Genomic DNA, 60,948 nt, shown 5'->3' with positions numbered 1-60,948 from the left:
ACAAACAAAAAACAGTCAAACTAGAATCCCTGCCTCGTGGTCGTACGCCAGCCATTCAACCATACATCAAACTGAAGACTTTACAGGAATTAAACAAAAGGTATGTTGTCATAAATTGTGCACAAATGTCTTTTGTGAGGTCCCATGTTACGGCCTGGGGGAGAGTTTCGGACCAGGCGAGGAACACACAGGTGACAAAAGCGTCTTTGCATTGACTTTTTTTGTGAAGACTTGTGCAGAATAATTTGAGCAAGATGTTCCTTTTCTCAAATCAATCAAATCAAATAACTTGTTTCGGAGAATATTTAAGTAAGTAAAGTACTAGATAGTGTGAATCTTTCTTGCCTGAAACACATAAGACTCCAGTCATTTGTAATGCTGTTAGTTATTATAATGTACAAACTGTGGTATGCTAACATGTTAAAACTTGTCGAAAAGGACAAATCACATCCTCGTGTTTTACAGTGGGGCTCTAAATAAAACACATGATGTCCGAGGTTACAATGGGAATTGTGAAAGTCCAAGGTTTTCGGTCGAAATGCAGGAGCCTTCTGCAGCGTTCCCTCCCACCCTAGAAGAAGTTTTCAGACCAAACTGTAATCAGACACCTGACGTCATCTGCTTTCGAGATCTCTGCCATCTGAGTGAAACCAGATGTAATTCCCCTTCAGAGCGCAAAAAAAACAAAAAAAACAAACTCCTCCCCAGACCTGGAGCTCCCTGGAACTTCCTCAAAATCCAACCGATATAAACTTGCACACTGACCTACTTTCCACAGCAGAGCCAGAAGAAGTCGGACTCAGAAGGACGTCACCGGAATCTTTGCACTCAAGGTAACGTTTGTTGTGCTTTCAGTTTGGTGAATCCGTTCTCTCGGACAACAGTTGTGCAGTCCTGTGTGAGTTTCGCAGGATCAGAGAGGGCCGAGGAAATTTACGGGACGCCGCTGATTTCCCAGAAAGACCTTGAGTTCACGTCTTACCATTCTTTTCCTTTAAATTCAGGCCTTTTGACGAACTGATGATCATTTCTTTGTTAGCTGGGGGGGGGAGTCTTAGTAGGATGAGGATAAGAGAACGATCTTTGACCTAGTTGCACCTTAATAGAAGGACTTTTGGAAGTCAGGGCTGCAACCTTAACTGAGAGCTGCACGGAGCTCTGCACAGTTACTACTACTCACTACTCACATCAAGAAACCTGTGGGGAAAAAAAATGGTCGTGACTCGCTCACCGCACCGAGAGTTTCAGTAAAGTGCTGTGTCCTGCTCAAATCAGCCAAAGGTGAAGCCAAGGTTTGGTACAATCATGGTTTGTAAAGCTTATGAAAACGTTGTGTTTTCCTGCCTTTAGTTTAGTTGGCTGAGCTTACCTGGGCAGAGGCCGTCACTGGAAACCCAGCGGCTGCAGAGTAGAAACAGGCGGCAACAAAACTGTCAGGGAGGAGTTGACGAACGACAGAAGGTAGGAAAAGCGAAGGGAAGCAGCGAGAGAGAAATTCAGTGTGTTCAAGAAAAATACAACCCAGACATTTCTCCCTGACCGGTCGGAAACCACGCTCAGACCAGCAGTTGTTTGTGTTGAGCCGCTATATGAAGGGTTTCCCTTCCCCCCCCAAAAAAATCTGCTGTTTTAGGGTTTTCATGAAATACAAACTACATGAGAGAAGAGTGACGGCGACAGTAAATCATATTAATAGCATCGTTATGTGGCAAAATCATTTAGAGCTTATGAGAAAGGATGTGAATAATTTAATAAATGTTTTAAAACACATTTTTATGCCTCCCTGTCACGCTCGAGACCGGGCTTGGATTCCCCAACGGCAGTAAACAACAATTCTTCGGGAATTTCCCAGCTTGGGGATCAATAAAGTGCATCTATCCATCTATTGATGGAGCTGTATGAACAGACGATGAATGACAATACACAATATTGTCAATAAGTAACATCAAATTGTTCTTGCTCGGTGAAAAAATGTCCAATAAACCCTGAGGTCTTTGTGCGCCACTGTTCTTCCAGGATGTTGCGGTTTTTGTGCGCGTTGCTGCTGGCAGCCTCGGCTCTGAGCCACCTGGACGAAGCCTTCCTGGACGGCCAGTGGGAACAGTGGAAGGTCGAACACGGGAGAGAGTACAACGGCCTGGTCAGTGTCTACTTCCTGTCGTCTGAATGTACGCAGCACCTTTTGTGCCCTACGCGACAAATGGCTTGGTCCAAAGGCCGTGAGAAAAGGTGGAAATAGAGATGAAGATGTCCTAAAAGACGGTCACGTGTGTTGAGGGGTTCGGTAGCTGGCATGGACATTTATGTAGATTGTTTAAGCCTGACGTGAGAGGAGGAGGCGTCCGCAAGACACATGCGGAGCACAAGCTCAAACAGACTCATCGAGTCGTGACATCGAAATGAACTCGATTGGAATAATGAGTAGTTAGATGGTTTTTAGTTCCTGGAAAAATTTCTTGATTTTCTTAATCATTTTGGTTTTCTATTAGTGCCAAGCGCCATATTTTAGAACAAGAACACATCACTAGAATACAATCTGAAACCTCAATATTTCCACTTCTCACTTCTGTCTCTGCAGCTCTTGTTGGTTTCCTCATGTGACCGTCAAAGGCAACACAAGTGGCACACGTCAATAAAATCTGCGTCCCTTTTGTGGTGAAGCCTCACATTTCATCGCTCTGATCCAACAGAATGAGACAGAATAAATGGTCAAAATACATCAAACGCGAAGCAGAAGTTAATGTAACAGCAGGTGGAGTTTCATTCCAGCTCCACGATCTGTCGTGTACAGCAGTGGGTCCTGTTCAAACTTTTGTCTCCGAGCTTTGTTTGTTCCCTCTTCTCCGTTTGTGTTTGACTCACTGTCTGTCTGCGTCTGGTTGTGTTCCTGCTGCCGGCAGCCTGCTGGACTCCGCTGAGGGAACATTAAACAGAGCAGATGTTCCCCCCCGCAGGAGGGCAAAGTAACTTGACACCAACGCCGTGTGTCTTCGGTGTGTCTGTTCAATGACCAGTGTTGCATTCTCATCATATAGGTGGTGTCTGACTTTGGCAACAAGATTATTCAAATAGCTACAATATTCAGTTCATTTGACGGGCGAAAGAACCGACGAAATAGAAATGTTTTCGTCCACTGTCTATTTCATCACACAGTGAGTGCGTTTAGATGCAGTTTAACAGACAGGAGTCATCAAGGTACCTGCCCCTCCCCCACCCACAGGAAGCAATGGCGCCAAAAACAACAGCAACAACCCAATGACTTCGCCGCGGCAGGTACTAAGCTACTAAGGCGTAGAGAACGTACAGCGCTGAGCCGTCCATGTTCTCCTCTGCTTTTCCAAGTTGTTGTGATTTTGACATATGTCAACCCCCCCCCAAAAAAAGCCTTATTCCAACCAGTTGTACATTGGCAGAGCGCCACCTACTGCTAGCTACTCCTATTCATTAAGTTTGAGTGGATAATAGTCCATCATCAGCATATCAAATGCTTTTGTGGTTCTTATTTTTGGCAGCAACTGGAATGCATGAAATGTATTGTGTTTTTAGTGTAGGGCAGAGGCAAAGAGAGATTCTGCTGAAACATCATTTAGTGTTGAACTCCGCTACATACATAAAAATCAGTGCTGACCGATGCACAATGTGTCCACTGTCCCAAAGCAGTGACTCACTCAGAGTTGTCTTTACCCCCTGATGTTTCTGCAGCCTGATAATATACAATGAGGCGGTGTACTGGTTGCTCTACTTCCGTGTTTTGGCCCAAAGTGGAAACATGACAGATGGAGTCAGAGAACAGGACATGCACGCTGACAATTTACAGTATGCCACGCTTCTCAGTCTTAGCAAGTAATTCAGAAAAGTTGTGAAAAACCCGTGACTCATTAACCAAACTCTGTCCGTTTCCTTGTCTCTAAAATTACCATTCTTCTTGTTCTTCCTCTTCTTTTGTTTCGATGTAGTTCCTGGCTGTGAAAAAAGGAAACAGAGGTAGTTTAGCTGGTGTTAAACCAGCCAACCGCTAATTTACTTCCCGAGCATCTGCTGTCCCTTCACTCTTCGCCTGCGGCCACATGTCACCGCCTCCGCAGCTGGGTGCCCTGTGTGTGTGTGTGCGCGCGTGCGTGACGTAGACTCACGTGTGCAGTTTCCACCACAGAGCTGCGTGCGTCTGGGCTTGTGCGCGTGAATGTTGCTTTATATTTCATTCGTTCATTTCAACCTGTGTGCGTTCTCATGGTCGCTCTGTGTTGCTGTTGTTGTTGTTGTTGTTGTTGTTGTCGTCGGCAGCAGAGGAGACTCTACATCCATCTCACTGTGACATCACTGTAATAAAATCGGTCTCTCATTTGCATTTTCCATTACTGGTGAGGATATCAAGGTAGAAATAATGATCATAGTTATGAAAGTGGCTGTTAAAACCTTGAATATTAAGCATGGGTGTTAACTAACCAAGCACTTGACTGAATCTCAGTCCCATACCGTGTCTATAAGCAGCACTGACATCATATAAATGCATGAGATTAAAGCTGCTAATATAATAAAACAAATTCTAATGGCTTTGGACGGCCATGTTGCTGTTACTATACGAGCTGCACTTGGGAAAACTGTGAATATGCACTAGTTTAACTGGCCTAATTAATGAAATGGGGCAGTAACACAGCTTTCTTTTCTTTCTTTTCTTTTTTTTTTTGCTAATTAAAATGTAAATTTGCCCTATTTGTCCAGATTAATTTCTTTCCGCTGTCAGGTGTTAGTGCACGAGTTGAGGGAGGGAAGGGAAACTTTGAGGAAAATAATGAGACATGAAATAGGCGATGGGAGAATATTCGGATATGTTACAGCCTCGTTATGAAGCCGGAGTTCCGGCACTGTGACCCAGTAAAAAGGGGCTGGATCCTCAGTCGAGTTCACATTTCTAGACTTAAAAATGCTGGAGGTGTTTTACATGCTGAGAAAAAAAGAAATGCAGACTTTGCTCGTCCGAAAATGGAAGACCCATAATCCGTTGAAGGCCACTCGGTCGTCAAATGATGCCTTCAGGTGATCCTGTCAACTCGTAAACTGGGAATTAGCGTGAGATCTCTTAATAGTTCCCGGGTATTGTATTTCGGGTGGTCCAGGCTTCGCGAGCTCATCTCATTTGACATTTTGCCGCATTTGAAGGCAAAATTCGAATCCTCCTAAACAATGTTCGTCAGATGTCGAGGTGTGGAGGATCGTGTGCGGTTCTTTGTTTTTGCCTTGACACAAAGTGACGCCTGCACTGTTCTTGTTGTCAGGACGAGGAGGGGATCCGCAGGGCCATCTGGGAGAAGAACACGCTCATGATCGAAGCCCACAACCAGGAGGCGGCGCTGGGCATTCACTCCTACGAGATGGGGATGAACCACCTGGGAGACATGGTGAGTGCCGACACATCAGTAGCACCTGGACAGAACCTGGCACAGCCCACGCAGATCGCCAAGTGACTTCAAAAACAGGTCACGGCCTCCGTTCTCCTTGGTTTTTTATCCACGAGATCACTGGCTGATTAGCACAGGCCACTCAAGTGGAGAGATGACGAGGTGCCACGACGAGTGACTATAACGCCACTGTTCCCCTATTCACATGACTCACCAACGGTCGTTTTGATTATTTCGTTTTTTAATATTGTAAAATTGTTTGAATGATTCATCCTCATGGAATAGTGAAGAAAGACTAATATCATGTCGTCCGTCTTCCCTTCGACACTCAGCCAAAGAGATTCATTTTACTCCCATGTGTCATTCTTTTTTTAGTCTGGGGATATTTTCCAAATATCAGCGAAAGGTTTAGTAAACATAAGAAGCATCAGCAATAACCATCGTCTTTATATAAAAGTGGACGTATAATCACCGGGTCTGGAAAATGAAGCCAATCAAGTGCCTGAAGCCTGTATTTGTGTACTGACCAGCAGGGGGCGACTCTATGAGAAAACAACTCTACATCTCACTTGATTTATAACGTCAGATGTTCATTTTGTACATCATGGTTGCTTTAGAGTCAAAAATACCATAAAGCTCCATAGCATGGATACAGAGGGATTGACAGCTAGGACCGTCCAATCGGTGTATGGTTGCAGGACCCAACCCCCCCACTCCTATACGTCTGGTTCCAAAAAACCATGATGCCGCTGGTTCAAAATGTGAAATGTTAAACTTGAGGCTTCAAAACAGCAGCTCACAAACCAGTGGGTGACGTCACGTTGGGTTGCCAATATGTTAAAACGTGATGAATAAGTGAACTGCAACTAACGCTTATTTTCATAATCGTTTAATTTGTCAATTTTTTTTCTTGTCTAATCGATTAGTTGTTTTATCCATAAAATGTCATAAAATTGTGAAAAATTAAGATCGTGTTTCCCAAATCCCAAGATGATGTTTGGTTTTGTTCACACACCAAATATATTTAGTTTACTGTCATAGAGGAGCAAAGAAATCAGAAATTATTCATATTTAAGAAGCTGAAATCAGAGAATTTTGACTCCCCCCCATAACACTACAGGTTAATCGATAATTAAAATAGCTGGCAATTGATTTAGTAATCGATTACTAATCGATTAATCGATTAACTGTTGGAACTCTAAACATTATATGAACATAAGAGAAATATACAAATAGAAATAATACACACATACAACGTAAACAAGATTTAACATATCGACATTGCACAAATGTGTGGACTATTGATAGATTCATATGAGATCACAAAGAAAAGCATCCAATCCTCACTTCTGAGACGCTCGGACCAACATATGTTTGAGCTTTTTTTTTTGCTTAACATTGATTCAAATGATTGTTTAGTTTTGACAATAGTTGCAGATTGATTTTTTGTAGTTTTTTTGTCATTAGACAAATTGCTGCCGGTGTAGAAACTGTGCTGGGCCGCTCTCTGCTTTAGTCCCAATGTGCCGACAGAGCGTACGCGGAGATGTAAAGGCCGTGAGCAGAGTCTGCCAACTGCGTTCAGTAGGGGCCGTACTGTCTCACGTTATTTACGTGAGACTTAATGTGTTCCCTTTTCCACTCAGATGTTCCCACATCCTTAATGCATGTTGCAGCGCTGTGAGGAAAGACGAAATGGGTTCCGTTCTCCTAAATCAGCTGTCGTCCGTGATCCTTTACACAGAGACGCCGTAACAACCTGTATGTGAAAAAACATGGGAGGATAAGTGCAGCGCACCGGTGTCTGGGCTTATTTGTGAAGCGACGGGAACGCGTATACGCGTCCGGATTCCCGATGAGTGGCCGATTTTGCGTCCGTCCAAGAACAGGTGGCCCGGGGAAATGAAGGATGTGTTTCCATTTTCGTGTTCGGAAGCACTTAAGTGAAATGAACGAAATGAGCAGATGGCGTAGTTTTCTTCCATTAACAGCTTTCCTGCTCACAGACTGAGCTATAATTAAAGCACCGGGGAATTCTTATAATACTAAGAGTTATTTTAATTCTTCTTTGCTCTTCATTTCCCTCTTTTATCTAAAATTATGTCCTTTTTTTTCCCCCCTGTACGTGCACTTTCACGCCTTTCCCGGCGTCCCTGTTTGACATTTGTATTGTACTTCTCTTCGAGATAAACTAATCTTTTCATGAAATACATTTCATCCTCCGTCACCCTGCTGAATCAAATCCTCCCTCTCACTTATCTTCTTTTACTTGTTCTTGTCTGGAGTCTAAAAATAAACCCTCCCCGCCCTCCCTTCTCTTGTTCTTGCCCCAAAACATTTTTGTCTCACACAATTATTACAGAAAAGTTTCTGACTATCATTCGTCAGCACAATATAACCTTTGACCCTTGACCTCTGTTGCTCAGCGTCTAAAGGAGAGCCTCAGTGACATTCCTTTTTCTTTTTTTTTTGAAGTCACATTGTCTTTGTCTCTCCTCACGCAGACGTCCGAGGAAATGGTCGAGAAGATGACGGGCCTGCAGTTGCCGCTGAACCTGGAGCGCAGCTTCACCATGGCTCTGGACGACAAGGTGTCCAAAATCCCCAAATCCGTGGACTACCGCAAGAAAGGCATGGTGACTCCGGTCAAGAACCAGGTCAGACGACAACCACAGTCTTACTGTGTAGCCGCTGTGTGAAAACATCCTTGGAGTTTGAAAAGGAGAGTATAGTATAAACTGACAATGTTAAAAAAAAAAAGCTTTACATAAGCTTGTAGAGAGAGTTAGCAGCTGAAGCAGCATTTAGAATCTAAAGAGCCGGATGTTCTCCGTCAGCAGTTGGTGGAGACCAAAAACGGAGCTAAAATAGAGGGAATATGTTCCTCACATCCGCCAGGTCACCGGAAACATGTCGTTTCTCCATGAAGTTGAGATGATGTGTAAAATGTTACAGGGGGAAGAAATTAGAGCTGAAGAAATGTGAATCCAGCGGAACCTCATGAATGAGTAGATCCAGTGGGATTGAGCAGGCGTCGACGGGGGTCAGTCTATTTATTTCGCCGGGCAGAGAAGCGGAAGATACCGTTGAATCTCTTCGCAGAGATTTCGGTGCGTCGCACAATCTGCAATCTGCAATTTTCAGCACACGAGCCACGAGACGGCGTTCACGAATCGAGGTCATGTGATGAAGGCGTGTTCCGCCTCAGATACCACGGCAACCAGAGAAGTGGGGGCACTCTCATCGCCACGTCGCAGTGGCACTACGTGTTGTCCCCGGTAACTGAGGTCAAAGGCCATTTGTAGATAGTCGGAGTGAGTTTTTGCTTGTGATCACGTTTTGTTAAAGCTTTGCGGGAACATGGAGAGAAAGTTTCCACAGAAGTAAACACAAAAACCTTAGTGGTTTCAGCGGGAACATGGCTGTTAAGCTAAAAGACAAAGACAAGAAAAAAATCACGGAAGATTAAATAAGAAATATGTATTGTAGGTATAGGTTTTTATATACGGACATGAAAAAATATACAATTATCTGCTGGTTAATTGTGGAATATATTGACATACTAATGCAAAATTATGAAGATAATATTCTTTTATATGTTTTATCCTATTCGTCTCTTGAAATCTTCATGAATGTCACTGGATGAGAGCAGGAGTAAGTCCCGGTTCACTTTCTTTCTTTTTTTTATTCATTCATAAATTAAAACATTTATTATCCTCCAACATCTGCAGCAGCAGCTTGTGACCTGAATCAGATTGGGAGAATGCAGTGAAGGTTTTGTTTTGTAGCCTCGGAGAAGGAGGAGAACTGAGAAGGAAAAAGAGGATAAAAGCTTTCGGAGAAAAAACACCTGGAAACACCCTCCAGTGTTCGTCCCTGACTTCAGTCCACGAAATGGAAAAAAGAAAAACGGGTTTCAGTTAGGACTTCGATCGTGTCGCCTGCTGGAGGAAAGAACCTCTTCTCGCTGCCAATGGAAACAGAGGGGCGTGTTTGATTGAGCTGGATGTAATGAGTCAGTTCGAGCGGATCCCACAGCCGGGACTTATTCACGTGAGCAAGAGCTGAGCAGGACGGGAAGGACATGGACTGGAATGTGTTGTACACTGTGTTATTGTATAATAACACAGTTATTGTATAATAACACAGTGCACATACACTGTGTTATTAGAGCTGACGCTGAAACACTGATGAAATATTTGACTGTAAGTCTAGTTTTTTGTGTTTTGGCAAACATTGACGAAAAATACCTGTACAGGTTGAGTCCAAAATTATGCATTTATTACCAAAAAAAGACACAAAGAGAAAAACCAAAACCTTTCACAAAAGATTAGATGGTTTTAATCGTAGGCAGGAGTTACGTGGGATTTTTTTTTAATTTAAATTAAACTTTTATATAGTTTGTTGAAGCATTTCAGGGTAAATGGATTAAAAATAGCATCAGTAACAACAATCATTATTATACTAACAGTGTGAAATAACATTACATACACTATTTCACAAACAGGATTATTTCTGGAATCATTTCATTTCACGTTGTGCTCTTCAATATTATGTCTCAGTGTTGCAGTGCAATTAAATACAATAGTCTACTACTACTACGAGTACCAATAATAATAGATAATTGATCTTGTAAATATGATTATAGAGACTGTGTGGAGGACACCGTCTCCCTCTGGTGGTTGAAAATCCAACCTGCAGCTGCAAAGAGGATTTATTGAGTTGTACTCAGCTTCCTGTTGTTACAGTAATGAATTATTCAGCGACTTGCCTTCTCCCTGTGCAGACTAAACACCACTGGGTTGTGTCAACGATGTGATTACACATTTACTAAGTTTTCCATTGGAGCGACTCGGAGCAGCAGGATTTTTTCCCGGAGGAGGATCCTGCTCTTGAATTGGATTTTATTATTTTTATCTTTCAGCCAGATGTCAAACTAAATTATTCTTTTGAATATGGCTTCTCCAAAGTGGGCCTATAGCCTGCAATATTGTTTTTGTGCACAGTGTGTTGTTCGCCGACAGGGACACACAGGTTTACCTTATCACTGAACACACTTCGTGGCCATGTGGGAAAACTGTACTTTATACCCACACGTGCAATTCTGGCATCACTACGCTTCTTTAAACAGCCGCCACCAGATGTAGGAACCTGGCTGCAGGGATTTGCTCCCATGACAGAGGTCCGACACCAATGTTCATCTTCATGCCTCCCAGTATTTTCTGATTGAGACTAAAGAAAAAAGGACTAAAGAACGAAAGAATTTTTTTTTTTTTAATCTTATTTCAAAAGCCTGAGGAAGTCAAATTAAAATGTATTATTTTAAAAAAAACACAAAAGTGAATCTTCTTAAGAGGACTTCAGGTCCCACGTTGAGAACTAAAGAAGAAAATCTCAAATACATTTTTTTACTGTCTGTTTACTGTAGCACTAACTTTTCCTTTCTGGACTGAGACTGCAAACGATCTCTGCAGAAAAGTAAATACTGCAATGTAGGTGAAGAATATGATGAAAAAAACTTTTCCTACAAGCCTTTACAACACAAAGCAACCAACCCGACAACTTGTCAGAGTCTGCCCTCCAGTGGACACTGAGGAGACGATACAAACTGCTTCTTTCTATTTTTCATTTCATTCAACTTCTTGACTTTCCTTGAGGCAGTTGAGGTTTTCATGATTTCAGATGCTGTCCTGCCGTTTCCTTTAGGTTTATATTGATCAATGATTTAGATACATGCCATATGTGCATGTATTAATGCTCTTTATTTACATCTAACTCATCGGTCAGAACCGGGAGACACATATTTGTAGTTTTATACATTTCTGTATCTGTTTTCTTTGTATGGTCAATCTAAGCCAAACCTTACCGTGGGCTCCGTCCTTGCCTCCTGACAGGGCTCCTGCGGCTCCTGCTGGGCCTTCAGCTCAGCCGGGGCCCTCGAGGGCCAGATGGCCAAGACGACGGGTCAGCTGGTGGACCTCAGTCCTCAGAACCTGGTGGACTGTGTCACGGAGAACGACGGCTGTGGAGGAGGATACATGACCAACGCCTTCAAGTACGTGCAGGAGAACGGAGGCCTGGACTCTGAGGAGGCCTACCCGTACGCCGGAGAGGTAAGAAGGTCACGGTGTCACTCAAATATATATATATATATAATTCACAAAAAAATAGAATAGCAAATTCACCTTCCAAGGGGTCAATTTCTTGCCCAGAGAAACTTTTAGTCGTCTTAGACGGGAAGTGAACTTCAACACAAACTTTGATGTCTCCTGAACGCTCAACGTAAACTGGAGCCAAAGTATTTACATTTATTTAATGCTATGGTTAAAACCAAAGAGGCAGATGCTGAGGTACCCTGACTTCTGTACCCCACGGGTCACGCGCCGAAGGCAACGGACCGACACCTTTAAATGTCACGAATTCACGTGTTGCACCACGTTTGTTTAAATCCGTACAAAAAAATGGAAAGCATAAAAGGACAATATGTGGTTTTGCGTTGCCTTTTAAACAGAGCCATGGTTGGCTGCTCTCCCTGTTTCCAGCCTTTACGCTAAGCTAAGCTGAACGGCAGCGGCAGCTTTACCCAAAACTCATGTGAAGAACAGATCAAAATCATGACAGCTTCCAGAAAATCACTGCCAAAGAGCTGCGGACGCAGACTGAAACCAAAGTGGTCAGAGGTTTCTCACTCGGTCGTCACATGTGGCGCGGCCACGTCTCCGTGCACGACGCAGAAGAAAAGAAAACAGGTCAGACACAGTAGTTCCATTTTTGACTAAGATTTGACTGATAGGAGCAGAAACTCCACCACTGTCTCTCAAATCCAACAGTTTTGGTCAACTGTTGGTGCAATGAGGAAGTATAATACCCAGAGATACCCAGAGATAATCAATTTCTTTATGTGTCATTATTAATGTCAGACAAGACACAAATCCTCAAAATTGAGACCCCGGAACCATCAACCATTTGGTGTTCTTGCGCTTACAGAATTTCTGTTTTCAGCCGTCGTCTGATAGATTTTTCTTTGTCCTTTAGAAACTCGTGATTTCCTTCCTTCGGCAAAAAACTCCTAAGACATTCAGGTTCATAACTGTGCACGTGTAAGAAAAATGGGGGATTGAAAACATCGGCCTTTCCCGGCTTCAATGTGCTCGATCGTTGTCTGCTTTCCTTTCCGGTGAGAATAAAAGGAGCTAGAAAACGAATATTTTTTTCCTTTTGTTCTTGTCAGGACCAGTCGTGCCGCTACAATTCATCGGGCATGGCGGCGGAGTGCAAAGGCTACAAGGAAATCCCCGTGGGCGACGAGCACGCGCTGGCTGTCGCTCTGTTCAAAGTGGGTCCGGTGTCCGTTGGCATCGACGCCTCACAGGGAACCTTCCAGTTCTATCAGAGAGGTCGGTGAACCTTCTGTCCGTTGCTACGATTTGTATGATGTGAATAAAAAGAAGCCCCTGGTTTTGTACGAATTAACCCTTTAATACTGTTAATCGCCCTTTTGCTGAAGATTTCTGAACTTGATGAGCTTCGCTGTTTGCGACAAAGTTGTGTTATTGTGACATTGTCGTGCAGAGTTGAACCTGATTTTCAGAGTGTCACGTTTGGCTCGTTATAATGCAGGAAACAACCACAATAACAAACAATTCATATGAACCATTAGACATGACCCTTTTCTTATTTGTTGGTATTTCAGTATCAGTATCAGAAGGAGGATGTATATACCTCAATCAAATTTTTTTTTAAATATAGTGATGGCATGGTGATGGCATTCCTTCCATGTAATCATTAAGTAGTTCTTAATCTATGTAAGCTTCAGGTCATGTCTATTGTCCTGTAGGATGCAGAGAAACCGCAAAAAATTGCATTTTGGAACTTTGCACGCCGATTTCATTGTGACTTCCTCGCGACATCACATATCATGTGTGATCCTAGGATGGGGAGTCATTTTCAGACCAATGCAAGTTCATGTAAGATATTTAGATTGTCCAAATTATTTGTGTACAAATCATTTTGTTTCATTCCAAATTTTTTAGAGATATTTTGGAAAATTTGACGGCGTCTTTTGGGCCACATTTTTCGACCTCCACCTTTGAGCAATCAGCTCCAAAAGTTGACTTTGCCGAGTAATATTCCCACCTGTCCATGCGTTGCTGATTTATTTTGGACAGAAAACTGTTTCATCCACGGATTCCAGTATTTTTTGCTTTTCCTCATAATCTTGGCAGTGAAAAGAGCGTATTCTTCAAGAATGTCCTGCATGTCGGCTACGTTTCTGCTATCGCTACATAGCATTACTTAGGATTAATAGCTGATCCAGCAGAAACATTGTGAATTTAGCTTTAAACGTCATTCCTTTACTCAGCAAAATCTCCTGCAATGGAAAGCGTCACCAAACTTTGGACCGTGTTCTGCTTTCTGATTTGTGTAACTCGTGCGCTTGCCTCGATTACAGGACGTAGACCTTCGCGTTAGTCAGACAAGACCTACAGCTTGTAAATTCCGAACGCGGCGTCATGAGAAGTTTCGCCGACAAAGTTTATTCTAAATTTTCGATTGGATCAACAAGGCGCTCCGAGCTGACGGCCTCTCCCCCCCTCCTGTCGTGCGCTCAGGCATCTACTACGACCGCAACTGCAACAAGGACGACGTCAACCACGCCGTGCTGGCGGTCGGCTACGGAGTGAACCCCAAGGGCCGGAAGTTCTGGATCGTCAAGAACAGGTGGGACACGCCGGCCGGCCGTCGCGGCGCCGACGCGATGACAAGCTGGTGACACGAAAAATGCTGTTTTAACTCCTGGCCGAGGGCCCGACAGCTCTCACACGCACCTCTCCCTTTTTTCTCTTTCCATCTCTGTCCCCCGGCAGCTGGGGCGAGAGCTGGGGCAAGAATGGCTACATCCTGATGGCACGCAACCGCGACAACCTCTGCGGCATCGCCAACCTCGCCAGCTACCCCGTCGTGTGAGGCGGGACGAGCGTGGAGCTCAGAGGAAGACGACAAGGGGGGGGGGGGGGGCTTCGCTGAGACTACTAAACGTGAAAAGAGTTTCTTCCAAATCTCAGTAACCACCTCAAACATGATAAAAGATTCCGCCGACCTATTTTTCTAAATTCAAATTGGACTTTTACTTTCTTTCGGGATGAATCTCTTCCAGTGTGAAAAGGGGGTTCAGTGTTTTGCACCCAGAAATGTCGGAGGACGTCTGGTTATCTCGAGTTGTTCCAAGCACTTTGAAGCCCTGAAGTCTTTGCAGGTTTATCTCCACAGCGGCAGACCTCCGCTGGGTTGGGCCCCATGATGAAACACTTTCAATGTCAGTACCTCCAGGGACACGGCGCTAGTGACGCTAACCACAGTCCCGAGTTAAATCCACGGACCCGGCAGGCACAGCGACGTGTTCCAGTGTGTGGCTGGCTGCCTGTGATACGTTCAGTGTCTAAAGCTGAATTACAGTTCGTGAGAAAACTAACCAATTTTATGTTCGGTGTGACAGGAAACATTGCTGGGCAATGGGAGCTCCTTTCTTCTCCTGATTATTCTTTAACTTTTGTTGTTGTTCTGTTCGGCACTTTTCTGATGATTGAAACTGTAAACTGATGTTTTCTATGAATATTCTCTCGAATAAAGGTTTCATTTTGAATTTGAACGTGTCATTTTGGAAGTTCTATTGCCAAGCCAAGGACAAGGTGGGAAAGAAGACCTTTAGGTCAGCAAATAGCCAGAGCCGGAAATGTAACTTGTTAGATGATCTGATATTTTCCATCAAATCCAATGACTACAAGTGATAGTGATATGATAATTAACCATTCCCCATGTGCAGCCAAAAGCACAATGTTTAAGTGACATCATATCCTGGGGATTTATTAATGAGCTGCATTGACTTCCGTAGAAATGCGGTGCCTGGCAGCATAACAACACATAAACCAAACATGGCTTCAATAATATGTAGAGATTCATCACAGTGTGTGCAATTCATTTTTTTTTATTCATACCTACGAGTTGCTTTCTCCAAATATAAACTCCAGGTTCTTGTGCATGTCGATAGATTGCCCTGTCGCATTAAATATGGCCCCACATGAAGAGAAAGTTACATCTTTGGTCTGATAAGACAAAACGCACATTAATTCATCCACTCATTCACTCATTCAGTATATGAGTAGACATTCAAATAAGAAGTCCAATCCATGAAATGTCAAATGGCACCGAGGCAACACATCCAAAAATGGATGGACAAGTATGATAATGATAAAGCAAAACAAAATAAAATAAAAGTGTGATACATAGATCAAGATAAATATGAGATCAAATATGGCTTCAAGGAAAATTTGCTCCATTGAGACGAGTGACATTTCAAGGGAACACTGCAACATAAAAATAAATATGTATTTATATAAAATTATATGTATGGGAATGTGTCAATTCACAAGGTCAGAAATGCTCATAAATAATTGAATTGAATACAATTATCTGAAGAACGATGTCCAGGCTTCTGCTTTTTTTTTTTACACCACATCTGCTGACAAGTCAAATATTGAAATTGATCTCTAAATATTCATATTGCTCCACACTTTGCTGCAGACTCACACTTCATATCACATCACTGCCCACTGGATTTCTAAAATGTGTACAGGTCAAATTTGGGCTTCTGAGAGAATGAGCTCCCTGACTTAATAAAAGAGATAACTGATAATAATAATAAAAAGGATAAGAAAAATAAAGAATTAGATTTTATAATCTCACTGAATGTCATGACATCCAGATCTATACCGTATTCGATATTCCGTCATCATTATATTTCTTTCTATATCTACAGTAGAGCTGCAACAATTAATCGATTAATTGATTAGTAATCAATTACTAAATTTATTGGCAACTATTTTAATAATCGATTAATCGGTTTGAGTAGTTTTTTATGAGAAAAAAACTCAAAATTATCTGATTTCATAAATGTGAATATCTTTGCTCCTCTATGACAGTGAATTGAATATCTTTGGTGTGTGGACGAAACAAAACATCATGTTGAGGTTTGGGTAAAACACGATCGACATTTTTTCACCATTTTTATGACATTTTATGGACCAAACAACTAATCGACAGATGAATAGATTATGAAAATAATTGCTAGTTGCAGCCCTAATCTACAGCCACCTGTGCAATTCTTCATCATCCAAATCACAAGGCAATACTTGTATAAAATGTATAAATATCCTTCTATAGATTTCTTAAAATTGGTTTTTATTCTATTTCTATTGTATATTCTGTTAAACATTCTACCTCTTCTTTTAACTGCTGCTGTAACAAGTGAATTTCCCCAGCACGGCATTTTTATATCTTTTATTTATTTTATCTTTATTTTATCAGGGCAAACTCATTGAGATCAAAAATCTCTTTTTTCAAGAGAGGCCTGAGAACAATTTTACATTTACAGCAACAAAAGACGACACAAATTACAGACAGCAAGAATGGAAAAGTGTGAAGTGTTCTAATAATAACTGTTTGAATTCTCCAAGAGAAATGAGACTGTTCAGTTTGAAGTGGGGTTTGTAATTCATTCCATCTGAAAGCTGCACAATAGTTAAAATCTACAAAATCTATAATATCTGAACTTGTGCAAGCTGCTGAAACAATAAGCATTTTTAAATTGTGACCATGAGGCTTCTTCTTTTTTTCTGATGGAAAATGCATGACATTTCTTCCTTTTTCGACATGTCATTCACACCACAGCCTCTAGAGGCCGCTGTCGAGGATGCATATGCATATTCTTGATCCATTTTATTTGACACATTCTCATGCGTTTAGTTTCAGTAATACATAATATGACGCCCCTCCCTCGCGCCCTCCAGTTATTCTACGTTTTAAATACTCAGGTACTGGTTTGTCACTGTGCCTCTTCAGTTTCTCTTCCCGTTGCAGTCGCAGCATAAGACCTGACGTCACCTCCAGGTGATTCGGTCGAGGACCACGTGACACGTGTCGTCATCGCAGCTCAACCAGGAACACACAGAGAGAGAGTGAGAGAGAGAGAGAGAGAGAGAGAGAGAGTGAGTCGGTGACTTGGAGACGCAGCGATGAGTCGGACGGAACCAGGCGAGTGACACTTTAAACCTTCTCTCTTCCTAATTCACGTGGAATATTCTTGCCTTTTCATATCGTCGTATGAACATTATTAATCGATTCCTTTTTTTTTTTTTTTAATTATAATTATTTACAAGTAAAATGAAGTTTTACTTTCGTTTTTTACGTTTTCCAAAGAGAGTCCGGTTGTGTGCGCAGAGACTGCAGGTGTTTTACCCAGAAACTGTAGGACCACGTCTTTTTAATCATCTGGAGGATTTATGAAAGTTAAAAAAAAACCACATCTGGGACGGGCCTGCTGTGTTTCTTTTGTGTTTGTCTCATTGTTTTGGTTTTGTGAACTTTAGTAACCGGTCATAGTCAGATAGCTGAGCTGGGTGTTTCAGACTCTAGTGAAAATGTCATATAAAGACAGTGTAGAATATATACACTCTAAGAACTCATAACCTGTATTTTTTTTCTTCAGTTTCTTAACTCTGATCATAACAGCTAACAGTCACAGTTAACCTCCTCCTGCAGACCGGAGGAAACAGGCTGATCTGCACTTACACCGCGCCGGCCCCAGCAGCTCGCCAGCTTCTGTAAATACGTCCTCCATTGAGATATCAATTCTCTATTTGATGCAGCGAAGCATTTCTAAAGGCTGTTTTAACTAGAAATGCACTCAGGAGAGTTCGAGAACTCCACCAAGGCCCAGCAGTCGCCTCAAATTCAATCATGCCGCCCAAGTGCCAACCAGTGGCGGCCTCGTGCGTCCGGGGGCCCGCGTCGACGATCAATATGGGGCCCTACCCACATAAAACATAAACATTAAAGAGGGGGGGGAAGCAATGATGGGCCGCAAACCCAGGTCCTCGGTACGGGAGTCTGACGCACTAAGGGTTAGGGCTAGACGACAATATACATTACAAATATCACATACAAATTGGCATGTCACTTTTTGGGGGCCCCTGTAGGGCGGGGCCCGTTTCAATTGAAAGGGCTGAAACGTAGGCGAGGCCGCCTATGGCTCCGACCCGCCGTGACGTCACCCGTCGGTTTGTGAGCTGCTGTTTTGAAGCCTCGAGTTTTCGAATTTTTTGGACCTGCGCCATCTTGTTTTTTTGCCAGCGGACGTAGAATGAGAACTCGGCCACTGCGCGCCCGCCTGAACGGGCGGCCATGCGCTGGACGGCACCAGCCGTCAATCCCGCCGGCTCCGCTCAGCTGTCAAATGTTCAAAATGAACGTCGTGCTGTAGTGAAGATTGAACCATAAACTGCTCAGGAAAAAGTTTACTGACGTTGTAAAGCAAGTCCAATCCTGCTAACTTTTTGATAATAATTTCATTAAACAATAGCTGAGGCTGGTGTGTCAGGTGACTTGTGCTTATTTGTCAGTTTCAGTTCTGGTCGGAGGGCAGTTTTCTCATTACGGGATTAATGTTCTATTCAGCTGCTTTAAATTTGTGGAAGTGACACTGCCGCACTCGTGCAGAATAAAAGAGAAGTGCAACAGGCGTTTACCATGTTTATTGAAATAGGGTGTCAACAAAGGGCCAGACACGATGAGCTTCGAACAGAGCTGTTGTCAGATATTAAAATTTAATTTTTCTTCAAGGAATATCAGCAAAATAAAATTACACTTCCAAGTTGTTGTATACAGCTGTAGTTAAAGAAAAGACCTTTTGAGTGTACATTGAATGAAAGAAGGTAAAGAAATAAGTTTATGTGTAGTGACGTATTGAAAATATCAAGGTTTGTCACAAACAAACAATAAATTTAGATTTTTTTTTTATCTCATTCGTGCTTTGACAGAACTTCCTTCCTCGCTTTCCTGTCTTTCGTTTTCTGACTCTCGTTGACTGACATTTAACGCAGCATGTTCCCCTGACGGATCGCCCAGACTTTGAGAGGCGCGTTGATTCTCGGCGTGTGGTTTGTATGAAGCGAAAACCATTCGTCTGTTTCAGGCACGGTGGGTTTTTTCTTTGGTTTTTTTTTTTTCCAGTGCGTTCGCTGTGGCAGCCGTTTCATCAAAGGTCAGACGACATCCGGCCTTCTTGCGTGGTTCACTCACACTGTGTGTGTGTGTGTGCGTGTGTGTGCGTGCGTGTGTGTGCGTGTGTGTGTGCGTGTGTGTGCGTGTGTGTGTGTGGTTCCAGGCCTGATGTTGGCGAGCCTGCTGCTCGTCTCCCTGTGTGTCGGGGCAGCAGCCATGTTGGACAGCCGGCTGGACGACCACTGGGAGCTGTGGAAGGAGACACACGGGAAGAAATACGCAAACGAGGTGTTTCTTTAGGCTTTTAATTGTCTGTCATCAAAAGCGGATGGAGACAACTTTCTGTCTCAAACTTCTTCGTCATGATATCAAAACTGATTGCACAGTGTAATGGTGATAGGAAAGCGACACACCACCCGCGCTTATGCGGACTTCTTGTAAGTCTCGGTTTCACCATGTTGTTCTCTTTTTTCGCGGACAAATTATTGCTCAATTTATGGCACGAAGGAACTTCGTCACGAATTGTGTAATCAAAACAAGGAACGAGAACAGCGCTCATCCTGGTATCAGTCCCATGGCACGTGGGAGACGGTGGAACAGCAGAATTGAGAAAAAACAACTCAACCTCGCAGTAGAAAAAGAGTCCCGTTGACGCAGGAACAAACGAATCAGAAGGAGAAGAAGGAGAGAGACAGAAAAAGAGATAAAACATAGAGTGAACCGCTGACGGACATTCACTCCGTGGAGGGAAGCTTGAGGGGCTTTGTCTTCTTTCCTACCAAGTAACTCAACCAGCTACTCGTCCATACGGCCAGACGTTTGACTCCAGATCATTTGTTCAAACTGGGATGTTTACGGTCGTCTTCTGCTTTGGACAGTAGCCCGGCTGCTGGCGTTGATTCAGCCAGAAAACGAAAGAGGGGGTTCAGTCAACAAACTTCTGTCTTCTCCTCCGTTATCTCCAAAGTGGAGTCGACAACTTCCTCAGCAGCCTCTGAGCAGAAGTGACTGCGTCCTTACCGACGTCTTCACAACAGTGACCGAACAATAATACCGCCTGGAGCCACTAGGGGCACCACAGCTGCAGGTTGCTTCTGAGAGATGTATTTAAAAAATACGACAAGTGACTCCCACAAAAAAAAGGATCTGTGTGTTTGCAGGCATAAAAATCCACATGTAAGGTGTATCATTAACTTATAAGGTATTGACGCTCTCTCCCTGCATGTGCTTGTGTTGAGGTGGAGGATGTGGGCCGCAGGGAACTGTGGGAGAAGAACCTGATGCTCATTACCATGCACAACCTGGAGGCCTCGATGGGGCTTCACACCTACGACCTGGGCATGAACCACATGGGAGACCTGGTGAGTCGCTCGCTCGGCTGCAAAAATATTATACTCGGTGATTTCATCGATTTGCGATCATCATTTGTAATTGTTAATGACCGCCTCGGAAGGTACAGTGTAGCTAGCTTGAACTTCTTTTTTTAATGAATGATGATTTTGATTTTCTGACTAGCTAGTGGGCAGCTGGGTCCCGAGGGGGCCCCAGTGGGGCTCCATGTTGGGCTCCATGTTGGGTCACGTCCACACTAATGTCTTCACTTTGCCTGACGTCACTGCAGGCCTTCTCCACGCACGTGCTCCTGTTGGAATATTAACGAGACCGCGTTCGGCCCGTGAACTTAAAACCGGCCTCACCTCAGTCGGGGTTTGAAAATTCTTAGGCGATATTCAAACTTTTAGTTTTAGTCCAGTTTATTGATCTTCATGAACGTGGCCGGTTTCCCGATTCTGTCCCCTGGAGGGGAAGCAGTAAGAGGACAGGAAGCTGAAACGCGTACATTCAACCTGTTTACCTGGGTGACTTTATGGACAGGATTATTACCTGGTGCATGAAATGCGAGCTCAGCAACGGTTTGATATTACAGTTATTAATTTACGTACGATCAAATGACATTTTAACAATTATTACACATGAAGGCTTATCACACATGAACTCATCATTATAACAGAACTCTCACTCTTGACTAGAGAACATTTTAAGTGGCGGTTGTTGCTGTTGTTGTTCAGATGTAGATTTGGCTGAACTCTGTGCTGGTTCATCACTACAAGCAACAGCTTTCACTTTACACATTTTCCCTTCATCCAGTTTTTCCACTGATAAATGTGACACATGATAAAATGACGGCACAGAATCTCAATGAAGTGATAGTGACAGTTACGTTAGACTCTGTAGAAGGGAAACGATCAAACTTGAAGGCTGCCGAGTTTTTGTAAAGAGGGTGAAAGGATGAAGAAAGTCAATAAAGACGGTCGTGCCTTGTTTTCAGAACAAATAGTACTTCACAACAAAAGTGTTAAAGGCACGAGGAAATTTTCCCTTTGCGGGACGAATAAAGGAATATTTGATCTTATCTTATCTTATCAAAGAGAAAATGTTCAAACAAAAACAGCAACGGATCCTTTAGGACACTGGGCAGAGCCCGACCCAGATGTAAAAATGACCGATATGAGCCTTTCGCAGACACATCGTATAGGCGTTACGTTTGCCGATATGAAAACTTTTCTATTATAGAATAAACAAGGCAGACAAGATGTGCATTTATGTTTATACTTTATATATGTTTAATAGATTTGGGGTTTTTTTCTTCATACAAGTTCTATATATTTGGTTGTGTTTGCGTCTTCGTTTTTTTATTTATAGTTATTTATAATAAAGTTTACCGCTAAACCGTGAAGAAAAAATTGTCATCAAGGGTTTGATAACAACATCTTAGGTTTCAATGCAAACCTTTTATTTAAGGGGGGGAACATGAAAATCAAGCAGGTCGCTGGTTTCCCGTCTCTCCTTCACCATCTCTGCCAAATAAAGGCATGAATGCTGAAGAAGTAAACTTTGAAATATAAAAATAGAGAAATATACGTGGCATTGTAACACGATACAGATGTTCACGCTGACTTAACACATATGGCATGATGAATTTCAGTAGTCAGAGTTTACACCTTAACTGCATTTCCGTCCCAAAAGAAATGAAATCCAGCTTATTTTAAATCCCCGCCAAATGAATCTGGGCCACTTGTTGTGTGTTCTGTACTTTGTCTTAGACAGCAGAGGAGATCATGCAGTCCTATGCCACGCTCAGTCCTCCCGCTGACATCCAGAGGGCGCCATCTCCCTTTGCCGGGGCGTCGGGCGCTGACGTGCCGGCCACCGTGGACTGGAGAGACCGGGGCTGCGTCACCAGCGTCAAAATGCAGGTACAAGGCAAACTGTGCAGAATCTGTGTTTCCACGGTGGGCTCGTGTCGGTCGCCGCTGACGAGCCCCAGCGACACAATGAAAAAAAAAAACCTCCAACGACCAGCACTTCTCCTGTTCCTTTTTAAAAAAAATGTATTGTTTGCCGCTCACACAGGAAGTTGCCACCGCAACCGCCTGTTCTGCAAGTGTTTTGCCTCAGACACCGAGGAGGTGTGAGACCACTGCTGTAACACAAGTCCAACCCTTTTATTATTACAATGAAATCATTCAAATCTGAGATTTTTTTTTTTTTTAAATCACCATTGGAAACAGTAGTCATGTGTTTTTGGGAATGTTTGACCCAGTGGAATTAATTAGTGTTGAAGTTTATATATACATTTACACAATATGATCATAGTTCATCATTTCTTATTCGTACATAAGCACATTTCTGTGTTTATTGGTACATTATACGTCTATTTCTATCTTTTTTTTAATCTGCTGTACATATAGTATTGACTTTCTTACCTTAATTTAAGATTAACTGTATTATTTTTATACTGTCTTATATTTCAGCAAACTCTTTTTGGGGGGCGAAAGGATGTTGGATAATTGGCATAAAAAGATAAGATGATTAAATGTCAATAATGTTATTCTTTTTTTTTTTATATATATATATATCCAAACAAGCAAATTCAACAAGCGAACGACATGAGGGCGAAAAAATCAGATTTTTCTGAACCAACTTATTAGTAGCTCGTGTTCCGTTCGCATGAGAATTATTCAACCAGAGAGACACAAGTATTGATTTTGGATTTCCTTCTGTTCTTGTGCGACAAGTTAAATATAATTGACAAAAAAAGTTGTTTAATAACCTCTTAAAGTGGCCGGGGTGGCTCAGTGGACAGAGCAGGCACACGTATACTCCGAGGTTTATGCCTTCGACGCAGAGGTCCAGGGTTTGAATCCTACCTGTGACGATTTCCTGCATGTCTTCCCCCCCTTTTCACCTAACTGTCCTGTCAAATTAAAGGTGGAAAAAGCCCCGGAAAAATTAATTAAAATAACTTCTTATACTGTGCTGGATCCTCCAGTCACTCCGTCATTACAAACGTGGCTTGTGCTGCCAAAAGTGTGAATTTGTTTAAAAGGATGCTGAAACATTCGGAATATTTCCACCTGGTGGTAATGCCGCAGCTTTTATACACATCCTTATATGAAATTTGTTGTCTAATGTTGTAGAAGCTGGTTATGTGTTGCACATGTTTTTGTTTCTTTTGCTTGGTGTGATTGACGTGACGGTAACACGGCTCGTTTGAATCCAGGGGGCCTGTGGCTCTTGCTGGGCCTTCAGTGCCGCAGGGGCCCTGGAGGGCCAGTTAGCCAAGACCACGGGGAAGCTGGTGGACCTCAGCCCGCAAAACCTGGTGGACTGTTCCGGCAAATACGGCAACAAAGGCTGCAACGGGGGCTTCATGAGCTCAGCCTTCCAGTACGTCATCGACAACCAGGGCATCGACTCCGACGCTTCCTACCCCTACAGAGCACAGGTGAGGTCCCGGTGCGACTGTTTTCTCAACTGCTGTTTCGAGGGATAAATGGACTCTATTTATATAGCGCTTTTCTTGTCATGTAGACCGCTCAAAGCGCTTTGTAGAAAAGTCACATTCACCCATTCACACCCATTCATACAGCGCTGCTATTTACCGCACATTTTTCTGTCACATTCATACAGACAGGAAGAGCCGTCAGAGGCAAGTTAGGGTTAAGTGTCTTGCCCAAGGACACAACGGCACGTGGACTGGCGGAACCGCCAACCTTCGGGTTGGTCTCAGTCATTTTGTGCTTTTTGTAATGCTGTTATCCCGGTTTGCAAGAAATACAAACCTAGTATTCCTTAAAGTGTAAGCATGTAGGAATCCAGTGCAAACTCAGGTTCAAATTCCTGCATGAGAGAAACAGCGTGGGTGTACGAACAGCAACAATAAGTTAAGCACAAACCCTCCAGGCTGTAGACAGCAACACTCTCCTCACTTGTCTGTGGTCTGCTGTTAATGTCTCTTTGGAGCAACAATAAATTAATCGGAGCGGACAACATGTTTGTCCTCCAGGCTCCATCTGGTTCGCTGTTGTGTTCTGTTTTGTGTGGAGGAGGAGGAGGAGGAGGGCGGCGGCAGCCTCGTGGAAGTGTCGCGGATCTAATTGTGCCCGGAAATGAATAAAAGACCCTCAGTGAAAGTGAAATTAGTCTCTTAATGAGCACGGTGACGCCGTTTGTGTCTGAAAATCACTTTCTATATCAGCTGCCAAGAACTGGAAAATGTTTGTTTTTCATTTTTTCATCTTTCATACATCGATGTCGTCCTACATTTTAGATTTAAATTTTAAAATATATCCCCCTACATATGTTATATATAGAATCACCGATTTTGGACACCACTGGTGGTGTGCGACCATAGAGTGTAAATAAAGGTGGTGCCTCCATTTCCTCCCACTGTACAAAAAATCAGGCCAAAATATCTCGAATATGGGCGCCACCGTCTCGCAGTTTTGACAGAATTTGGAGCTGAAGTCTGTGCAGTAGTGATCGTGGAGTGGAGCCGCGGCATCCGGGCAGCACCAATACATCAGCTCCACCAATCGGGGGTCAGTGTCAGCCGTCGATCGCGAGCTCTCACCCTGTTTTTTTGTAGCATCAAATATCTCATTAAATAAGTGATCAGAAACATGAATACTTGAACGACCTCAAATGACAGAAACATCTTTGCGAAAAATATATTTGACGTGTACTTAGATTATATTTGGTTGGACCGCGTCCCCTCTGCTAACATGGAGGGGGCATGGTTTCTGACCTACACTGCAAGCCAGACACCAGGGGGCGATCCGGGTCATTCGACTTTTCTTCTTCTTTTTAATGTCGTCCATTTTCATTTACAGTCGGGACAACGTCTGAGATCTGGTCAAATCGCCCAAAGCGATCCTCTCCCCTGAATCTGTTGTGCTCAGGGCAAATTCCAAAATTTGTTGCGTCACTCCCACGATGTGGCATGAATGTGTTAAAACACCCGCAACGTAAACATTAGATGCCTAGTAAAGGCCATATGTTGTGTAATCGGGGGGCCCCTGGTGGTTTTTGGGGCCCTAGGCCAACTTCTTACGTCATCCACAACACGACACAAGAACATTTGAAGACAATCCTATTTTTAGGATAGCATTGGATATATTTAACATTGGTGTGTGCATCATCTGTCTTAACCCCTCGCTTCAGGTGCAACAGTGCCTCTACAACCCCACGTACCGAGCCGCCAACTGCTCCAGCTACCGCTTCCTGCCCGAAGCGGACGAGCAGGCTCTGAAACAGGCCCTCGCCACCATCGGACCCATCTCCGTGGGGATTGACGCCACGCGGCCCAAATTTGCTTTCTACAGAAGCGGTGAGTCACACTCCATCAGGCATCATCAGATTTTGGCAATGTAATCGGAGTTTGAGTGATTTGCTACCTGCATAAATCACATTTATGAGGATAATTCAACTTTATTTGTGCCTTTTTTTCAAAACTGGTGAATTAAAATCTGAATACAGGCAAAACCTTTGCATTTAATTGCTAAATATATCCATATAATCTTTGGCTTGAAAATCAACATCTTGAGATGGATTTTGATATTAGTTTTATTCCATTCATTTCAGGCGTGTACAACGACCCGACCTGCACCCAGAAGGTGAACCACGGGGTGTTGGCTGTGGGCTACGGCACATTGAGCGGACAAGACTACTGGCTGGTGAAGAACAGGTTTGGAATTATTCCACCGCCCTGGTCTCACCTGAATCTCCCCCCCCCCCCCCCCCCCCCCCCTCTGGTCCATATAGTACGACGTATGAAATGTGTGCGGCTCCGCTGATCGCGGGACAAAGAGGAAGTGAAACGGGCAAGTCGGGGTGTTCCGTTCTGTCCAAAGTAGGAGTCTTTAAAATTTCACAAAAGGCGACGATTAACTTCTTCTCTGCTCCAAGTCAGAGAAGAAGTGGTTTATGTCTTCACAGCTGTTTGTCACCACAGTGTATTTTGGGATCACTTCCTCCTCGGTGCAGACGTATTAATGGCAGCGGTTACTAAGTACATTTACTTTAAGTTCTTGTACTGTGCTTTGGCATTAATCTTACGCTCCTGACGAATGTACTTTTCATTCCACTTACAGCTCTAGTAAGTGGTTAAGCTCATTGGTATTTAGAAACAAAAAGAATCTGTGTCTGGTTGTGGTTCCTTTGTCACATTTCGGACGTCACCAGGGAGATATTTTTCCCTCTAAACGTTTTCTTATGGTTTGATATTTTTTTTTTAAATGCAACTGGAAAAAAGTGGACACAGATTTGTGAAGTCGAACTTTCTTTCTTTCTCCCCGTTAATCAATTCACAACCCCCCAGATTTATCTCGTCACCCTTCTGAAGGGTCACGACCCCTAAGTACCCACCAAAGAAGTTCATGTGCGATAACAGGTTTCTCTCTATATAGTGATCAGTATGTGCGACTGTTTGAAATCCTTTGCTCTTCGGGAGTAAAAACTTGAAAACCGTTCAGAATGTTTTTTCATTAATCTTGACAATTATGTTAATCGGGTGGTGAAGTGGAGCCTCTTGATATTTTGTGTGTCGTGGGACTTCAATCAACTCACCAGTTTTTTCATGCCCTCTTAAAGATGGACACATGTGCGAGGTGGGTGTGGTCAACTATTTCAATACAAGACATGAGGCCTTTTTAGTCTCAGTTAGCAAATAAGAGAATGTCGAAGGCATTTGGCGATTTCAAACTTTAATTAAAAAACAACAATATTCAAGGGATATTCAAAATATCAAACAATACTCAACTGCGACATTGTGCAACTATTTTTTTACCGTAAAATAGCAGCTCCAGAATGATGTTAATTGTTTGCTGACTTGGAATAGGGAGAATAGGGCCTCATCATCCCCACTCCTCACCCTGTGAGCAGGTACCATCCCCTGGCCCAGCGAGTTCAGGAGTGATGCCGAACTGTAGGTCGGTCGGTTAAAAAGACCGAAAGCCAGTATTTATCTCCAACCATCTCCACCATTCACATACACTGAGCATTTGTGTGCCGGTGGGAACAGGAAGCGGATTGTCGCCTCTGCATTTGGTTACAGAAAAACGGAAAAACAACAATTGTGAAAAGTACGAGCAGGGATGATGCTTCTCTTGGAGCGATGACGCGGTGGAACTGTTCCTGACAGTATGTATTCACCACGTTTTGCCTTCTCCACTGTCAGTCGAGTCGTGACTGATAAGAACCAATCGGGATTCAAATGCGAGTGACCCAACTTCCAAACTTGCAGTGAAAACGTAGTGATGTGGATGCAGCCTTGATCACTTCTCTGTTGAGACTTTCATCACATCACACATGACCATAATCCCAGCAATCTTCTCCAGTTCCTTTTTTGATTTTAGTGGTAATCCTTCTTCTCCGCTCTCTTCCTTCCAGCTGGGGAACTCATTTCGGAGACGAGGGCTACATCCGGATGACGCGCAACAAGAACGACCAGTGTGGCATCGCCCTGTATGCCTGCTATCCCATCATGTAGCTGCACAGAAAAAACCGAACCCAGTCTGTGGAAAAAATCCTAATTCACTTCTTTCTTCCGTGTATGATTTTACAGAATGATTTCATGAAAATGTTTTACTACGAGGGTCACAAATGGCAACTCTTTGTATACTAAAGTACCAGCACTTTTTGGCGTTTTTTAATAAAGAGGAGGAATCAGGTTTTTCTAGACTAATTCCCAAATCTGTATTAGTCTGGGACCTCTCGGTTCATTTTTTGATTTCCAAGAGGCGTCACCAACGGACGCAGACCAAAATGCCTCCGGACGCTATCAGACCTACAACCAGTGAGAGCAACCAATCATGTGACGTGAAGCGGTGTTGACGTTTTTGAGGGAGAAATGTGAAAATATCGAGTACTTTTAGTCAAACGCTCGTTCATAGGCGGCAGCCATCTTGGGGCTTCTCTCCCCGTCGTGGTATAAACCCCGCCCACTATCGGATAATCGGTTGTGATTGGACCGGCAAGATTTCTGCCAGAGGGAAATCACTTTTAAATATCCCGTGGTGAAGAAGTGACTTTTGCACCAGCAGCTCGAGCTCCGTCTGTTGAACCTGCCATCAATACCAAAATCAATACAGAGTGTTTCTGGTTAATATCATTGCCCTGTCCTGCACGTGTTGATGTGCAAGCTTACCATACTAGCTGCCTATAGATCGATAGATAGATGAACTTGATTGATCCCATAGTAATAGTATCTTGCATATGAAGAAAGCCCTTTTGGTATGTTTATTTTCTGCTGACACCCCTTCATCAAACAAACTACATACATTATCTATACCGCTTCATCCATTAAGGGTCGCGAGGGGGCTAGAGCCAAATCCCAGCCGACACTTGGCGAGAGGCGTGGTTCACCCCGGACAGGTCCGGACAAACAATCCCACTCACATTCACACCTACGGGAGATTTCGATTTTTAGAGTCTGCAGTTCACCTAAGCTGCATGTCGTTGGACTGTGGGAGGAAGCTGGGAAAACCCAACGGAGACGCAGGGAGAACTTGTAAACTCCAAAGTAAATTTAAACTCAAATATCACTCCGACTAAAGGTACGGCTCTTGGCAGCAGCTCGTCGACTTAACTCAAGGTAGGAAAATACTCAGAGAGGTTTAATCCAAAAGCTATCGAAAGGCTGGATCATTCTTTGGTACAGTGAACTATTCTAGTCATCCGATTTCAGGTAATTTGTATTAGAGTCTTTATGCAAAGCTAAGCTCAATGGCTGTAACTTCATATTTAGCTCTTTCTCCACAAGAAAGCCAATGAAGCATATTTCACAAAATGAACTACTGCTGTAAAATCTGCTAACCAAAGAAAGCCAGTAATCTGGGATTTTAAAGTGAAAAGATTGACTGTTCTAAGATTTGAAAGGCCTGTACAGTGTGGAATGAAGAAAAACTGGGGAAACATTTGAATTTGAATTGCGTACATGCCACCAGTTCCTGTAGCGGTGCGTTCACACCAAACGCAAAGTGAAATGTTAGTGCGATGAGATTACCAAAACAAAAAATTCAAAATATTTGCAGGTTGCCTTTGCTCACGCATAAACACAGAATACGAATTTTCTCTTTGAGTTTGGTGTGAACGCACCATAATGGTTCATCAACAGAAACCCATGTTGTGTGGACAAGCATTGTTTAAATCCTCAGAAACCAATTTTAAATTGACATGAATATGCAAAACCTTCCAAACTTCTAAATCAATAAACTAAAATATAGAATGCTTGTTTGAAAATAAAGGCTTCCCCGTGTTTTTAATATCTTCATAAAACATCATGGTGCACAGAGGGGGATTATGATTGGTCATGCATGAACAATTTATTACTGCAGAGTACTGGATTACTGCCTTTTGCCAAAGTATGGGCGTCAGAGTTGGCCTTTAAAAAGCCAGACAGCTTCGCCACAAACCCCTCCAACAAGGTCAGAATAAAGTCAGCAGGGTGCAGTGTTGGGTTACAAATGAGTCATTTTTATTTTTTTAGTGCAACATCACAACAAACAATTTTCACATGAGGTATTCAAAGGGATTTTCTTTAGTTGTTGATACAAAATGTCCCACCATGATTGACGTTTAAAGTGTTGTGTATCTTTTTTCTAAATATTTTAAAGCCTTTGGTTGGTTAGCCACATTCATTAGTAAGTCTAACACATGGACAAGAATGGCACGATAAAGCATGGTGGGTCGAGTCCGAGCTGAGGAAACGTAGACTCAAATATAATATTTCCCTCAGCTCTTCCCCGTTTAAAGCTTTTTGTATGGATTTCAATAATTCCTACTTACAACAGTGGGATCCAACAGTATTTCAACTACACTAGACATTTTGGAAAAAATGGGGTTGGGACAGGTGGCTTACAAATGTGGAAAAATAGCTTCTGTCTCCTCTGACCTTATTTTTTTTTTATCTTGGGGTGGGTGCTTGATTCTTGGGCTTTTCCTGTTACAGCAAGTCACATGATTCTAGTTTTTTCGGAAAACAAGGAATAGGCAACGTTGATTACAGCAAGATCCTCCTTGCTTGGATTGTCACCTCCTTTTTTTTTTTTTGGTCTTGAGAATTTTATTTATATACAGAGCATGGATCAATGGGACACTCTAGCATACGGGACTTGAGCTTTGGCTGGACGGGGGCCTTGTTCGGCTCCTGTTATGGATTGATTCCAGCACATTTGGTTTGGAGTAAAAGGCATGAAGAAGAGACGGATGGACAGACAAGATAGATAGATAGATAAGATTGGTAGATAGATAGACAGACACCCTGACAGGATGGATTCTTTGGTTAAGGAATATCTTTGCCACACAACATCTCACACAGTTGAGGTAGATGGGTAAAGTCTTCATGTACACACAGGGGCGAGGGCAGGGACAAACAGGGGACACTGGGGTTTACAGAGACTTCCATCTGAAGACGCTGCCTCATGTCAGTTTCTCAGTTCCAGCTCAACATAATACTGTTTCATGTAACATAAATAATCAGCACGCGGAACCCCACTGGTGCTTTTTTTTTGAATCCTCTGAGTGCTACGGTAGCTCTGATAGGGAACTGCTAAAACTACCCATGATACATAACGATTCAGCAGTTACCCATCAATCTTTGGTTGTTGTTTTTTGTTTTTTTTTTTTTTTGGTTTAAAAGTTATCAAAAAAAATAATATTTTTTTGGTCTTTTCTTCTTTTTTATTCTGAAAGTATACATTAGCTTTCAGTTCTGCTATTTCATTATTTACGATGCCCTCAGACTTGCTCTGCAACGGCCTCGGCTGCCAGCCTTGTTTTCAGGGTCAAGTTTCTGTAAAAGCCACTAGGGGGTGCCGCAGGCTAAAATGGCAATGCGGATCACCTGCAGCAGCCAAATGGATTCACTAACCCCCCCCCCCTTCTGCACAGAAAGGGAAGAGCTTCCCTGCTTGACACGGAGCAGAAGGTGGCTCAATACGAAAAGCTCTGTCTCCATTTTAGGCTTCCAGTCATGGAGACAAAGGGAAACCTGAAAGGTGTCACCTCAGCTTTGATACAATGACAGTAGCGAGCAGGGGTTGGCAGAGGAAGCTCCAAGCTCTTTTATTTTCTTTTCCCCCCCCTCTGTACAGACTCAACTGCACAGCTTCACCCCCCCCCCCCCCAACCCCCACCCCCCTTCGCTCTCAGCATGCTTACAATTGTTACTCATTAAAGTTTAATTCAGCTCCATGCCCCACTACTCCAACACCTCCTGTTCCTCGAATAACCCCCCTCCCACCTCTCCAACACAAACACACCATTACCACAGTCCTCATTCTGGACGATTCAGTCTCCTCTCTGATCTCCCCCCGCCCCCTTTGAATGCCCCCTAAGGCCCACAGGTCTGGCCAAGAGCGGACCCCAGACTAGATACCCAGAGAGGAGATGGGATGAAAAAGGCCTTCCCTTTGAAGTCTGCAAAAAAGTCGATGGCCTCTTTCATGACCGCCCGTCTTTCAAGTGCACGCTGTGAAGGGGGCCCCGGCAATCCACCCCTTCCAATGTTAAAGACAGAGAGAGAGCGAGAGAAAGAGTGTGGAAAACGACCAAGCTAGCCTCGCCACTCTTTGGCAGCATTTACACAAGGGTCAGAGCATCAGATCTTGGGTGATTTCTCCTGATTTAGGCATTCAGCCTTCAAACTGCCGGAAAACCAAGCCACTTATGCCTGTGCATGTTGCGGCATGACCATGGAGGACCACGGACAAACCCTAAGAACCTCGAAAAGCCTCGCGACAAAATCAAGGATTAGAGACAAATCCTAAGACCCTTAGAGGTTCAGGCCCAAACCCTACAAGCCTAAGAGGCCTAGCAACTAATTTAGACATCTTCAGAATATAAGCAGAAGAACTCCAGCAGGCGAGGGAAGAAACCTTGAAGATCCTACAAGGCCGGGAACAACTGATAAGACTTTCAGATCCCAACATAAACCTAAGATCCCCAGAAGTCGAGGAACACACCAGACCTCAAAGTTCAGGAATGAATCCTAACACCTTCTGAACCCTAGTGATGGGAAGAAACCCCAAATTCCAAGTAAGACAAGGAACCATCCAAACCTTAAGAACCTCCTCAAAACCAGGAATGAACCATCTTGGAACTGAGACAACTGGCAGGGGCTTAGTATGTGGAGGACGGTGAGATCACACGGATCTGGACATAGACAAGACTGTCCGCACTGCACTGGGGAGGAGGGGGGGTCAGGTGAGGGAGATGGGAGGGGGGGTCACAACCATGCATTTCCCCAGGCAGACACACAGTACGCATGTTTGCAAGTGACCCTGAAGGACTCGCACTCAACAGGGCCTTCAGACAGTGCTTTAAGTGGGTCCCCAGACACTTACACAGTCGGCCAGATGGCATTGGTCTGAACACAACTTTACAAGCAACCTGTGAACCTATGGGATGCCACATCATCATTGTTGTTATTATTATTATTATTATTATTCAAAGTGTTATTAATTATATATATCACAACATTCAAACAAGCTTTGGCCTTGGCGTTAAGAGCTGACCGCAGAGACAATTGCAAGAGTAAAGAAATCCCCATTATTCTACAAAAAACAAAAAACAAAAGGCCAGGCCTTAAGGATAGAGAGAGATACGTAACATCACTGGGTGGTTCGGGTCGGGATCGGGTTCAGGGTTCAGGGATTCAGGCCGTACATTCAGGGAGGCAATGTTAATCTTTGGTATTACGATGGGATTCTACAGCTAAAAGTGCCCATCAGAAAAAAGTCTTCAGTTTCACACAGACATACAGAGCATTGTTTAAATAAATACTTACAGTATATAGATAGCATAAATAAATAACCAAATAAATAGAAAGAGGAAATAAAAAGGTAAAACAATAAATACACAAATGCAGTAATAAATACATTGATCAGATCAGCAATTGCATTTGAAACGTTCTTGGTTTGATTTAACTATTGGCTATAAGGAGGCATGTTAAAGCCGTTCCTTTGTGGACCAAAAAATGACCTTGTACGTCTGCAGGGCTGAAACAAACTGCCCCGCACTTCCAATGTGTTTCTATAAATAGAGCGATGTGCTTGAAATCTGTACAAAAAGGGCTGAAAGAATCACATTCCTCCATTTTCTAGACATCTGTAAAAAAAAATATGGAGCAGAGGTGTGTACAGTTGCTGGAAAATGAGTGGAAAAAAATACTACAATGTCACTATACATTGTGTCAGGTGTACCTCTTCCCCCACGGAGCCTTCGTGTTCAAAAGGCTGTTTGTCATCTCCTTTTTTTTTTTGGCTTGATTTTGAAAAAAAATGGCTGTGGAGCCTTCATATAGAAGCTCGATGAGAGTCTTAAAGCTAGACGTTTGCACCAACGAGGCCGTTTTCTGCGTCCTACTTGTGTTTATTGATTCTGTCCCGGCGTACGCCGAGGTGCACTGCGGTTCCCCCCTCGAAAACTCTGATTCATTCAAGGCGGGACCATCTTCACAAAGCACAGGAAAGGCTCCTGTTGATGGTTAATGATTGACAGCTGGAAGTCACGGACGCTGCAGAACCCTCCGGATAATTCCAGGCTCCGAGTTTAGAACAACGCCACGCAAGACGTGGGAACCGTCACCATGGAAACACATGCTAAGAAAGGGAAATCGGGTTCTTCAGAAAAAGAAAAAAATTGTGAAGTTAAAAAAAAAGCCTTCTCTTCCTCTTTCCCCTTGATTCTCGAGGAAAAGCAGGACAGGATATTTGTGGGGCACACTGGGGGTCGGATCAACGTCTTTGGATGATGGTGAACAGTTTTTGATTAAGATGTTACACGATGGAGCTCTCCAGGTGTGAGCAAACGACACCTTGATTCTTCACATTTGGAGAGATGGCGATGGATTTGAAGGTACGCCAAAATATGCTTCCTCCTGATTTGTAATACCCTCATTATCTCTAATCTACATAATCAAAATAATGCAATGAGATGGCGTCTATGTAAGGGTGCGACTCGTCTATCGAGTCAAATCATCTTGGCACCCTTGACTATACAAGCAGGACCTCACATCCTGCGATCATATCACTCTGGGTATCGCCCCCTTCCATTTCAAGGGAGCGTTTCGACTTTGGTTTGGGAAAATGCTTCATCTTCATAATATCATCTATAACAGCTGGCTCCGTCGCTCCTTCTGATAACGAGGAGGACATTTATTACGGCTGATCTCTGCCCAGACCAGTCTATGTGCCCCCTTGCTCCCTCGGCGCCCTCCCCGACCGCGCCCTCCTCGGCGGTACGTCATCACGCTGTGCTGCAGGACACTGCGGAGGAGGAAACGCTGGAGCCCGAGGAACCCGTGGAGGAGGGGCGGCCCTCGTCTGCCCACTTGTTGATGTTGCGTCGGCGGGCGTTCATGAAGAAGTTGCTGACGGTGGACAGCTCCAGGCCCAGCTGCTGGGAGATGGTGACCTGCAGGTCCTTGGTCGGGCGGTGGTTCTCCCTGAAGATGGCCATGAGCGTGCGCCGCTGCAGGTCCGTGAACACCAGCCGGGTGCGCTTTGGGCCCTGGTTGCGCTCCAGCTTGCTCTGCTCCTGCTCCTTCCTCTTGCAGGCTGCGGGCAGAGGGATACGAGTCAAATTAATAAAAAGGAAAGGGGGAAACGGGTTTGCTAACAGACCGGCTGGCTAACTAGGACAAATGGATAAAGCTGAGGGAAAGTGGATTTGTCGAGAGGAAACAGATTAGCTAAGCAACTTTGATTAGTCAAAAGAGATGAATCAGCAGCTTGCTTCATTGTGCTCTAAAGGAATCAAGATGTGCGACCTATCACATCGCATTGCCAGTGAGCCGGCGTGAGGCTGCTGGGATAAAACAGATAACTACATGCAGGCCGAGGCTCTAAAGTTTTCCTTCATGGTTTTCATTATGCTCTACCGCCCCCCCCCCCCCTTCTTTTTTTTTTTTAAACATTGCTTACATAGATCGAGGCTGAAAGACAATAGTGCAAAATCGGCATCTCCTGGCAAAGGCAACGTCTTCCAAAAAAGAAATCACATTCAAGGACACAAACGGTCACAATCTTTTTGCCGCCCTCTTAGTAGCTTTGTTCTACTACAAGGAATCACAGCGCTTATGTACTGGCCTTTACTCCTGCATGTACATTATTATATTAACCCAGGAGAAAACAACACTTAGGGCAAAGTGAGAGACAAATGTAAGACATGTCAAAGATGAATTCATTTGCAGATTTGTGAGTATCACATTTGATTTATTTCAACATCTTGTGAGTGTTTAAAATAAACTGATGGCTGCAGTTGTCACATTTTAGGCAGCTGCTGCTTTCCTTAATATATCCCTGTGTCCACAGAGGATTAGAACATTATCGCGATAGTTTTTGCTGCATCAGCTCCGTGTCAGAATCGACCGTATTCAAACTTTGTAAGTGTTAATCGAGGCGATGAAGTCTCGAGGTGATTTGTATCTTAATGGGAGTCTTGCTCACGCCGACCACGATATGAAAAGAAAAACTCAGGCTCTGGGGTATATGTCGCTGCCCGCTCATTTATGTCGTCAATGAGGAAAAGTCTCAGATTTGAGAAAAAAATGAAATAAATTGTCCTGCTAATTTTTTTTCACATTTTAGTTCAGTGAGGAAAAAAAAAAGGGCCTGATGTGTGTGGGTTGACATCCAGATCCATTTTGAGAATCAGACGAGCATTTTGAAATTCAGGCTGCATGCTCCTCTGCATACCCGCCGCTGAACCTTTCACCTCCAACATGCTGTAATTCTGTATTTACAGGAAACACAACACCAACCTCTGCCTTTGTGTACCGAGCCAACTTCCCCCTCCCCTCCCTCGCCCTTTTTCTCTGTCCATCTCCTTCCACTTCCTCTCTTCCCTTTACCTTAGCAGACACTCCAACATCATTAGTTTCTCATAAAAGTCATTTACATGTGGCGGCAGCGAGTGAGTAATAATCACTTTAGGCGGGAACTAATTTATTTTCTATTAAGGGCGAGGTGACGTCAGGGGTGAGTGAAACAAGCAGCGTCGGCGTTGCCCGGGGTGTTTAGAAGCCTTAAGTGGACTAAAACATATTTGGGGGAGTCATGCAATTACCTAAATGCACACTTTCAAGAGGTTTCAATCAGCGCCGTGCGGCTGAGCGACCGTTTTGCTGATGGTATCAAAGGCGTTTCTAAGTGTAAGCATTGGGGTTTGTGCACTCCACGCGTCGGAGCGTGCACGTGCACGCCAGCACACCCAGCGGGGAAGGATCGATGGGCTTTTATTTAATAGGGGCCTGCGAACCGAAGACAAAAGTCTCCTCATTTTGGGCTGTATTATTTTGCAAGTGCAATAACTTTGATTCGGCACGGCGCTAAATTCAGACCGTATAATGTTGAACGTTGTCTTTCGAGAGTTCACGTGTTGAAACGCTGAATAATTGGACACTTTTTTCCAAACGAAAACAGCATTCACTAACAAAACCAAAGGTATTTCTTAGGTATTATTTCCTCACAATAAGTTGAGAAATCCACCAAAACAGGAACAACTACAGCTATTTTGGAAAAATGCAGAGGAAAAGGACAGAAAAAAATCCTTGAAACAAGGTCGTGGAAAATGGTTGAAATCATCTCGCTGCACCGCCAGACGTCTTCACTTGTTGTAAGGAAACAGGGTTTATGAACTCCATTATTGACTCTATTATTGATCCTGACGAGATGGACATATCAGCTGGCAAATGCCTCGAAAAATCCCCTATTTCAAAACCCTGACGCACGGAGAACACATTTCTTACGAACACACATGGCATTGACCACAAACGCTGCCTTTTGCTCTCGACAGAGCGGGCTCAGCTGATTGGCTCACGTCGTGCTATTGAGAAACGTCTCACACGGCGAGCGGCCGCTGATGTTTACTGTATGACCGGCTCTTCGCTCCGCAAACTGGCTGTGGCGAATTTCCCTCATTAGCCGAGCGCTCGAGAAATAAGTGCGACCTCACTGCCGTCTCCTCCATCGCGGCAGTCGCCATGGCAGCAGCATCGGAGCCGGGGGGTCCGGGGTCACGCGTGGGCGCGCGGCACCGTCCAGCGGAGTTTCTGAAACTCAAGCACTCGACTTGACGTGCATAAATCTGGCCGTGAATTCCCCGCACACAGCCGCCTCTAAAATCATTATCTGAAGGAAATGTTATGACTCGGGGATGCACCCTTGTCAACTCGAGATTACAGGGGCCTGTTAGCGTTTAGGCATCCAGAGCTTGTTTGCATTTTTCTGAGAGTTATCGAACGACGTCTCATTAAAATCCGAACAGGCCTCGATGTCAGCGGCATGTCAATATCACTACAAGTGAAATTTCTTCTCCTTTTTCTTTCTCTCTCTCTCTCTCTCTCTCTCCAAATGCTACATTTTTCACAGGCGTTACACCATCCACACCATCAATATTTCTGGGTTGGGGGTTGGGAGGTGGGCCGCAGCTATAGAAGGTATATACAGCGGTGCACTCTCGGCTCATGTAGTAATGAAAGGAATGACACGATAGCGCTGGCTAGCTTGCTTGTAGCGTGGATTTATGGCTCGTTGGAGGAGTCGGGGTGTCCTGCAGCTCTCCTCCTCCTCCTCCTCCCGCTTCCATCGGCTCTCTCCCTTACGGACGATCACAACGCCGACCATTAAGTAAATGCTTCCTTATGCTGTAATCATGTGTAAAAGGCTCACAATTACCATGCTATAAATCCCCGGTGCTGGGGCTACTCATGGAGACATAAATATTCCCCTATAGGCTTCTTATGATCGTGGGAACAGCCCCTAATCATGATGTACGCCCCTGTCTCGTGTTGCTGAAACGTGATCGAAAGCCCTTTCCCTACCCCCCGGCGTCTCAACCTACACCTCCCCTCCTAGCCAGAGACCCCCCCCCCCCACACACACACACCCCTCCCTGCAGCCCCAGCCCACCCCCTGCTGATTTCTTGGGCCAGGGGCTGATAGAAATTATTGATTAAATCTGTGCAGCTCAGACTCCTCGACCCACAGAGGCTGGTTAACCCCTTCAGCTCCGGAGTGGGGGGAGCTGCAGGAGCCAGATAAAAAAAAAAAAATTTAAAAAAAAGCAAAAACAAAAACAAGCCCTGTTCGTTTGGCGTTGCGCAGCGAAGGCAACGCGGGCCTCTTTGCAATTCCCGGCATGCAAATGGAATCGGCTTTGACCTTTGAGCCTCGCCGGCCGAATGTGGACTGTATGCGGCGAGAGGTGGACAAGGCTTTGTGGCTTTCATTACTGTGGGGGTGGTGCCGGCACTGGAGCCGACACGTAAACCGCATTGACCTTTCTTATTCATTTAGACCTTTATTCAAGGGCTTCGGCCATCATCTTTAAAGTTATAGTCTCTGATCCCCCCCCCCTCGACTTTAAGTGTCGGAGCATCGCTGTACGCTCTTTATCCGGCCTTCTTCTCCAACTAAATCCTGATTGCCTCCTCCACTGCCTGAGGTTGGGGCTGGAGATGCATCTCATATACAGCGCAGTAATCCATAGAGCATACACACACACACACACACACACACACGCATAGAAAGCAAACAAACAAGATACTGCGGATAAATCCGAGAGATCACCTCCTCCGTGTTTAGCAAAACGTCTCTGCAGAAAGACAATTATTTGAGAACACAAAATGGCAGCAACTTCATTCCATAATCGCCGTGCGTCCAGCCTGCAGCCCTCCATTAACAGGAGACGCAGTTATGGAAATAACGCGGGGCCGCTGGTTGACACTGAAGGGGCCTTTTATGTATTTGAGCGAGTGTTGCATTAACGTGGATCATCTTAAAAACTTGAGGGCGTGAAGCAGAGAGAGCACTTGAGCTATCTTCAGACTGGGGAGCACGGGGCAACGCACATTCAAATTCCAGTCTCGATTTCGCCGATGCGGCCGAGGTGTGTGTGGGCAAGGCGTGCTGCTCTTTCCCATGGAAATCAATAGCCGCTTGTAATTAAACAAAAGGGGGTTGGCTGGGAGGGGGGGGGGGGGGGGGGGGGGGGGGGGGGGGGGGGGGGGGGGGGGGGGGGGGGGGGCGGGGGTGTTGAGAAAAAACACAACAACCCCCATTGGAAAGTAGGTTATGTAGAAAAGTGCCGAGCTGTCTAAATTGTGGCTTTGCCAAGAACTAAATATGCAATTTGAGAGTGTGTGGGAGCGGAGAGAGAGAGAGAGAGAGAGAGAGAGAGGGGCATTGTCAGGCATAAGCACACGTCTCTGTGTAGGGGCTTTAATTTTTTATGAGTCTGATTGATTGGCTGCTCGGACGCCGAGCACCGACTCGTTAAAATAATGTTTGTGTACGCTAAGATGAAGGAACAGGGATGCTGCAAACAAAGAGCGAATGATTGATGATTAGAAAATCAGCTTAAAGGAACAAAGGGCCGCTCGGGAGCAGGCGCTTTGCATACACAGCCCCCCCCCCCCCCCCAAAAAAACCCCAAAAAAACGGGTGATTGGATTCATCAAGCCACATTTCTGTGGAATTGCAGAACAAACCCGTCTCCAGATAAGAGGGTCCACGTGTGATTGGTGTAACGCTTTGCTAAATGGAGGATGTACACATGTGCTCTCAGAGCCAAACAATCAAAGATCAATAATTGTGAAGGGATTGCAAGAGTGCACAATCATTACCTATGAACCCCATTGTGTTGGTGAGCTTAATCAGTCGAGCTGCTGACAGGGAGCGGAAAAAACGCAGTGATCAACCGGGGCCGGCTCGCGCACACGCGCTCGGCTCTCAGGCCCCCCGCAGTGAGCAGACCCCTCGTCTGTGCTCGTCTCACATTACTGTGTTCACGCGGCTCTTCCCTCTGTGCGCCGTGTATCAGATGGGCCCCCGAGTCCCCATGGAGGCGCGACGCTGTAACGCGGCACTGTACAGCGTGCTGTTGTGTCTTCAATTCGCATCCCCGAAGAATAGCAAATGTCAAAGTCGCAGATTGCAATGTGCCTTTCGAACTGCTACTGCGCCTGCGGCTAATGATTTTTTTTTGACTGTTTCTTTATTATTTTCCCCCAAAATTATCATACGTCCACAATAAAATTAAAATGAATCAGTATCTCTTAGGGCCTAAAGACAGCTGATCTTAAAAACACATAATTGACTTCAAAACAGAAGAAAAAAAAGGAAGCAAATCTGTGACTTTGAGAGACCTGCTGATGAATTTGATCATTCTATGAACAAAATAGTTCTATGAAGACAACACGCTTGTCGATGTGAAGAATCTCACCAACCTGGGAGGTGCTGCCTCGGAGCAGAACATTTGTATTTAGCTCCGCCGTAATTGCCTCGGTGACGACGTTGATAAAAGACGTCTGGCAAAACGCTCCGCTCTAATTTGCATCAGCTACTTTGCCAACTCAACTTCGGCCACGCGCCGAGCTGCTATAAATCACTGCTCGAATTAATCAATCGCTCCAGAGTGGCGTTTCGGCACAAATTATTTTGTGGCCTCAAAAGCGATTAGATTGCCCAACCGCTGCTGAAGCTGATCTTCACGGTTCATTTAACAGGAGGGCAAATGTCTGTGGCTTTTTTTTTGGGGGGGGGGGGGGGGGGGGGGGGGGGGGGATTGTAGCTACTGTACAAATCAATAGGAGCTGTTTGGGAGCAAAGTAAACAAAGGAACGGCACATATGGCCCCTTTTTCCTCCTGGAAAACTGTCCTCAATGTGCTGGGCAGTTCCTCGTACCAGGCCGTTGAGACAATAGAGATTCCGGTGGTACACTCACAGTGGTGTGAAGAAGAGAAACATCAGTGTGATGCTTTTGCTTTTCCTCATGTCTCAACCTGAGCTGCATACTGATTACTGGAGGGGTTTTTTTTTTGGGAGACATGGAGGAGGGGGGCGTTTGGGGAAAACCAGGGGAGAGAGTGTGTCTGTTTGTTGTTGTGATTTCTGTGTGTGTGTGTGTGTGTGTGTGTGTGTGTGTGTGTGTGTGTGTGTGTGTGTGTGCAAGGCAGATAGAGAGCAAAGGCAGATCTTACCCTCCAGCCGGAGAGAGGCCATTCTTTGAAACTCGGGCTCCTGCAGCCAGCGGGACATCCTCTTAAAGGTCTCGCGGCCGGACTTGAGCTTGCCCCACGGCTTGGGGTTCCTCAGGAGGTCAGACAGCGTGCCCTGTGACCTACACAGAACCCTCTCGGCGAAGATGGCCTGGGGGATGCTGTACCGCTTCAGCTCAGTGATGATCCTCTGGGCCACGTCCCTGGTATTGATCTCCTCCCCGTTGCCGCCTCCGCTGCCCTGCAAGCCCGGCAGCATGCCCTCGCCGGGTGAGGACGAGGCGGACGACGAGGAGTGCAGGTGCTCGCTCACCTTGGAGGCCTGCTGGCTCGGGTGGTGGTGGGGCTGGTAATGCTGGCTGTAGATGTGAGGGTGGTGGCCCGTGACATGCTGGTGCGCCTCCATCTTATTCAACTGATGCCCCACTGCCACGTCGCCGCCTCCGAGGCCGGGTGGCGAGATCTCGCGGCCGAAGTCCGATGTTCTGCAGAAGAGGCTCCCTCCGTGGATGTCGTAGCCACTGTGGAGCATCTGGCCTGCATTGCCATTGGGGCTGTTGCCCAGACTGCCATAGCCGTGCATGGAGGAGCTGAGGCCTGAACCCGTGGAGGGGGGCGACAGGCTTTGGGACATGGCGAGGTCCTTGCCATAGGGGTTGTAGAAGTTGGTGCCGAGGCCTCGGTCCTCGCGCATGAGGGTGAAGCTGCCGATGACGTTGCTGACGGGCAGGCAAGGGTGGTGATGATGGTGGTGGTGGTGGAACTTGTCATCGAAGGGCTGCAGGGGGGTCAGGGTGGTGTAGGTACTGCCCGAGCTGGACGGGGAGTCGCCGCTGTAGCCCAGTGCCGACATGGAGTGGTCGAAGCCAGCCGGACGGGGCTCGGGCTCCAGAGACATGGAGGGGCCCCCGAGGGAGGGCCTGGGGAAGGCAGCTGAAAGGTCCCGCGAGTGCATCATGGCCCTGCCGTCCTGGCTGTGAGCCAGGTCGGAGTGAGTGTGGAGGGACATCTCTCCTAGACTCCCATCCATCTTCAATTTCAGCGAATAAAGTGGACTTTGTCGGGCCCCTGCGCGTCCTTGCTCCCCTCTTGTTATTGTTGTTCAGCAGCCGGGCGAACAGTCTGCAAGGGCTCTCCTTACACCAGACTATGGATTTATTGATTTGTGAATTAATTGATTTCCGGGCTTATGGGGTGTCTAATTAATTATCTGATAACGTTAAGTACTGTCTCCAAACTCCCTCACAAACTGCCAGAAATCGAGTTTGGCCGCAGCAGCAGCAGCAGGAGCTTTAACTGTGGGGTTTTTTTTTTTATTCTCACTTGTGCCGCCGCTCGTCTCTCTGGTGCCGGGGCTTCGCTTTGTGCCTGCGGGAGACAAGACGGGGCGACGGGTTAGTCCGCTGCATCTTTAAACTTCCATCGTCGCGGAGAAGGAAAGAAAAAGACGGGGGCGGGGGGGAACAGCAAAGGAACGTTCGCGTGTTTCGTCTTAGAGGCTAATTTGCGCTCATGCGTCCCCCCCCCGCCTCCAAAAACAGAAAACAACAGACGGATTCAAGTGATGTGACCTCACACGTGATGCGGGGAACACTGATGTCCACGTTTTTAATCACTTCAGCCCAAATCTCGTCTCGGAATGAGAACGGGAGATTTATTTTTGTTTGTTTTTCCCTCCCGTTCTCATGCAAAGTTAAAGGCTTAAAAATGCACAAGTGCAAGCGCGCGCGCGCGCGGCGCGTTTGCGTATTTGCACCATTCGCGCACGAATGGCACGATGCGAGGCGATAACTAAACACCGAGCACGACGACGACGACTCAGGGGGAGAGGGAGAAAGAAAGAAGCCTCCGACAGGCTCCACGGCTCCTACCTTGTTTTCAGTGTCCACTTCTCAGAGCGCGTCCGCGGCCGTTGTCCGTCCTGAGCATCTCCCCGATGTGTCGCCGAGCAGCCCTGCAGATTCACACAATTGGTCCGCTGCGCCCCGGGGTGCAACATTCACCAAGAAAGAAAACCATCTGCGGGTGTACAGAAGCTCTCTGTCTGCCTCCGTTGCCCCCGTATTTTTTTTATATTTTTTTTTACCCCTCTTTGTTTTCCAGTCTCAGAGAATTCTGCGGGGTCTAGTCTCGTTTTCCTTTTTCCGCGCTCTAACACTAGCAGCTCTCCTCTTCTTCGTCTTTCATTATCTCGTGAGATTTTCCCTCCTCCTCCTCCTCCTCTTCCCTCTGCTGCCACTTCATCGATCTCACCACCAACTCTTTCTCCCTCTCCTCCTCCCCCTGCTCCCCCCCCCTCCTCCCCCCTTGCTCACATTGACTCTCCGCTTTCAGTGCGTCACGGCCTTAAAAATCTGACAGATGTGCGATGAAATTCCTACTCCAATTAACCCTTTCTCTGCGGGGTGGGGGGGGGTGGATGGAGACGCTCCCTTTCTCGCTAACCCCACAGGTTAAACCTTCTTCAGCTGATTGCGCGCACAACTTAGGAATTATTGTGCGCGCACATCCCCGATCGTTCTGCCGCGCGCGAGCCGTTTATTGGCTCTGATCAATGGACCTTCTGGCTGCGGCTGATCTCGCGTTGTTGCTGCAACATCGATAATGTACAACAACAAAAAAATGAATTTCGTTTTTTGACTTTGATCATTGGCATGATTTTTTGAAAAACTCTGGTCTTAAATTAATGACAACAGGGCGGGAGAAGTTGAAAAAAAGGCCACGAGATGATTAAAAAACAGAATTAAGTGTGAATATGCGTTTAATGTGACTCGCCTCACTAACGTATTGACTCCGGAAGAAATAAAATCTATCCATTTACACCATGCTCTTCCCTCCTCGAACCAGACAACCCCCCCCCCCCCGTCCCCCCTGTAAATGTCCCTGACTGTTTAGCACCACGGTTTGTATTTCTTCATTTTCCTGACTCTTGTTGGGTTAAGACAAAAAATGAATTGAAAAAAATGCAAAATCCCACTTTTCGCGAGCAGACCCAATGCAGGCCTGGTCTGCTGGGTGCGCGTGCATGCGGGCTCAAGTGCACGCGCAAAGACTGTTCACTGAAAGTAATTTTGTGTAAATCGATTGTGTGTGCATGTGTGTGTGTGCGCGCGCGCGCGTGTGTTTTATAAGTGTGTATGAGAGCGCGCACACACACACACACACACACGTGTAGACTGTGTGAGTGCCACTCTTGCTTTGTGAGTGCGTGCACGTATGTCCCACATGCAGGAGACCAGTGTTCATTTATGAGCGCGCTGGCGCCGGCGTGTGTTTATAAGAAGCATATAAATATACATCTAGTCTGCATGGTCAGGCCCCGTGCGTGCGTGCGTGCCCGTGCGCGCCACCGGCCTCGGAGAGAGGAGCACGGGAGGCAGAGCGCATACTAATCATATCTGTCTGTCAGTTTAATTTTCAGAGATGAGCAGTTCTGGCGTTTGGAAACAGCGGAGCGGTGCGCGGTGTGGGACCGCCGGCTTCCCGGAGCAGATGCTGCCCTATCGATCCGCCCTGCGCGCAGCCAGCACGGAGGGATGCGTGTATGGCTGGCGAGTAGCTGGAGGTAAAAAAAAAAAAAAAAAAAATGGTCAACAGCTACAGAGCGAAAATAAAAAAGGAGGTCGGGGTGAAAGTTCACCTTCTGTGGCTGGAAAAACCCGGGGAGCCTTGCTGGCTGCGGGGCGCGCAGGTTCTGGGCTTTGCGTTCTGGAATAATGCTGCAGTTCTGCGCAATGAGCAGTTATGATGATACATCTATTTACATTGCACTGATGTTTTATTTTTATTTTTTTAGCTTGAAATCTTCAAATCACCGGCGGGGGGGGGGGGGGGGCGTTCCTCTCATCCCGGCCACTGTCCTCACAGCGAGAGCCGCACATCGGAACCCCGGAGCCTCCATTACAAGCGCAGGCAATAAATACAGCGAGGGGCATCTCACGCTGGAGCCATTTAGCTGCGGCCCTTATCCAAAGTGACTTTAGAATCGGCGGCTGCGGAATAAGCTTTTAATCTAAAGTCAATATTGAGCGCGTTTTAGATTTTTGAACCATTTAGCCGATGCGTCCATCCTGAGGGACGAGTGGCCGCATCGAATTCCGCGTCGCCACTATTGCAAGAAGCCAATAGCGAGGGGGTCAGGGGTCAGGGGACGTCGCTGTGACCTGAAAATGACCACGTGCAGGGGAAAAACAAACAGACTCATGCGAAGGAGGTGCCAGGGAGGGGAAGGGTTCCTTCACCGGTGGTGGGATACACAACCAGAGAAAAAACAGTTTGCAGCGATGTCAATATTCATAAATGATATTTTATTAGAGGAGGGGGGGGAAATAAGCAGACCCGTGATATTTACTGCAGCCGCGTGGACGTGACGTGTGGCCCAGAGGCCCGCAGACATCCTGGTCCTGCTGCTGCTGCTGCAACTTAACCGAGCAACATTATTCATCCCGCATTTACACTCGCCCCTCAAATCTGCTGTTTAATCACCGAGTAATCGTGATCACTTGTTGGTAAATGATAATGGATGGAGCGCACGCGCGCGCGGCTGCAGTTTTGACAGAGATATTGACTCGTTGTGCGTGTGTCTGTGTGTGTGTGTGTGTGTGAGAGAGAGAGAGAGAGAGAGACGCAGCGTCCATCTGTGGAGGAGAAGAACCTCAGCCTCGGTTCATTCCTCCATTCATAGAGGTTTTCGCGTAAAGAAGGAAATCCACGTGTCAACACTCTTTCAATATCGATACGTAATTTTTGTCTATCGTGCAAAATGTAATAATAATAATAATCATAATAATCATGATGCAGGGTCTATACTAGTCAATTTGTTTTCATCTGACCTGGAATATCCCGAATGCATTATTTTTATCACAAAACGCGCGTGAGCCATCAAACTGTAATGACTGCTAGACATGACAACTGAAACTATCTACTGACTTCTCTTCTGCACCGTGTGTGTGTGTGTGTGTGTGTCAGTGAACAGCAAGCACACACACACACACACACTCACACACACACACACACACACAGTGCAGAACATGATACATTCAGTTAAATTTCCAAATTATTTATTGTCTTTAATATATACCTATATACAGGTATATTAATATATATAACACAAAGGTATATTAATACATATAACACAAGGTATATTAATACATATAACACAAAGGTATATAATACAAATAACACAAACGTAATACTTATAACACAAAGGTATATTCATATATATAACACAAATGTATAGTAATACGTATAACACAAAGGTATATGAATACAAATTACACAAAAGTATATGAATACATACAACACAAGGGTATATTAATACAAATAACACAAATGTATTATAATATATATAACACGAATGTAAAGTAATACATATAACACAAAGGTATATGAATACACATAGCACAGGTATATTAATACATATAACACAAATGTATATGAATATATATAAATGTATATTAATACAAATAACAAAAATGTATATTGATATATATAACACAAATGTATAGTAATACATATAAAACAACTGTATATTAATACATATACATGTATATTAATACATATAACACCGAGGTATATTAATACAAATAATACATAGGTACATATTTGCATAAAATACAGTCTGGGCAGTCAGAATTTTAATTTCCCTTATTTTGAAATGCAAAATAAGTCGATGCGTATTCAACCTTTTTATGACACAATAACTGCACTCACAAACAAACAGAACTATAAAAAACAACTTAATAAATGCTTCATGTTTGAATCATCTTTTATGAATCAAAATTCAAGTTGTTAAGGTAAATATAAATACATATTTTTCATCAGTGTTTTTGATGTGTTCCTCATCATGATAATCAATACTATCAAGGACAACAAGGTGATGAGGTGACCTGGGACGTGAGACCTGTTGTCACTTCCTGTCTCTGCATGTATGATGCGTTCAAAGCAGCCTCTGAATCTCAATCACCATTTTTTACCTCATCTAATACAAAATCATTTCAGACAAATATGTGTCTATATATATATTCCAAACTGTGTGTTTCATTTTCTTCCAGAACCAAAAAGCAAAACAAAGATGGAAACAACAACACAACACACACACACACACACACTGAAGAATGTTCTCTTTAACTTCCTGAGCACACACACACACACACACATACACACACACAGACAAACGTTTTCTGCTCACTAGAACTAATGAGATATGAATTCCCTCAATATGCCACTGATTCTGTTATTATTATTATTATTATTATTATCATTATTAACTAGTAATCGCCAGTAGTCACCAGTAAAAGTCAAAATGAAATAAAAATTCTGAAGAAAGTGTATTTATTTATTTATTTATTCTATAAGCTATATTTAATAAAAGTCAACTCCACATGCTCGAGCAGCGCTTTGGTTTTCAAATGTATGAAACTTTATTTGTTAGAATGAAAAAATAAATGACTACGTGACTTCGAGCAGGTCGAGTTTAAAACACTACAGGAAGTTCACCTCCACAAATAAAAGCTTTCCGACTTTAAATATGATCTTAATCATTATTTTAGAACATAGGAGGAATCCATTGGTTATCACTTCCGTTTTTATTTGTTATTCTTCTCAGCAGTATGAATCGTTAAAAATAGACTATAACTGATTTACTTTTTTTATAGACAACATTTTCTAAAACACACCGTATGTCTGTAAATGCAAGAAACTACAATAGCGACAGATTTAAAATCATAAAATGAAATAAAATTAATATTTCCGATATTTAAAACATAAATGAATCTAAAGTAACTTCTTAACATTTAAACATTGAAATGAAAACTGTCCTAATATCATATGAATGAGTCCCTGAATGTGACACAACGCCTTTTTTCTTTATTTCCCTCCCGGAGCGATCGATACAATCAATTATTACAACGAGACCTGGCGGCTGCGCGGATCACAATGTGAATAAACGATAAGTGAATTAATTCCACCGGATAAGATCTGAAGGAAATAAAAAAAAATACAAAATTATAATGGAAATGATAGTGGCAGAAAATTAGCCCTGATTTGGGAAACAACACCATATTAACTCGTAACACGCTTAAGAGCAGAAGACACCATGATAAATGTTGGTGATTATCAGGATCGGAAGGGTCTTTTGGTCCGGCTGATCTAATATGTTATGCAACATAAAAATGATAAGGATTAACAGGATTCTGCTCAATACACACACACACACACACACACACACACATCACCTGCAGGCACGTGTCTGTGTAGTGTCTGCATGAGCAGCGTGCGGCCTGCTGCTGCACACACACACACACACACACACACACCTGAGCATCACCTGAACACCGTGATTAATACACCTCAGTGGAACTTTACATTCAAATATATGGAAAATTCCACGAATCACTGTCAGACGATTTTATATTTCACACGAGCGGCCACATTAGATAGCAACCCCAATGTGTTTTCCTCTAAAAAAACATTTTTTAAAAAATGCAATAAAGTAAGAATCTGACTCACGCACTCAGAAAAAACTTTGAGCACGTGAGTGAATGATAATCACATTATCTATATCCTTCGGTAACGATCGTGACGTCACCACGTGAAACTTGAATACAGTTGTCATCGATCAACATCTGGGTCTGTTGCCAAAGTCATTCCTTCAATTTTGCCAGATGCGACTTCCGATATATACATAATATTAACTAGTATCACCGGCAAATATTAATAGTATGATGAGATAAAATATATTTGTATATATTCAGTTGATGACTGTTTTTTTTTTTTTTTTTTGTTGCTTCATTACTTTAAAAGTTTTCTTTTGGAATAAATCCAGTAAAAACTTTCTGAGACATTGCTGCAGGGATATTTTATTTTTTATTAAAAAACAAAAAAACAAAAGCCTTTTATTTAAGTTCTTCAATTAGAATTGTGTGTGTGTGTGTGTGTGTGTGTGTAAAGTCAGTATCGACCCATGCATTTTAAACGGCCCCTTGTTTGCCCTGCAACTATTTTTTCATATAAAATGTAAATATGTGCCTCTGTAATTGGCCCCGCATTCTTTATGCAAATGAAATTATCTCGTGGCCCAAACGGCGCGAGGAGGAAGGAAAAGTGTCTAATTTATGCAAAACGGAGCTCAGGGGTGAAAAGGTCGATACGTTCATTTCTCTTCTCTCTCTTGTTTTTTTTTCCTCTTTTTCTTCTCAGCAGAAGTTTTTAAAAGTTGAACAACGAGAGTCTCCGTCATCAGGTCACAGAGGGGCGGGGTGCTGGAGTTCCACAGGTGAACTTTCTTTCTCACTTGTTCTATTGTGAAAATCCCGCCGTCACTTCCTGCCTGTCACTTCTGTCCAACCAGCAGCCATCATGCTCTCATTTTTCCTCCACTCAGATTCGGGTCAAGTTGTGTTTTATTTGGAATTTGTCGCCTTCGATGTGAACTTTTAACATTAAGTCACGTGGCTGGAGGTCAAACTATTATAATTAATCTTTACTTTGATATTTCTGGCAGACCAACATCCTGCAACAGGAGGGTCGTGATTCTAAATCTTCCTGCCATCTGCAGCGTTTCCATTCGATTTTACATTTATAATGAAGAAAATTCGCTGTGAGAAATTAATTTTAAATTGTGTGTGCAAGCAGGCAAAAAAAAAAATAAGCATCTTCCATCTATATGAATTCAAAACGTACAGTCTCGGAAAGTGTCTCGTCGTTTTCCTCCCTGTTTTCTAATTTCATATTGTATAAAATATTTGCATATGAGTGAGATGATGTCTCTCTGTCAGTGTCAAAGAAAAGGGGCTCACATGCAACACACATCACAAAAAACATATATTTATATATACATACATATATAAGAGGAGGCCCTCTGCCCCACACACACACACACACACGTCAGGGCCTGTAGTGTTGTCACTGCAGCCGCACACTCCTACACAACACCACACACCGCTGCGACCACATCGCACATCTCACAGTTTGTCTCCATTTCATTTGGTCTTCATATAGACACCATGCAAATGTGCATTTCTATTCTGATCCTCCTCCTCCTCCTCCTCCTCCTCGTCCTCCTCCTCATCCTCCTCGTCTTCCACCCTGAGATTCATGCAGACACACCCACTCGAATGCTCGGACGCAAACGCACAAATAAACAAGTCTGCGTCTTCCTGCAGCCTCTGTCTCCCTCCCCCTCCCTCCATCTTGCCCTCCACACCTTCCGGGTCCCTCACAGAATTGAAGAAAAGAAAAACAAAACAGAAAGAGAAAAAGCCTTTCTCGGAAAAGCTCGGCGTGCATCTAAAGAAATCCCTCACCGCCGGCAGCCTAACATGGTCACCCACTGATAAAAATAGCCTTTTTAAAAAGCATCTACATATTGATCACACAATCACAAACACAAACACACTGCCGCCGCGGCGCTCGCCTGCTCTACAGCCTCGGCCTGCCAGCCTTGAGTGTGTGTGTGTGTGTGTGTGTGTGTGTGTGTCTCTCTAGCCAGTTAGCCAGTGTACCCGGTGGAGGATCAAAGGCATGCAGGGTTTCTCTCTCTTTCCTTTCTTGCGTTTCCAGTCAGGTCCCCCCCCCCCCCCCCCCCCCCCCCCCCTCCCCAACCTCCTCATTTTGCATCCGCCCCCTCCCCTTCCTCATCCTCACCCTCCTTCTCTTCCTCACCCTCCTCTTCGCTTGCATCCGCTTCTCGATTCCCTGTCTCCTCCTCTTCCCAATCATTCCCTGATTTTTCCTTCCCCACTCGGCTGTTAAATCCACTCTGCATCCTCCTCCTCTCCTCCTCGGCCGGCCGCGGCTGCTGCCTCCTCTCCCTGTTCGTCCGGGGCGAAGGAGTGTGTGCATGTGGGAAGCCTCGTCCGCCCTCTCTCTCTCGCTCCCTCTCTCTCCCCCTTCGCTCTTTAATCAGCATGTTAATAAGAAAGGTAACTAATCAATACATTCAATGGCCTGGCTTGGCGATTGATACCATCTCCATCCACCTCCCCCTCGCTCTCCACTGCTAAACACACACAGTGACACACACACACACACACACACACAACTGGAGGACTGTCTTGGGCCCTTCGCAGTTTAGTCATGTCATTTTATTTCGAAAGCTCATTTAAAAAAAAAGAAAATCAAGTTGACCAAAGCGCTGCGCTGTTTTTCGACAATTTTTTTAAGGTGGGATAAGAATCTTGCACATCTTGCGAGATTCTTATAAGATACCCAGAGAGTCCATCTGTCACGGTGAGGCCTCTCCTCTGTCGGGGCACCGCGACAAAGACCTGCTCTATCAGACAAGGACCTCGAGGGCTCCTGTCCCCCGGAAGCAGATGTGGAATAAGCATGACGTTGTTACAAATTCTGGAAGAATTGGGAGAGGATGGATGGGTTGAAAGGGAAAGTCCATATTCCATTTTTCAGTTTATGGCGGCTTCTTCGCACTCCGACCGCAGTCCGACGATGAGGGACAAACTCCAGATTTTGTTGTTCGCCTCGGAGGGACTCGGGCTTATTTCAGCCTGGCATGTGTTGCAGCCGACCGCTTTACGGTCACTGCAGAGACTTCAGAGAACTTGTAGAGGAGATTTGAAGATTTGAAAGGTCAGAGATGTGAGAGGAGGCCGTTCAGCCTTAAAAAACGCATAGTACCATTTTAAAATGGATTCGGGCACTTTGCTGGAAGCCAACGAAGACAGCACGGCCACAGGTGAAGGGCGACTGACTAACAGCAATATTCAAGGGATTGCAATATCGTGGAGGTGACGAGACGTGAGGGTGCGAATAACTTTCTCAAGATCTCGGGGGGGGGGGGGGGGGGGGGGGTGGGGGGGCAAGAGGAAAGACTGGATTTTTTGAAACTGTCCAACGCTGAAGGACACTGGATCGACCCGTCGAAGTGATTTATCTTCTCAAATTTAACGTCGGCAACAAAGATGACGCCGAGATTTTCAGCAAAAGATTTCAATATTCGGCGGTTCGTTTAGTCAATGCGATGGTCAAGCCTCGGTTGTCAACGATGACACGACTCGGTTTCTACCTTTTGATCTGTTCCCTCTTTTCCTCCTCTTCAGTCCCAGTTAAAGGTATATGGATGTTTGGCCAGGGAGGTCCACGCAGCCCTTCAGGGCAAGAAGTGGTTTGTAGTCGCAAGGGAAGGGAATATTTAAGAGCTGAGTACTCGCACAGCTTAGGGCTGCAAACAGAGAAACATCTCGTCTTTTACCAAAGCCAACATCCACTTCCATCTCCCCTCTCTCGCTCTCTCCCCCCAATATTATTAATAGATAGAAGGGAGAGGAAAAAAGACTCGCGCACACACAGAGACACAGAAGTCCTCCCTCCTCAGGACATGGAACTCCAACAGACATGAAAACGCTCAGGCTCCTTCTGAGGAGGACATGAGAGGCATGGCACGGGATGAAGGGAAATCCTTCATACAGGAAGAACACAAGCAGCAGCCAAAAAGCAAGGTGGCCTTTCAGGGTCGACTGGATGGGTTTCTCCCCGTGACCTTTAACCCAACACACACACACACACACACACACACACACACACATACACAAACCTCGCACACTCTTCTGTGCTGCTTTTTTTTTGCCTTCTGGTAACTTCTCTCACAGTGTGATGTAGATCCTCTTACATTTGTCTCCCAGTTTATATCCAACACCCCCTCCTCCCTTCGTCTTCTTTTCCTCCACGTCCTCCTCCTCCTCCTCCTCCTCCTCCTTCTCTCCTGCCCTCCGCATCATTTTTCACTCGCGCAGCGGAGCGATCGATATGTAGAAAAGCGCTAAGGTATCATGTATCTTTGTGGAATATGTGATATAGATTAAGGCCAGTTCATGTTTACAGTATTTTTCTTTTGTGCTGTTCCCGTCGTGGAGGGTTTTTTTTTTTTTTGCGAGGACCCCACGTCCACTGATTTAGATCGAAGGGTTTCACCCGCTGATCATTTAAAACGGAAAACTGTAGAAGTAAAAGCGTAAGTATCAGGTCTTGTCATGAGTCACACTTGAATAAAATGCTGTAAAATGTTCTACTTGCCCTAGTTTGGAACCTAGAGAGTCATTTAATGAATGTGTAGCTGCCCCATTGATAGGAATACAACATTTTATTTCATACATCGCATATAATTGTACAATGTGAGTATATAAGTCAACATTTTCTCTCCCGGCTATATACCCTACAACCTCAGTGCTGCATATTTATTTTATTGGAGCTCTGACAGTAAATATCTTGGAAAATTGCACATTTCAGTAAATTGCTTTTACGGTCACGTGATGAGAAAAGCGTCGTGTTTGTACTGCGATGGTGTAAAGACATTATCCCTCAGCTCCAAATTTAGGCAATATGTTTTGGACACTGACTATTTGAATAGCCTTTTGTTTGTGGAATCAATATCTTCATATACAGCCAATGGCTCCCTTTAAATCACACGGGTGTCATGAATGTTTTTTTCCAGGGAATCTGTTTTCTAATTTTATTTATCCATAATTTTATGTCATAAACACACGTACAGCTTCAGCCTAGATTCGCACTGCTCGCAGCCAAGTAGAACAAAGAAGGGTGACAACGCTCTCTGATGTTGTCTTTCTATATTCCTGCTTCACCCGTTTGTTCCCTGCGAGCTGAGGTCCAGTTTCATTGCATTATCTGCATGTCCGGAGCGTCCCAGAGGGGCCGCAGAATGACCAGTGGCCCCACTGACCCTCAGAGCTGCTGTCACCCTTCATCACCCTGCTCTCCATCTTGGATGGTGTGGTCACCTAGCAACCAGGGCCAGGGTTCGCCGCTCATGGACCAGAGGCTATTGGGAAATCAATCGATACGCCTCGGCCCAACCTAGTGAGCTGCCTGCCTGGCTGGCTGGCCGACTCCCCCATCCCTCCCCTCCTTACACTCTTCCTCCCCCTCTCCCTTGTTATGGCCAAATGAAGACGATGCAGTTCTCACTTTTCCACACCTCGATGTATGTGGATATCCTGCTACAGGATAAGAAATGCCTCTGCTTGCCAGGGGCCTGCAGCTCCCGAGGCTGATGTATCTGTCCTGTCAACGGGCCTCCATTTCCACCAATGTTTGGATTGAGAGGCGGAGAGGCGGCAATTAATCAAATTTCAGATGAGGATTTCTTTCCTACCACAGTATCGGCCATGAAGAAGTGCTGACCGAAGATTACACTGGTGCACAATTGCAGCTCGCCCCACACATTTATGAATTTCTTTCAGCACATTGGGGCAATAAGTCCGCCACCCCGTTCCTCCCTCGGCTCATCCTTTGGATCATTTCCACATGGGTCTTTGTGAATCTTATTAGAAACCTATCAGACACGAACGCAAAGATCACTTTCATTAGCGGAACAATGATAAATGTTAAGGGGATTACAGGATCCCCCAAAATGAAGACAGATAATTTTTAAGCTCATAGAAACAACTAGAAGGTCAGATCTGTTTAGCGGGACCTCTATTTATTATGGAGGTTCCCCTCCACAACCTTTACAATCAGGCTGGGGTCAGCAACCTTTGATCCCCTCCGACCACATTGGGAGGATGGGCAAAATTCGATCACCTTAAACAGTTTAAGATAGAAGGCTTGGGGAAAAGGAAAGGATGATGAAAGGATGGGGGAGGACAGAAGGTGGAGGAGGAAGAAAGGACGGGAGGAGGAGGAGGAGGAAGGAGAGGAGTAGGAGGAGGGGTGACGTTAGTACTGACAACAAACCAGTGCTAATCTGTTCTCCGATCAGAGCCATCAAACTGAACGGCCAAGCTAAAAGAGAATGTGGTGGTCCATCTGGGCTGCCGGGAGAACCCTCCCCCTGGAGGAATTCTATCTATAATCACCTTTAACCTTTCAGGGGAAGGCACTTGAGTAGTACAGTTCAGCAGATATTTAAACTATAATCTTCTGATACCCTTACTTTCAGTGGTTGGACTCACAGACGGGAGCGTCAGATGTAGTGCAGAGAAAATTGATCAATTCTAATAACCAATCAATCAAATTTCTGTGAGATGAATCTGCAAAGTCATTTATCAAGAAAAAATGCCAAACATACTCATGGTGTATAATTTCAACGTTTTATTGCTTTTCTGAGTTTCAAATCTTTGTAAAGATGAATCTTTGGACAATGGACTGATTGAACATTTTTACATTTCACATTGGGCTCTGCGGAAACTGTGCTGAGCAATTTTCACTATTCACCGACACAAAAGACAAACTACTGAAAATATATTTCAACAGCAACAGCCCATAAATTATTTACAGCAAAGGGGAGATCACATATATGAGATGAATCAAGAAGATCCGATCACTTGTGAGGTGCAGACATTTCATTAAACAGCAGATGCGCACCAAACAACAGGCAGCTGCAGTGCCCCCTCCCACCTCTCTCTCCAGATTAGGCTGACAGATTTCTTGACTTTTGTTGTTGTTCATGCCGGCAACTAAGAAGATGATGCTCTTGTGGGGTTTGCCAGATCCCCAGATGGTCGTCCAGCACGTGGCCGGAGGTGGGTCGTGAAGTGACGCCCCAGCTGGACACTGCGGCCAGGTCACTGATCTCTGAGCCTCCACCGACCCCCCTCCTTCTTCCCCCCTCTTTGAGGGCCAGCTGCCATCGCAGCAGTCCTGTCCTAATGGTGTTGGATCACCCCCCTCAACGACGCCCAAATCAGTGGCAAGCCGGGCCACAGGGAGTGTCCAGCTGCCCTCTTCCCCTCCCTCCCCGAATCCACTGGCCTTTCACTGGACACAGGAGAGCCCGAGGGGGTGGGTGCAGAGTGTAAAGGATGGGTTGTCCACCCCCTGCCACACACACACACACACACACACACACAAGAGAGGAAGAGGGGCAGATGAGAGTAATAGCCACAAGGATGAGCCATGGTCATGGAGGCATGACATTGACACAGACGAAAGAAAAGAAACCTTTTAACCATAAAAGTGGAATAGTCGCCTCTGGAAATCGGAGGCGACAGTAAATGTGTTTGAGTGCCAGGGTGTCTCACTCATTGTCCCCATTACATGTCCCATGGAGTGCAGGAGAGAAGAGGGGAGACGGGGCTGGAACTAGATGGGTGGGGTTCGGGGGTGGGTGGGTGGGGGTGCTTAAAAGCATTCTCAGTGAAAGATGCAGACATGCATCCACACGAAAATACTGCTCGGCTGTGTGCAGCTAATGCGCTGCTGCTTCCGGAGAGCTCAGTACAGTTGGATGACTTGGCATGGGCCCACCCGGCGCAGGGGGAGATAAACCTCTGCTGGGCTGGAGCCTGGCTGCCTACTGAGAGAGGGGGATTCTGGGTTCGCTTGCCCGGAGTAATGTCGATAAATCAATAGGACACACGTCACTGCAGGCCCAGAGAAGCCACATGAAACTGTCATTGATCGGCATAAGGTGGAGTGTGTGTGGAGGCAGAGGGGGTAAGAGAAGGGGGGCGGGATGGATGGAGGTGTTGGGATGGGAGGGGTGAGGCTATGGGGGAGGGAGAATCCAAACACAAGGAGCTCAAGGGTCATCTAACCCCCCCCCCCCCCCTCTTCTCCCTCTTCCTCCTGCTCCTCTTTCTTCCCCCTCTTCTCCCGAACAATGAAGCAGGGGCACGGATGAAGTGTCAAAGGTCGGTGCAGTGGCCAGTGGCCCCCGAGCAGCACTGCGGAGCCACGTGCCCGTCAGCGGCTCGCTGTCACAGCTCACAACACACAGAATGCCTCTGGTGCTGGAGGATGACCGCTGTGTCTACCACAGCGGTGCAGCTTCCCACTCGCCGACATGCTGCGTTCATGCTCCAGTGTCTCTCTGCGGGCATTCGAGAAAATCCATTGCGGTCTGTGACTTGTCATTCATGACTGCTGCATCAATGAAAATGCAGCAGAGTACACCAATGCAGAGGGGGAAGCCTTTAAAAAAACCCGCCAGTGTAATCTGTGTGCGTGGCGCTCGTGGCATACAATGCTCTTGGAAACCGCCATTTGTTCCTCTGCGGCAGTGTGGACAACCTGATGCAGGGCCACGGACACAGCTGACTGCCTCCCCTCCCACACTCTCTCAATCCTGCATTTTCAGCAGTGGTTTCAATTGGAGATCAATACGGCACATGATCAACACGGACCCCAGATCATGATATCCATCCCCTTCACTTAGGGGGCGACCCAGCTCAGCGCCACGGCCCTGGAGCCGATGTGCCTCCAGTTCAAAGGGTGTTGGAAGTTCAATGCCCGCCACAGTCAGACAGACGGAGATTCAGTGATCGTCTGGGGTGTCAAGTTCTCCTGACAGTCTGTCTGGCTCAGCTTGCTGGGTTTTGATCTGAAGGAAGCTCCGGATAACCTGGACCAACAGCACTGCTCCCTCCCTCCTGCCTGCCGACGTCCCTCTCTCCTTTTTCTGTATCCACACCTGTTTATATACAGTGTATGATCCCCACCCTGCAATATTTCCCTGCTCCCGTGACTACAGTTGCTCATGGAGAGCTAATGGCCAGCACGTTGATCATGCTTGCTCGACCTCCAAATTGGGGTCAACCTCAAAAGGGGCCCCGTCTCCAGTGTCAGGAAACAACTGCTGATTTCAAACTGTCATCTGTGCATGTTTTTCTTTCTAAGTTACCCGGAACACAGGCACCCAGATTCGCGCCCGACTTGCTGCAACCTACTTTGCCTTCAAGTGTCCTTCAACCCACATGAGGGAGAGGAGGACCCCCCCCCCCCCCCCCCCCCCCCCCTTCGCCATCGCAACCATTTTTCAGCTCTCTTTCCCAGCAAGCTATTAACCTTCCTGTAATTTCTTTAATTGTGGAAGTTGACTTGGGGCTCGAGCACCACGTCACCTTTGCATTCGTTTCCCTGACACTTTCATTATCACAATAGGTATATGAAATAGACAGGCGCAAAATGCATGGCAGCCCTCTGTCCTTGCTCGGCCGGTTGCCATGGAAACGGCTGATAGAGTAGGTTATCGATCGCTGTGTCCAGTCCCCCTCCTTTCCCCCCACCCCCTGAACCGACTTTTTTTCTGCAGTGATGGGCGTGGATCAATAGCCTGTATATTGTATGCTTTTCTCGCCATTCGTCCTCCATAATAGCAAAGAGAGAGAGGGAGAGAGGGAGAGAGAAAAGGAGTGTAAAAATGTAAGTGATAGTATTGCACGTGGAAAAAAAAGGGGAGAAGATGAAATTAAAAGGAAAAGGGCCTGGAGGCTGATGAAATGTAAATACAGTTAAGGTGTTCTGGTCTTTTGAGCACTGTGGGGATTCCCTTCTATTTGATGGAGAGCGATGGAGAAGGAGAAGAAAGAAAGAAGAAAGAAAGAAAGAAAGAAGGAGGGTTGCAGGGGCCCTCAGCATTCTTTCTGTCGCTGCCTCTAAAATCAGCCACTGTTTACACATACACCTCACGCCACATTCATCCACATATGTACGCTTTTAATATCAATTCATCCAAATCGCCTGCTATTTTTTTTTTTTTATCGCAATAAATTTTTACAATCGGCCGCCAGAGAAGGCCAATTCATGCCTTTAAAAAATGCGACGGTGAACAGAGGAGCCGCTGCGGACCTGGGGGAGCTCGTTTAAATCTCGCCTGAGGGATCCCTCCAGCGAGGGGTCATGGTTGAAGTCATGGAGCAGCGGATTTAAAGGTGGCCGCTCCTCAAGGTGTCTCTGTCGCCCCGAGGCACGGTCATCACAATTCCAAGAAAGGTGGAAATAAAAGTGCACCGAGGACACAAAGGCTTTTGGACACTTCTGGAGAAATTAGCTGATGGTCAACAACCTTGGCTTGGCTACAAACAGCCCCCACCCGCCCCGGCCTACCCTTCCAAAACGACTTGATCCCATACACCACAATTCCGCTCACCATTTCTCCATACGGTATTGATATTGCACTGACAAATGAAGGTAAAACAAACAGTTTAGCTGCAATGATTCCAGGGAAACGATCTAAAAGGCAGCAGAGCCAGAGAAAAAAGGATATCGATAAGGACATTTTTGCTCAAACCTGCCAAGTCCCCCACACATGCATCATCCCGGCGCTCAAAGTTCTCCGATTTTATAGCCACATTTACAGAAACATGGGGGACACAGCGTGTGTAGACTGAGGTCGAGTCTATATGGGGAATCACGTTGTCCATTTTTTCTGCCTCAGCACCAGGCTGATATTATATACGGTCTCTCCCCCTACACACATATGTCAATATGTTTGGTCTTCACTGGGAGGAATGTGCCCTGAGGCTCCCATATAAAATTAGCAGACCATTCCCATGTTGGCTCCCTTTCATGCTCCCACTTGCAAAGCGGCTGACGCCACTGTATCAATAATTCAGCCACAATTTAGCTGCAGTTGTGCCGCATGTCACAGGTCAGTTGTAACGGGCACTGCAGCCACCGGATGCCTGATCTGTCAGATGGACTTGTCGGAGGTCTGCGGTCCTAATCGTGGCTTGACTGTAACGCAGGCCTGTATGTGAGCCTGTTGGGCTCGCGAAGAGCTTTTCTGAACAACATGCAGCTGCGGATTGAGTGCATTCTCTGTTCTTGCGCTCTGAGTCCCTCCGACTCAAACGAACTATCTCGCGTGGGATCAAGTTGACCAACTCTGCGGCGCCGGGAGGTACGCCTCGCGGGCCTTTATTTGCTCCACCAGCCCACGGTTGATGAGCTGGTAAAGGTAAGGCTGGTGGTTTTAGGGCGACATGGCAGAGAATCAGCATGGTTACTTTTACAGAATATAAGCGAATCATTTGAAATACACAAACTTGCCTGGACTAGGACCAGGTCCGTGCTCAATCGTAATACGCGGCTGCGTCTCATTGAAGAGGCGATAAGGTGATTCAGTAACACCACAACAGCACAGCTAAAAGATTTGTGGTGTTCAAGATATTGAGAATTTACTTCCCCCCCCCCCCGTTTAAACTCAAATGTAGCATGTGATTCTAGTAACAGTACACAGGATTTCATTGAAACTACCGTTTACCGAAGAAACAGTTAAAACTGCGGCGGACAGCGTGTTCCTGATGGTTATCCACTGAGAGAGGTCGCTGATGAATTTCTTTTTTTCTTTGTGATCTTTCAGTGCTTTGAGCATCACGAATCGAAATTAGATTCACCTCCTCTGCATGTGAGGGAATCCCTGAATTGGATGTCTCAAAACCTATAAGGT

At 45.2% G+C, this 60,948-nt stretch overlaps 3 protein-coding genes across 4 annotated transcripts; 2 read left to right on the top strand and 1 right to left on the bottom strand.

Annotated features, from left to right (window-relative positions):
* Nucleotides 1-675: 675 nt before the first annotated feature.
* On the top strand, nt 676-15,048 carry ctsk (cathepsin K). Its single transcript, XM_035608660.2, has 8 exons — nt 676-833; nt 2,017-2,140; nt 5,277-5,399; nt 7,904-8,056; nt 11,294-11,512; nt 12,631-12,796; nt 14,012-14,120; nt 14,267-15,048. Exons 2-8 carry the CDS (start codon nt 2,018-2,020, stop codon nt 14,364-14,366), a joined length of 993 nt encoding a protein of 330 aa, XP_035464553.1. The 5' UTR covers nt 676-833; nt 2,017; the 3' UTR covers nt 14,367-15,048.
* A 2,283-nt stretch (nt 15,049-17,331) lies between these two features.
* On the top strand, nt 17,332-28,473 carry ctss2.1 (cathepsin S, ortholog2, tandem duplicate 1). 2 transcript variants are annotated; one of them, XM_035607988.2, is made up of 8 exons: nt 17,332-17,489; nt 19,621-19,745; nt 20,696-20,818; nt 22,562-22,714; nt 24,022-24,246; nt 25,965-26,130; nt 26,385-26,487; nt 28,191-28,473. In XM_035607988.2, exons 1-8 carry the CDS (start codon nt 17,471-17,473, stop codon nt 28,288-28,290), a joined length of 1,014 nt encoding a protein of 337 aa, XP_035463881.1. In that variant the 5' UTR covers nt 17,332-17,470; the 3' UTR covers nt 28,291-28,473. The 2 variants fall into 2 exon arrangements, with proteins under 2 accessions (XP_035463881.1, XP_035463880.1); XM_035607987.2 differs by lacking the exon at nt 17,332-17,489 and adding an exon at nt 19,278-19,433.
* A 3,522-nt stretch (nt 28,474-31,995) lies between these two features.
* On the bottom strand, nt 31,996-44,051 carry onecutl (one cut domain, family member, like). The gene is made up of 3 exons (XM_035607985.2): nt 43,676-44,051; nt 41,787-43,172; nt 31,996-35,359 (listed from the first exon to the last, which is right to left on the bottom strand). Exons 2-3 carry the CDS (start codon nt 42,832-42,834, stop codon nt 35,049-35,051), a joined length of 1,359 nt encoding a protein of 452 aa, XP_035463878.1. The 5' UTR covers nt 42,835-43,172; nt 43,676-44,051; the 3' UTR covers nt 31,996-35,048.
* Nucleotides 44,052-60,948: the final 16,897 nt, after the last annotated feature.

Source organism: Scophthalmus maximus, chromosome 10 (assembly GCF_022379125.1).
Source record: "Scophthalmus maximus strain ysfricsl-2021 chromosome 10, ASM2237912v1, whole genome shotgun sequence".
Taxonomy (NCBI): Eukaryota; Metazoa; Chordata; class Actinopteri; order Pleuronectiformes; family Scophthalmidae; genus Scophthalmus; species Scophthalmus maximus.
The sequence above is the reverse complement of the archived record's forward strand: the minus strand, read 5'-3'. Positions and strand labels throughout refer to the sequence as shown.

Bases quoted from the DNA above. Each gene is read 5' to 3' on its own strand.
- ctsk (XM_035608660.2), top strand. From the start codon at position 2,018: ATGTTGCGGTTTTTGTGCGCGTTGCTGCTGGCAGCCTCGGCTCTGAGC. The intron at 5,400-7,903 runs GTGAGTGCCGAC...CTCCTCACGCAG, and splicing joins TGAACCACCTGGGAGACATG to ACGTCCGAGGAAATGGTCGA. The intron at 12,797-14,011 runs GTCGGTGAACCT...TCGTGCGCTCAG, and splicing joins CTTCCAGTTCTATCAGAGAG to GCATCTACTACGACCGCAAC.
- ctss2.1 (XM_035607987.2), top strand. From the start codon at position 19,400: ATGAAGCGAAAACCATTCGTCTGTTTCAGGCACG. The intron at 20,819-22,561 runs GTGAGTCGCTCG...ACTTTGTCTTAG, and splicing joins TGAACCACATGGGAGACCTG to ACAGCAGAGGAGATCATGCA. The intron at 26,488-28,190 runs GTTTGGAATTAT...TCTTCCTTCCAG, and splicing joins TACTGGCTGGTGAAGAACAG to CTGGGGAACTCATTTCGGAG.
- onecutl (XM_035607985.2), bottom strand. From the start codon at position 42,834: ATGGATGGGAGTCTAGGAGAGATGTCCCTCCACACTCACTCCGACCTG. The intron at 35,360-41,786 runs GTAAGATCTGCC...CTCTGCCCGCAG, and splicing joins GGCCTCTCTCCGGCTGGAGG to CCTGCAAGAGGAAGGAGCAG.